General features: G+C 39.5%; 5 protein-coding genes across 8 annotated transcripts; 2 read left to right on the top strand and 3 right to left on the bottom strand.

Annotated features, from left to right (window-relative positions):
- Positions 1–791: 791 nt before the first annotated feature.
- Positions 792–1727, bottom strand: LOC311598270 (putative olfactory receptor 10D4; the record flags this gene model as incomplete). The annotated part of the gene is made up of 1 exon (XM_084783301.1): positions 792–1727. The coding sequence occupies one exon, from the start codon at positions 1725–1727 to the stop codon at positions 792–794; it is 936 nt and encodes a 311-aa protein (XP_084639427.1).
- Positions 1728–15132: 13405 nt separating this feature from the next.
- Positions 15133–16068, bottom strand: LOC311598267 (putative olfactory receptor 10D4; the record flags this gene model as incomplete). The annotated part of the gene is made up of 1 exon (XM_084783293.1): positions 15133–16068. The coding sequence occupies one exon, from the start codon at positions 16066–16068 to the stop codon at positions 15133–15135; it is 936 nt and encodes a 311-aa protein (XP_084639419.1).
- Positions 16069–22581: 6513 nt separating this feature from the next.
- Positions 22582–23514, bottom strand: LOC311598289 (olfactory receptor 10N1; the record flags this gene model as incomplete). The annotated part of the gene is made up of 1 exon (XM_084783324.1): positions 22582–23514. One exon carries the CDS (start codon positions 23512–23514, stop codon positions 22582–22584), a length of 933 nt encoding a protein of 310 aa, XP_084639450.1.
- A 15023-nt stretch (positions 23515–38537) lies between these two features.
- On the top strand, positions 38538–59811 carry LOC311598250 (von Willebrand factor A domain-containing protein 5A-like). 4 transcript variants are annotated; one of them, XM_084783269.1, is made up of 20 exons: positions 38538–38556; positions 39780–39857; positions 42580–42637; positions 42752–42954; positions 43257–43479; positions 43583–43758; positions 43989–44103; positions 46196–46365; positions 46596–46684; positions 47766–47910; positions 48733–48812; positions 50744–50858; positions 51583–51747; positions 52118–52218; positions 52412–52662; positions 54467–54565; positions 54673–54777; positions 55208–55338; positions 58127–58253; positions 58837–59811. In XM_084783269.1, exons 3-20 carry the CDS (start codon positions 42595–42597, stop codon positions 58911–58913), a joined length of 2415 nt encoding a protein of 804 aa, XP_084639395.1. In that variant the 5' UTR covers positions 38538–38556; positions 39780–39857; positions 42580–42594; the 3' UTR covers positions 58914–59811. The 4 variants fall into 4 exon arrangements, with proteins under 4 accessions (XP_084639395.1, XP_084639393.1, XP_084639394.1 ...); XM_084783267.1 differs by lacking the exon at positions 38538–38556 and adding an exon at positions 39436–39540; XM_084783268.1 differs by lacking the exon at positions 38538–38556 and adding an exon at positions 39476–39621.
- A 9179-nt stretch (positions 59812–68990) lies between these two features.
- LOC311598273 (olfactory receptor 10D1B-like) lies at positions 68991–69926 on the top strand (the record flags this gene model as incomplete). Its single annotated transcript, XM_084783304.1, has 1 exon — positions 68991–69926. The coding sequence occupies one exon, from the start codon at positions 68991–68993 to the stop codon at positions 69924–69926; it is 936 nt and encodes a 311-aa protein (XP_084639430.1).
- Positions 69927–72089: the final 2163 nt, after the last annotated feature.

Here is a 72089-nt window from a genome sequence, read left to right as displayed (position 1 = left end):
GTATCTATTTTATTTTCTTGGCATTTTGGAGCATAGAGATTACTGAATGGTAGACAAGTTATAGATGTTATTCTGGAAAAAAAAACCCTCATATTTTCCCATGGAAAGTTACAGACACCTGATTTTGAGACATTATACCTACTGCAAAGATTTTGCTTTTAAATGAATAAATATATTCCTATTTAATTGGCCTTTTGGCACAATTCAGAAAACCTTTACAAAACCAAAGTGGATCTTCAGCACATAATAAGAAGTAATTCATGTTTGCGTCTTTCAAGAGGTAAAATTAAAACACAAGAAACGTCTAAAATCCAGAAGAACATGTGCACAAGAAACAAGAGTGGATTATTGAAAGATTGTGTGTTATAAAAGGCTCAATTGAATATAACATATGTTAGTTTAAATTTCTGAGTTTTTGGTAGAAATCTGGAGCTTATCTTCTCCATTTTAGAATGGAAGTAAAATTCTGAGTATATTTGAGAGAGCAAAAGAGTATATTAGCCCCTTTAGAATTTGACAAATATTAAGAAATATTGGTTGGAGACAATCCACATAGTGTACAAATGAACACAACATATGCTCAGACAGTTTATCACAAATTTCACTATAAAACATAAATATAAAATAAGTATATATGATCAAATGATGAAAAAAGTCATAAGTTGATGTAATGTACATTTCAATTTAGTATGCATTGGAAGCCATAGATGTCATTTGTCCTATGAAATAAGATGCAAATAAGTCTTATTAAATCATGAATCATGCTTTGCTAAGCAAATATTTAGATATTTTCATTTACTTTCCATATTGAGACATCTCTTAAGAAATACATGCCTCAGGGCGGCTTTCACATCCTTATTTCTCAGGCTGTAGATCAGTGGGTTGATGGTGGGTGTCACAAGATTGTGCAAAATCTGAATAATTGCACTAAGCAATGGGCTGGGGTCAGGCTGAAGGTAGATGATGATGACAGGTCCATAAACACAGATGATGGCCGTGAGGTGGGCACTGCAGGTGGAGAACGCTCTCTGCCTGCCTTCTGTGGAACGGATTTTTAAGATGGATATTCCAATTCGAGTGTAGGACACAACAATGAGAAAGAAACAAATGAGAGACAGAAGACCAACATTGGTAAATCCTACTTTCTGTGCTAAAGAGGAGTCCTCACAGGCTAGTGGTAACAGTGCAAGCATATCACAGAAGTAATAACTCACCTCGCTGGGGCCACAGTAGGGCAACTTGAAAGTAAGGAAAGTTAGGATAGTGGCGTGCACACAGCCACTCATCCAGGTCCCTGTGGCCAAGACACAACACAGCCTGTGGTTCATGATGACCGTGTATCTCAAAGGGAAGCATATGGCAACAAAGCGATCATAGGCCATCACTGTGTACAGAAAGCACAATGTGCATCCCAGACAATGATAGAAGAAGTGTTGTACAACACAGCCCTGGAAAGAAATCCCTCGACCATGTCCTGAAAGATAGGACAACATCTTGGGACCTGTAGTGGAGCAGAAACACAAGTCAAAGATGGAGAGGTTGCCCAAGAAAAAGTACATGGGAGTGTGAAGTCGAGAGGAGGAAGTGATTGCAATAAGAATGAGAAAGTTTCCCAGGAGTGCACAGGCATACAACGTTGAGAACAGGAAGAGCAGGACCTTCTCCAGGCCCTCTGTCTCAGGAATGCCCAGCAAGGTGAATTCTGTCACCATAGTGTGGTTTGTCATGTTTATGGAAGAATCATCTCCAGAGAAACTGTGGGAAGAAATTCTGAGTAAAATTGTGTATTTGTATTAGAGGAGTTTAAATCACAGGCGTGGAAAAGAAAAAATACAGAGAGATATTCTGGTCAGATGCTTTCCCTGCTGATGGGTATGTTTCTTCAGTTAGGTTCTTAGTTGCAGATGCTGCTCCCTAAAAATCTCCCCCAGGACAATTGTAGGTGGTGTCCTTCATAATGTCACCCAGAAAGTAACTTCCAAGGCTAGTGTCTTCTCTTCCCCTCTTTATACAAAGGATCCCATTCCATCATTCTAGATGCTCCACTGTGGTTCTAAAATGAAAAAAGACTCTAGTAATGAACTTGCACTTATTCGGCTGGAGTGACAGGGGTGAGAGAGGGATAAAGAAGATTGTGAGCATAATAAGGATGCATCATATACAGATATGAAATTGTCCAAGAACCAATTTTCATCATGTGAAAATAGCTTTCCAATCTCATTGGCAACCATGTTCTAGAAGTGAGGACAAAAAGAATCAGAACCTACAACATGTGAGGAAATACCTCACAATTTTAAGTTTCAAGTGTGCTCGTCACTGAAACTAGCAGCTGAACGAATACACTACATTTGTGTTACTCAGCAACAGGAATCTGTGCCCTCCCTTCTTTGGAAAAATGAGGGCTTTTGATTGTAAATGGAGTTATCCTGTAGCTTGTAGCAATGAAAATTTCAGAGTGCCTGAATGCTCGTTAGGCACTTGTATTATAGGAGATGTTTGCCTACTCTAATATCTCTGCATTCTGAAGCATATAATAGACATCTCACATGTACACATATGAACACACACACACACACACACACACACACACACACACACACACAGAGAGAGAGAGAGAGAGAGAGAGAGAGAGAGAGAGAGAGAGAGAGAGATGTCTAAATCCCAATATTTATATTGTGTTAATTTTTAAAGGATATTTGACACATATGTCACAAGAGGTAAACTAAGTATGTGTAAAAAGTTTTAAAAATGTATCTTCAAAGGCTCTTCATTAACCAACTGTATATAAAGAACAGGATAAATACAGTGCACTGGAGTTCATGTGAGGGTCATTCCCCACTCTCCTCTCAACTGTGGAGAACGTCCTGTCCATTGGCAGATCTGAGGAGGGCTTCGATGTTTACTGCATGTATTGTCCTTGGTTGGTGCAGTAGTTTGAGCAGAACCCCTGGGCCCAGATCCGGTGGCACTCAGAGGAAGGATAACAGGCTACCAAGATGAGACTTGATAGCCTATGATCACATAGAGCGGGAGGAGGTCCTCCTCAGTCACAGACAAAGGGGAGGGGAATAGGGTGAAAGTGGGAGGGAGGGAGGAATGGGAGGATACAAGGGATGGGATAACAATTGAGATGTAATCTGAGTAAATTAATTAAATAAAAATACAAAATAAAAATAAGAAAGAACAGGATTATACAGATCAGACTTTAAACAATAAAATCACAGATACTAAAGAAGTATGAAGTTCTATTGCCCTTAACAGAGAAAGCCTGCAGCTGATTTCCTAGATTCGTCTGTGAGCATAAGAATGTGTCATCATATGCAACTTCCTTTAACTCTCCGTTCTTGGTTATTGAAGTTACTTACATAGTAGATACATAGAATTTCCAGATTATTTCCTAAGCATGAGGGACAACAATGAGAAGCTAGCCCAAGGAAGAGGAGCTTAACATTTCCCATGGGACTAATGAGCTACTGTTAGCCTCTACCTCAAACTGCAAAGTCTAATTCTGGAACCATATCTGAGTTAGAAAGCAGTGTGCATAGGAAAAAGTTCTTTCTAGTTTTCACGTTTTGAACTTTTCTTATATGTTTTAATAGTTATTTTAGTTTTCCAATATAGTGCAATCCTTTAAAAAAAGGCTAACTCTTAAATTGTATTGACTAGAAAAATGTACTGACTAAAACTCTTCCTTTTCTCTTCCATGTTATGCCCCTACTGATTGAGAGACTGGAAACTCAGAGAAAGATGAAGGACACATTTGGGCACTTACTGAGCCACCAGAAAGCCTAAGGGGATAGCGCAATTGAGAACTGCTTTCTTTATATCTCCAGCAGAAGGAAGGAGCCCCACCACTCACCTTCCTTCACTCTGTAAGTTAGAATTGAAAATTCCTCCACCTTTGAGTCACTTTCCGGTAGAATGCCACACATTTAGTGTGCTTCAGCTCCCTAGAAGCAATTCCCTGTTTTATCCCAGGACTTGCAATACATTATTGCAAAACATAGTTTAAGTAATTGTGATCTTCCTTTGGGTATTAATCCCAAAAGGAAAGAGTCTTGTTGAGAAGCATCTCGTTAATTCCTTGGTTTAATTGTGTTATGGTAGGGGAGTTATTTCAATATCTTTTGTGGACATTTTTATAGAATAAGCTTTTCAAGAGAGATCTCTTGAAACCTCAGCGCTTTTCTTGGATATTTAATGTGGGAAATCTCTCTGTTCTTGCTCCCTATCCACTTGGATTCCTTATCCAGAATTCAGGCCCATTTTCCACTGTAGTTGGTTGTGGAATTACTTAGGAGGACACAGGGAATGTAGATGCAGAAGGACACAAAAATGTTACAGATATACCACATGTATTCAGATATTCTACTGTGTATCTATTTATTTAATTTCTACTTGAAGTTAAAGAATTGAAGGCATTTGGTAAAAAGAAAATTTTGGAGTATCATTACTAATATCATGATGAAGTTCTGAACACCAAGCATTACATGCTGGAAAACTTTCCTCAAGGATCTCTTCACTTCCCTGTTCCTCAGCGAATAGATTAAGGAGTTCAGCATGGGTGAGACAATGTTATTTAATATTTGCACCACAGCCCCAAGCAGGGGGTTTGGTGTGCGCTGCAGGTAGATGATGATCACAGGTCCGTAGGCACAGAGAATGGCAGTGAGGTAGGCACTGCAGGTGGAGAATGCTTTCTGCCTGCCCTCTGCTGAACGGATTCTCAGGATAGCAATGCCAATGTGTGCATAGGAGACACAAACACTGAAGGGAAGAATCAGAGCCAGAAAGCCAACACTGATGGAACCCACCTTCTGGGTCAGTCAGCAATCAATAAAAGCCAGGAATTAAATTGCAAGAGTGTCACAGAAGTGGTGAATAGGATTGGGATCAAAGTATGTACACTGAAAAATAACAACCACCAGGAAGCCAGGCTGACGAGATCCTGCAGCGATCAGATATCTTCATTTCTTTGTTATTCTCTCCTGTTGAATCTCAATCCTTGAGTGTGTACAGAGGATGTCTGTGGAGGGATCTATACTGCTAATGAGAATTAAATTATGATTCTTGCTGTACATTCAGACATAGAACATTTTTTTTTAAAGCCGATGATATTATTGGCTCTATTGGGCTAGTCTAATGAAAAGCCTCTACCGCACAACTGTCAGCAGGTTTCTCAGAGCTCTCTTTTTATTCCTTCATACCTGGGATGTTTATTTGTCCCTGGGTATCATTTTTCTCACTGTAACTACTCTTCCCACCACAGCTTCAATTAACTCTTGACATTTTCTCACTATTAGGATATACTAAGATCCAGTGTTGGTTAAACTATAGTAAAGTATCCTTAGCTTTTTGAAAGACCACATATTCAAAATGGCCACTGAAACATTGTGTAATCAGATACCTTGGTGACACCTACTCACTTTCACTCAGGGGCTTCACTATCTTTTCCCTCTAGAGTTCTTTACACATGCACCCACGTGGCATATGTCCCTCCTACACGCATATTCATACATTGATAAATAAGTAGATAAAATCTTTAATATTACTAAGAATACAGGATACCATTTCAAGCTAACATGTGCTGCCCAGACAGCAACATGAAGGGGTACCCAAAGCAGAAAACTCCCTCCCTAAACAACTCATTTCAGTTTGGATAAAATCCCAGATTCTACCTGCTTTCGCTGTAGGTAAGGCAAGTCTTTCCAAATGTCTGGGTGGTTAGTTAAAAAAAATTTAATCCCAGTAATTTTTTTCCACACTTTCAGGTATGTCGGAAAGGTTTATTAGCCAGTTCTTCTTACAGTATTTATTAATTATAAAATAACTAAATCTTCAACAAAACTCAATAATGATTCCTAGGTAAAGCTACTTTCGGTTGGAGACTTAGTCACACTGGTTACTAAGCTGTTTAGTTATCCCTTGTTCATTTCTTTTCTCTCAGGATAATTTTAGGGTGTCTATATCTCTGAAAGAAGATATTAATTCTTTGATATTCATATTTAAATATCATGAACTAACTATACCGCCAATTAATTACAAAGTTTGATAGTATATGGAATATTTCTTCAATATCTACCATGTGGAGGCATTGTGCTAAGTCCTTAATAATTTCAAATCATAACTGGTTTGATAGCACAACTGGAAATTATTGAGACTATATTAAAATTCCCCCCAAAACATTGATAATTCTGTGATGCCTCATTTCAATTGCTACTTAGTAGCTCAGTAATATCAGCACGTCCTCCCAGTGTTCTCGGGAAGAAGGTACTGCTATCCATAACAGAAAGAGAGAGAAATGAAGCCCGGGAAGTTGAAGGAATAGGCCAGTACCACATACACAGTGCATATGACTGTGAAACTTCAACCATCACCATCTCTCTCTCTCTCTCTCTCTCTCTCTCTCTCTCTCTCTCTCTCTCTCTCTCTCTCTGTCTCTGTCTCTCTGTCTCTGTCTCTCTCTGTCTCTGTGTCTGTCTGTCTGTCTGTCTGTCTGTCTGTCTCTCTCTCTCTCTCTCTCTTTCTCTCTCTCGGGTTTTTGAGACAGAATTTCTCTATGTAGTCTTACCTGGCCTGGAGTCACTTTGTAAACTAGTCTGGCCTTGAATTTACATGGATCCGCCTGCCTCTGCCTCGCTACTGCTGGGATTAAAGACGTGTGCTACCACACCTGCACTCTGAAATCTTGTTAAAGAGAGCTCACAGCTGGGAGAAACACACACTACATGGGAAGGATACATAGAAGAGTCAAATGGAATCTTCTTAAACATTATTTGAAGGTAGCATAGTGTGGCTAAGAGACTAGAAATCAGTTGGCTTCACTTTATGCAGCTTTATAGAAAAAACTTCAGAGCTGTTGTGTTTACATATGCTGTGGGACAATGCTAACGCCTCTTCACTCTACAGAGGACAATGAACAGTTACACAGCATCTGAGGGTCATGGAGGGAGAACTGCCAGTAAGAAACTTAACCTGATGCTAGTCCAAAAGATAACTTGCCTGTCCAATAAGTTTATGGGCATTACCAACAGTGGGATGTCACTTACAGAAGCACGGATGACTTACAGCCTCACAGAAAAACCCATCCCTGCCTGGATGATGACGCATGAAAGCTGCACTGCAGACCTCCCAGAGGGACTTGTAAGCAGCTTGCTCTGCTGGCCTGAGAGGCTCTTCTCAAAGCCAGGATATTTTTAAAATGTAACCTCAGGAAGACGGGACAGTACAAATTTCAGCTTTCAGAGAAAAATAAACTTGAAATTCTTATTAACTTTTAGTCAGTGGAACATTGTGTATCCTAAGGGAAAAACTCAGAAATTGTATATCTTTTTTCCCAAGATATATATTATTTTATTAATTTGTTCTTGTTACATCTCAATGGTTATCCCATCCCTTGTCTCCTCCCATTCTTCCCTCCCTCCCATTTTCCCCTTATTCCCCTCCCCTATGACTGTTCCTGAGGGGGATTACCTCCCCCTGTATATGCTCATAGGGGCACATGGCTCAACCATGTTCATAGCAGCCTTATTCATAATAGCCAGAACATGGAAACAGCCTAAGTGTCCATCAATAGAAGAATGGATAAAGAAACTGTGGTACATATACACTATGTATATCTTAAAAGGCTTAACCAACCATCTTTCTGCTGATTTCCTCACCTCTGACTGCTAAATGCATGTAGACTTCAGTATCAGATTTAGGAAAAGAGAAACAAAGAAGTGGTAGTTGGAGTCTCACAGAAGTATGCACTGTGTGTGGATTGGCCTGTTCCTTCAACGTCCTGGGATTCAGTTTCTTCCCTTCCTACTCTGAGTAGCAATACCTTGTGCATGAGAACACTGGAAAGACTTGGTGATAGCTATGGGGACTTGAAAGAATAAAATATTAGTCTTGTTAAAAATAATGGTTGACTATAAATGAAAGGGAATATTTTATTCTGCTTCCTCTCAGCAGCATTGCAGCTGATGCTCCTATTCTATTGGCATAAGAAGCCACCCAGCAACTTGTTGCCAGGCAACCACTGAATAGCTTCCTGAATCAGTCAGCAAGGTGTCCTACAGCAGGCTTTCCTACTGGCTTCCTTTCAAAACAGAAGATAAACAGATTACCAAGTAAATGCTTCACGCAGAGCCAAAAAATGAATCATCACATCTTTCAACTATATTAAATTATGTCTGGCTAGGATGTTTACTGTAGCACTATAAAACAAACTGAGAAATAAATACGACATTGTAAAATATACCAGGTCATAATATAGCCAATTTCATTAAACTATATGAGCATATCAATTCTAAATATTAATTTTCTTATGGTTTAGAAGATAAATTAAGAGGTAAATGTAAATTATCCTCTGGTTATTTGTTAAAGAACTGTAAGTTCCGAATTGTCTTCTGTAAAAGCTCACGTTGGCCTTAGTAAGGTGTTGATGTATCTTATCTGGGTCATTAATTTCTTGTTGCTAGTCTCTGGGTTCATTCATTATGAAACAGAGTAAGGCTCTTTTCCTATTTACAAATTTCGTTGCTCCAACATGATGACTTTAAGTAATTTCCACTTTTCCAAATGCAGAAATATGGAATTTGTAATACTTACATACCACCTAGACTTACAAATGCAAAAGAAGCCCAGATTTTTAATAATGTAGAGACTCAAATAATAACAATATTTTGCTACTGCAAAAAACATATGAGAAACCTCATGGTTTGGGGATATTGACATGAAAGCAGAGGTTGCAGGAGGAAAAAGGGATGGTTCTGTGGGTTCTGTCAGGGTGCACATCAGGATGCATGCTTCCTGGAGCACAGAAACCAGGGATCTGGGTTTCGGGTTCACTTATAATCAATGTGATACTAAGACTTTCAGATGGTTCATGTGGCTGCCATACTCAGGAAAGAACCCAAAGATGGGTGCTTCATTCTTTCTATTGTCTCATAGAGAGAAAAGTTCCAATACACATTTTTCCTTGTTTTGGAATTATTCAGAGACTTAAACAGTAACGTCACAGCATCTGGGTATTCCTAAGGGTCATTATTCCTTTTGGTGTACATTTCTTTTGTTTTCCATTTTATTACTTAAACTGAATTGCTTTATAACCTAAATTAAATAATTTTATTACATAATTATTTAAATTTAAAGCTATTTTAAATTTAAATATACTTTGATTACATTATTCCATTCCTCCAAGTCCTTCCAGATCTTTCCCCAATCTGCATCCATCCAACTTTAAGTGGTTTCTCAAACACAGACAAAAAAAAAAAAAAAAACCAAAAAAACAACAACAACAAAAAACAATGCGACAAGAGAACTTCAAAGCCAAAAGCAAAATAAAACAACCCACAAAAAATCTCTACAAAATTGTATCTAAATAAGAGCAGACAAAAACAAACAAAAACTTAAAAAACAAAAAAATCAACTGTTAGTCCATTTATGTCTTTTTTGACTACTCATGTTAATTTTGTGCACTTGTGTCTGCTTGATCCCAGCTATTATACAGAACAGGGGATCAACACTGTTTTGAATTATTCACAATCTAATGTATATGTAAACTATTAACTTCCATTCTTTTGAGATTTGTGTTATTGGCTTATAAGTTATGAATAAGGTTCCATTATCAAGTCCCATAATGAGGCTGAACCATATTTGCAACTAGGTAATCAGTGCATTTGGCTTTGCGGTCTCCCACACCAATTTCTCCAAAAACATGAAGGTTGTTTACTCTACACTTGACTCTATATCACTGAGTTACACACGAGTCAGCTTTTGTCCAATAGAAATATACCAAAAATAGGGACGGGATTGGCACTAGCCAATTGGCAGGCATGTCAAATTCAAGGGTTATGCAGACATGGAGGCTTCTGACCAGACCTCAAAGGGAGGCACTGAGACCAGGCAATAGGTTTAAGTCTTTGTAGACAGTTCATAAAGATGATAGATGAAGAAGTTCTGATGGTCAAAGCTGAGCAAGAATGGAGCTCTCTGGATGTTAGATAAGTTTAAAATTATGGAACATTTCTCAAGGACATTAGAAGGAACTAGTGAAGCCAGTTTAAGAAAATGGTAGTATTAGCCACAAATGGCATGATTCAACTCAGAGGACGATCTAAGCCCATTAGAACTCAAATAAAAACATTATGTTCTCCATATACTCATCAGATATCTATAGGATTCAGCGTTTGGCATTCTGAAGGTCAGTCTTGCTTTCATTCAGTTTTCCCTTTGTGTTCTCCAACTTATTCATATGGGAATTCGAGTGTGCTACCCTACATTGAAACCTTGCCTCTTTGGATTTACTAGAGCTCACTTCCTAAGGCTTAGACACAGATGCTAGCTGGGGCTTGAACTTTCACACAATATCAAAACTGGGGGCTGGAGAGAATGCAGGGAAAACTTGGTCAATATGTATTGTATGAGAGAATAATTTATTTTCAATAAAAATGGAAAAGAAAAACAAGCAAAGAAAATGGTTGGTGAGAAAATAAGTATCCTTTGAATTATTAGATGGGTATGAGACATCGAGGAACAGTGAGCTACCAGTAATTGTGGAATATGTGGTCTCATATTTTCACACTGTTTCTCATGATGGAAACCGGAACATATATATCTTGAACAAGTAGTCACAAGCCTTGTCTTTCTCTGCCCCGGCATTCTGAGTGAATATATTCTACCACATATTTATGGGAACATATTTGCTTATATGTTATATTATAGGTCCAGGCACAAAGAATCAAGTGACCTTGGGCTGCAGACTCTGTAATTACAAGCTAAAACAAACTGCACCCCTTTCTTAATTTGTTCTGTTACATATTTTGATAGCAGACACGGAAAGACAACCAACACAAGCAGCCTAAGAACGTATATAATGTGAGAGATGGATGATGGAACACTTGAGGAAAGCATCTCAGAATTCTGGGTATCTGATTATGTTTGTATTCCTGGAGCATCTAGTTCTGAAAAGTAGTCACAGTAGAAACAGGACATGAAGAGCTTGGAAGTAATGGGTGGAGACTTGATGATCCTGTGAGTAGTGGACCTTAAAGTGTTCCTATTGGTGAGACTGCAGTGGTTAATGGCACATACATAGGAATTATTTGTTACTGCATAGTGTCAGTTGGACTAGAATTAAGAATGTTTCAGAGGCTCTGGTAGGAGCCTACTCATTCTTAGTTATCAGAACAGCTCTGCACACAATGCTTAGGCTTACGTCCAGGAACCCAGCAACTGCCTTGGAAACTGTTACTAACATTTCTGTAATTCCATCCGATTATGTCCCTTGTCTGCTACACATCTAAAACTAAAAATCCTGCTATTCACTTAAGCCATCTTCTTTTCTAGGATTGTATCAGTATTAGTATGTAGCTGGTACTAGGCAAGTGAGAGAAAAATTGTCTTTTATTTTAATATTGACTCAACAATTATTTCAAGCTAAGAAATAAAAGCATTCCTCTATTCCATTATTATTCCCCATTTACCATCCATTTTTCTTTCCATAGTCTCATTTTCCCAAATAGATGAGTCAGTTCAAAGTTATAAGACAACCCTATACAATTAGTGAGCATTTTAGACTTGAGAGGTAAAATAAATGCTGGTTAGTCTGAGTAAATCGTCTTCATTTGATATGTTTTTCATCTCTCTAAAAGGAATAGTCTCCCTGAACAAGAGATTTTGTTTCACCTCTTTTTTTTCTTAATGTTCATTTACTATAATTTATTTAGATTACATCCTGATTGTTATCTCTGATTGTATCTTCTTTTCTCACCCTCCCTCCATTTTCTAGTCTATTCCTCTCCCCCAGACCTCTGACAGAAGATGACCTCCTGCCTCAACCATAAGATCACAGCCTACGAGGTCTCATCCGGATAGCTTGCTTCCCCTTCATCAGTGTGCCCATCCGGGCCTCCCCACCAAGGAGAAGTGATCAAATTTGAGGCACCAGAGTTCATGTCATAGGCAGTCACTGCTCCCTACACCATGTAGAGTAAGCTGTCCATTGGCTATATCTGAACAGGCGGTTGCGGTTTACTGCATTCATTGTCCTTGGTTGGTGCAACAGCTTGTGCAGGCCCCCTTGGTCCAGATTCACTGGCCTTCATGATCTCCTTGTGAGGTTCCCGAACCCTTTGGGATCTTCCTTCCCCCCACTCTTCTTTAGCACTCTCAGCGCTGCACCCAGAGTGCAGCAGGGAGTCCCAGCATCTTCCCTCACTCCCCACTGGGTGGAGTCTCTCAGAGCACCTCTTATGACTACTTCCTCTCATAATTGAGGCTCACATCTTGACAAGGTAGGTATCAGCTTCACTAAGCTTGTTAGAATGGTGTGTTGAGAGGAAGAATGGAAGTGAGCCCTTCAGGAGAAAGGTAGTCCATAGTAAAGACCTGATTAGTATGTGAGGTATGGTTGACTACGTTGGAATGTGATTATTCAGGAACTATACTCTACACAGTCTGCCACTCATAATCACTTGATTTAGCACGTTTGCCTTCATGATTATGTAAAAAGTGGCATAGAAACTATATGTCATCGTCTGAATTTTTGTTTTCTCAACAGGTAGTGAGATGCGGTGTGAAGATTTGTCACAATATAAGGCAATGGAAGTCACCCTGAGCTCTCAGCCATGAAATCATTACAGTGAATAACTAACCCTCCATGCTGTAATATGTTGCCGGCATTTAAAAAATATTATGCTTTATTTTAATCATGAGTAAAATATGCCCATCAATGAGCATACATCAGCTGTTAATATTTAACTGTAAAACAGACCCTGCATTGGATGATGCTCTTCAGCTTAAAGATCCAATAAGTCTTCTGGGCACATAGAATCTAGGCACAACTAAGTTGTGATGAATCAGAGCATTAACTTTGCCTTTGCCCTGTAATACATTTGGTTCATTGTTCTTTTGGTTAACAGGCTATTGAAATAATCACAAAACACTCTTGACTTAAAAAAAAAAAGATATTTAATGTGCAAATTAAAAAACCTTTCTGGTCAAGTAATTTTTCAGATAACATTATACAAGTGATAAATAACTCCACTGGGGATGAACAAATGACTCCAAAGATGACATAATGGCAAGAGTATAACATGACTGTGGTGTGTGTGTGTGTGTGTGTGTGTGTGTGTGTGTGTGTGTGTATGTGTGTGTGTGTGTGTTGAAAGAAGAGATACTCCAAGTTTTCTGCCATGCTTGATGCCTGTGATTGATAACCTGGACATACATGGAAAGAACATGGTCTCTGATTACTGTGGCATGGTTGTTCTCTCTCTCTCTCTCTCTCTCTCTCTCTCTCTCTCTCTCTCTCTCTCTCTCTCACTCACTCTTTGTGTGTCTGTCTCTAGCTCTCTATTCATCACATACACATACACAAACCCAAAACAAAAAAACAAAACAAAACAAAAAAACATAAAATAAAATAGAAAACAACCAGAAGAGGCAAGATTGGAACCATGTCCCTTGGCATTCAGTCCAGAAAGCAAGTGCAGTAAGGAAAGGGGGTGTGTGTGAGATAGGACTGACTGTGGTGGTTCCTGAGCAACATATTATGTGGAACTAACACCCTTCTCCTGTAGTAGGCAGTTACTCCACTTTCAATGCTTATGTTGAATATAGAAGGGGATATAAAGCTGTGAGTTACTTTTGAGTCTTTAACATTAGTAAGTTAATTATTTCAAAATAATTGTGGCTGTCTGAAAGGACCCAAAGTCTACTGAGCCATACTAATGTCTATTTGATTTCTCACAGGGGTAGCTGACTGAGTGTTGGCTAGAGTGTCTCATCTTGCACATCCTTGGACAGCACACCACAGCCCCCTGGTTACTGGAATGTTCTGTCTCTGGAGTGCTTTGAATATTTCTCAAAAGAGTTGCCCAAACTTGGTAAATTGTGGTTTATAATTTCCAGTTGTAGAAGAAGTCTTCATCTGCCCATGTTGACAGGCAGAAACTTAATGGAAAACAAACAAATCAATTATTCCATTAGGCAGGACTAATTTTTTTCTGCAGTATAGCTCTATGTTTCCTTCCTTCTTTATTTTCTTTTTCTCCATAACTCATTGATTTCTTTTTTCAAAATAAGAAAGATTGTACCATTTAGGAAAAATCAATGAATTTGGCAGATATTAGAAAACTAAGTGAAAACTAAAACTATGACCAAAGGTTGAATATATTGTGCCTGGCATGGTGGCACACACCTTTAATCCCAGCCCTCAGGAGACAGAGGCAGGTGGATCGCTGAGTTCAAGGCCAGCCTGGTCTACAAAGTGAGTCCTGGACAGCCAAGGCTACACAGTGAAACCTTGTCTCAAAAAACAAAAACAAAACAAAAAATTTAACTAGGTTTTATAAATAAAATGCATATATTTTATTTTCTTGGCCTTTTGGAGCATAGAGATTACTGAAAGATAAATGAATTATAGATATTACTCTGAAAAAAATAAGAAACACATATATTTTCCCATGAATTTAGACCTGATTTAGACCCGTGATATATAAACTAGTGTTCCTGATTTTAAAATGAATGAATATTTTCAATTTAATTGACTTTTTGTCTGATTTGAGACAAATTTTACAGAACCCAAATATATTTCTAATAAGAAATAATCCATGATTGTGCTTTGAAGGAATAAAAGTCCAACTCAAAAAACATATAATCCCAGAAGACGCATATAAGAAATACATTTGAGAAACCGTATGATCTGAAGTGTTTGCCTTACATATAACTTGCTTTAGCTTGAATTTTGAGTTCTGATAGAAATCTGGAAATTGCCATCTTATTTTTGAAAAGAAAGGTCTACTTGCGAGCAGAAATGAATCTCTTAGCTTCTTTAAAGAGTTGGATGACTAAAGATATCTGAGGAATAGTGGTTCTTGGAGAGAATTCACACAGTATAAAAATCAGCATCTGCTGATCTGCTAGGAGATTTTATCACTTATATTTCATTACAAAACATAAGGGAATATAAAATATATATGTATCATCAAGTGTTAAAGGAAGTGGTAAATTGATGTAATATGCATTTCATTTTACTATGCGCTGGAAGTTAAACATGCCATTTGTCTATTAAATAAGTTGTAGACACAAATCTGTCTTTTAAAATTGTGAATCAGACTTTGCTCAGCAAATAGTTAGATGTTTTCATTTACTTTCCAGGCTGAGACATCTCTTAAGAAATACATGCCTCAGGGCGGCTTTCACATCCTTATTCCTCAGGCTGTAGATCACTGGGTTGAGAGTGGGTGTCACAAGATTGTTCAAAATCTGAATAATTGCACTAAGCAATGGGCTGGGATTGGGCTGTAGATAAATAATAATGACAGGTCCATAAACACAGATGATAGATGTGAGGTGGGCACTGCAAGTGGAGAACGCTCTCTGCCTACCTTGCGTTGAACGGATTTTTGAGATGGAGATCCCAATTCGAGTGTAGGACACAACAATGATAAAGAAACAAATGAGCGATAAAAGACCAACATTTGTAAAACCTACTCTCTGGGCTAGAGAGGAGTCTTCACAAGCCAGAAGTAACACTGCAGGCATGTCACAGAAGTAATAACCCACTTCGCTGGGGCCGCAGTAGGGCAACTGGAAAGTGAGGGAAGTTAGGATAGAAGAGTGCACACAGCCACTCATCCAGGTTCCTGTGGCCAAGACGCAACACAGTCTGTGATTGATGATGACCGTGTATCTCAAAGGGAAGCATATGGCAACAAAGCGGTCATAGGCCATCACTGTGTACAGGAAGCACAATGTGCAACCCAGACAATGATAGAAGAAGTGTTGTACAACACAGCCCTGGAAAGAGATCCCTCGACCATGTCCTGAAAGATAGGACAACATCTTAGGGGCTGTAGTGGAACAGAAACCCAAGTCAAAGATGGAGAGGTTGCCCAAGAAAAAATACATAGGAGTATGGAGTGTTGGGGAGGAGATGATTGCAATAAGAATGAGAAAGTTTCCCAGGAGTGCGCAGGCATACAATGTTGAGAACAGGAAGAGCAGGACCTTCTCCAGGCCCTCTGTCTCAGGGATGCCCAACAAGGTGAATTCTGTCACCATAGTGTCGTTTGTCATGTTTATGGAAGAATCTTTTTGTGGGAGTCTGTGAAAAGTAATTCTTGGCAAAATATTAATTCTTTGTATTAAAGGAGTTTAAATCACAGGCGTGGAAGAGAAAAAAATACAGAGAGATGTTCTGGTCAGAGTTGCCTTCCCTGCTGATGAGTATGTTTCTTCAGTTAGGTTCTTAGTTGCAGATGCTGCTCCCTAAAAATCTCCCCCAGGATAATTGTAGGTGGTGTCCTTCACAATGTCACCCAGAAAGTAACTTCCAAGGCTAGTGTCTGTTCTTCCCCTCTTTATACAAAGGACCCCATTCCATCACTCTAGGTGCTCCACTGTGGTTCTAAAATGAAAAAAGACTCTAGTAATGAACTTGTAATAATTTAGGTGAAGTGGCAGGGGTGGGAGAGGGATAAGGAAAAATAAGGAGTGAAGACAATGGGTATAAAATTATCCTAGGACAATTTAACTAATAAAAATATATATTTCCATCACATCTCAGTTCTAAGACTGAGAATAATGGTAATCAGAGCCTACAGTGTTTATGACAGAATAACAGCAGTGAAGCAAGTACGGCACAATTTTAAGCTCCAAGTGTGAACATCATTGATACTGGAAACTGAACAAACACACTAAATTTTTGTTACTCAGCAGCATGAATGCATACCATCTCCTCTTTGGAAAATGAAGATTTGTGATTGTACATGGAATTATTCCATAGCTTGTATGAAATAAAATTGAGAGTGACATAGGGACTAAAGTCCCCATGGGCACTTCTTATATGATAGCAGAGCTCTGCCTACTCTAATTTTCTGATCATTCTCTCTGAAACATAGCATCCATCTCTCATGTGAACACATACACACACACACAGACACATACACACACATACACACACATACACACACACACACACAGAGAGAGAGAGAGAGAGAGAGAGAGAGAGAGAGAGAGAGAGAGAGAGAGAGAGAGAATGTCTAAACCCCACTATTTATATTGTGTTAAATTTTTAAAGGATATTTGTCACATATGTCACAAGAAGTAAACTAAGTATGTGTAAAATTTTTTTAAAAATGTAACCTCAAAGGCTCTTTATTAATCAATTATATGCAAAGAACAGGATTATACAGAGCAGACTTCAAGCAATAAAATCACAGATATTGAAGAAGTATGAAGTTTTATTGTCCTTAACAAAGAAAGCCTGTACCTCATTTCTTAGGTCCATCTGTGAACATAAGAATATGCCATCATATAGTACCTTTCTTTAACTCTCTACTAATGATTATCAAAGTTATTAATATGGTAGATTTTGATTTTTCTTCCCTAGGTATGTGGGGCAGCAATGACAAGCTACCCATATCGAACAACAAGTTACTGTTGACTCTACCTCAAACTGGAAAGTCTAATTCTAGAGCCATACTGAGTTAAAGATGAGTGGGCCTAGAGAAGCCTCCCTCCTAGTTTTTAATGTTTTGAGATTTTCTGATTTATTTCAGTTTTCTAACACAATACACTCCTTTAATTACAGATTAACTCATAGAATCTATTGCATAAAACTCTGCACCCTCTCCCCACATTATGCCCCTAGCGATTGAGAGATGGAGTACTGCGATAAAGGTAAAGGACACTCTTGGACACTTATTGAGCCAACAGAAAGCCTGGAATGGCACCACTGAGTGCTAGCTTCCTTTCTACCTTTAGCAGAAGGGAGGACACTCACCATGCTTCCATCTGCAAGTTAGAATGAAGAATTCCTCCTCCTTTGAAACACTTACCAAATAGAATGACACATGACTAAGTGTGTTTCGACTCCCTGGCAGCAATTTCCTGCTTGGTTGCAGGAACTGCAACAATTCACAACACAGGAGATTTTAAATAACCATGATCTTCCTTTGGGTATTAATCCCAAATGGGAAAGAATCCTACTGAGCAGCATCTCATTAGCTCCTTGGTTTAATTGTGTTTTTGTTGTGGTGGTGCGGGGTATTTCAAGATCTTTTGTGAACACTTTTATGGACCCATCTGTTCAAGAGTGATTATATGAAACTTCAGTACTTTTCTTGGTTACTTAACCCCTTACTACAGATTGTAAAAGCTGGGAATTCTGAAATCCTATTTGTCACATGTTGACCTATAAGATGAGGAAGGTGAGAGAAGTACCAACTCAGAAAATGTGCTCTTAGTTGGAATCTACAGAGTAAATCAGCAGACAGGGAGGGTAGGTCAAAACAATTTTCCAGAGGAGGCCTTGGTATATACACAGCACATGATATAAAAGAGCTCAACATGATTAAAGAATTTAATGGCTGTGCCTGAAAGTCAGAGCCTCTATGTTTGGTTTTGTATGAGTCTTGCAGAGTAGGACCACAAATTTAGGTGTTCCTCAGTGATAAATGATATTCAAGTTTAGCCTGGGCTACTTGGGGAGACACGGGCTCAAAATATGTGATCAGTCATAATTTGAAGGGTGTCTTTATACATTTTCCATTGCTATAACAAAGTGCCAAGAACTGTGTCTGTTGGAAAGGTGAGGTATTTATTTAGCTTACAGATCTGGAGGCTAGGGTAAGTGCGAAATTCAAAAACCACAGAAAAATATTAGCAGGAAATTTGTGTCTAACAATAAACACACCTGCTTCTTGCTCGTCTGAGTCTGAAAAAAGAAAATCAAGGAAATTATTCCATTTTCAGTTTTTATTTTATTTATATTTTTAAATTTTTTTATTAATTTATTCTTGTTACATCTCAATGGTTATCCCATCCCTTGTATCCTCCCATTCTTCCCTGCCTCCCATTTTCCCCTTATTTCCCTACCCTTTGACTGTTCCTGAGGGGGATTACCTCCCCCTGTATATGCTCATAGAGTATCAAGTCTCTTCTTGGTAACCTGCTAGATGTGAAGTAAGACAATGAGGCTTGGTGGGACAGCCAGGTGAACAAGCTAATAACTGATAATTAGCATATTTCCACAATGGATGGGAAGGTTTTCCCTAAAAGTGTAAGATGGGGGAACTGCTGGGATATGCTAGGGATGCGCTTCAGAAGGAAACATTGGTTCCAAGGCAGGCAGTGAGATGCAGGAGAGGGAGCTGCTATACCTTCTTGGACTGCATCCACATCCTAGGAGCTTGGTCAGTGATAACCAGCCTTTCATTGCTGTGGACGCCTTCCAGAGTGGGTGACCTGGTTATGACTAAGTGCATGACTGTCACACCAGGAGCATGGAAAGGATCATATCTAGTTCCAGAATCATAACCTGTTATTCAGTTTCAATCAGATGATCGTAGAGAGATCCAATGCACTTGGAAACATTCCCAGTAGAAGAGATCCTTGGCAAGTCATTTTGGGAAGAGCCACCTAGGGCTCAGCCAGGAACTGCATCAAGGCCCATGAGGTTGGGATCATTTTGACTGCCTTTGGCATGGGTGGGGTAGCATATGAGTTTCTGTTGCAGGGTATTTGGTCTCAGTGTGACCTTTCAGATTGTGAACTGTAAAAACCTGTCCTTTGTTTGGTATGGCTGAACCCTAATACATATCTTTAATCCAAGAACAGTCTGCACAGAGGATTTAATAAAGTTAATCCTAGGTCAAGAGCCATATCAAGAAATAAGCTGACAAGCATTAAAGAGTAGGAGAGACTTTGAACTGTGGGGCACTTAAGACAGCATGTAGAAGTAGAAGGACACTCTTTAGGTTTTAGCTTTTGGACTCTTTTAGATCTTTAGCATTTAGCTATTTGGCTCTTGTATCTCTAGTTCTTCATCTCTTCAGCTCCTTGGCCTTTGTCTTTTTAACTTTGAGCTAGGAAGCCTTCGGTGTTGGGTTTTCTAGCCTTTTCTTCATTGGCAGTCAGCTGATCTAGTGAGCCTTCTGGGCCTTTTCCATTGGGATGTGAGCTGAGTACAAAGGTCAGGTGGGTGATTTCTCTGCCTCTCTGAGCTACCAGGTTAATTTTTATTAAATACTGTGTACACATAACTCTTGGATTAAAGGTGTATGCGAGGGCTCAACAATGCCAAGCAAAAGGCAGGTTTTTACAGTTCACAATCTCAGGGATTACAATGGAATCAAATAAGCTATAACAAGGTTCCTCACAATCTATCCATTCTAATTCAAAGAAGAATTAGTGTCACTGAAAAATAATACTCAAGGAAAAGACATTCAATGGTGATCACCAGTGGAATGCACTCCATAGTCATAAAGACACAAATATAGGAAATCTTAGATTTTCTCAAGCCTAGTTTTTTCTCCTTTAGTGTCTCAGTGCATGCCACCATAGCTTGAGAATGCCACCCTATATGCCATCTTGAGCCACTAGGAGCTCTTTCCTGACATTCCTGACAGGGATTCTGGGTAAGTAACAGTCATAGAAATATATAAAGACCTAAGAGTTTGTCATCTGTAAACATTTTAGGCACAACCTAGAAGTATGTGATGGTTTCGCCTAGTTGTCAATGGAGAGTTGACTGATTCAGTAATATCTGGTTATTCACGAAGAATCTGCTAGGCTAAGAGAAAAGCTGCTTCCCTGGGAGATGGCCTGCAAAGAGATATTGATCACATCTGGGTTAGCCATATGAAAACTCCTAAAAGCCACCAGTGTAGTCCTGGAGACCTTCATGGAAACCCAAAGATTATCCTCATATAGCTTTACTCTAGAGGCCAAAAAGTTTTTCAGAATTGAGGTAGCATCATCATGGAGGAATGGGCTAAAAAAAAATGGGAAAACTGGGAAGAAATCCTAAAGAAACATGCTCAGAAAACAGGCAGACCAATTGTGATTCCAGGTTATAACAGGATCAGTCAGTCATGCTCTGATAGCAAACAAATGAACAAACAAAAGCTATAGTTCTGGGTTGTAACAGCATCTACCTGCTAACACAACATAAAGAAAGGATGCATTGAACTTGGGCCCAGTCCAGGTTTACCCATCAATAGATTGTTTCAGAAGACAGTATTCTACCTGCTCTTTCTACAGGTGGAGAAACGCAGAGATTAAAACAGAGTCAGCAGTGAGGTCAGTGTGTATCCAAGACCTGTTCACGGTACTTATTATCAGTTGTTCCCTGAAGAATTTAATAATATCATGAGGTCTCTGGAAACAAGATGAGGTGTGTAAATCCACCACAGAGGTCATGAGGGTCAACTCCAGAGGGGGTGGGCAATTAGGAACAGGAGAAGTTTAGTCAACTAAAGTGTGTGCCTCGTGCCCATACTGCTTCTTCTTATGTGATTTTTGTGCTGTTATTTGAGGTTTCAAATACTGAGAACTCTATCATAGAGAAGATAAAGCTTACTTCATAAAAGTGGTGTGTACATGTATGGAGGTGATAGCTGTATGAGAGCATCGCAATGTCCAGACAATACCATGCCTTATAAACAGCCGATGCTCTCCAGGGAACTGAAGCTCTTGTGGGCAGAAAAGGAGAGTAGTTGCTTTGTAAGTAAAGCAGAAATATGGAATAAAATTAACTTGACAGTGAGAAGTTATGAATAGGGTCACACCTGTCTCAAATATTTAACCAAGAAAAAGGTCTGGGCTTAAGATTATAGATGTAGAACATCTCTCTGTTGCCCCTTATCCCCTTAGATTCCCTACTCAGAATTCAGGTCTAGTTACCTCTGTAGTTGGTTATGGATTTCCCTAGGACAAGTTAGGGATTATTGACGTAGAAGAACATAGAAAGTGTTATAGGCATATCACATGTATTCAGATGTTCCATTTTGTTCTTATTTCTTGAATTATTTATTTAAGATTAGGAATCAACAGGTTATATTAAGAGATAAAGCTTTATAGGAAGAGTGGATTTTTTAGATTTTATTGTCATTTAATATCTCTACATGTTTTCATAATTATTTTTAAGGGATTTATCTTCAGGAGTGAAGACCACAACTATTCTATATTTTTTTTCAAAAGAACAAAGCAATCTAAAAGACTTCGTTCAATTTTACAGGGAATTTAATGTAATTTGCTGCAAATTGTTTGAACTTATAACATCTTATAACAGAAAAGTTAGGTAATTTCTTTTTTTTAATAATAAAATAAAATTTAATACAATAAAACAAGTGACACTTTGGAATTAGACAAAATATACAAACACAAGGAAAAGAGGCCATGAGAAGGCATAAAATACAGAACCCCACTAGTTCACACACTCATGATTCCCATAAAAACACTAAGCTAGAAGTCATTATTTATATCCTGAGGACCTGTTGTAAGGCTGCGTAGGCCCGGTGCTTGCTGCTTCAGTACTTGTAAGCTGATATGAGATTTGCTCATGTTGATTTGGAGGCCTTTGTTTCCTTGATATTGACCATCCCTTCTGAATCTTACACTCTTTCTGTCTCTTTATCCTTAGGGTCCCCAAGCCCTAAGAGAAGGGATATAGGTCTGTTTATGTCCGAGTGTTCCAAGTCTCTTACTCTCTGCTTAATGTATGGCTGAGGGTTTCTATGTATGTTCCCGTCTGCTGCAGGAGTAAGCTAAGAGACAAAGTTCTACATAGATTATTAAGTCTGTAATTCACTTCTGTACACCAAGAATTACACTCTGGAAAACTTTCCTCAAGGATCTCTTCACTTCCTTGTTCCTCAGTGAATAGATTAAGGAGTTCAGCATGGGTGAGACAATGTTATTTAATATTTGCACCACAGCCCCAAGCAGAGGGTTTGGTGTGCGCTGCAGGTAGATGATGATCACAGGTCCGTAGGCACAGAGAATGGCAGTGAGGTGGGCACTGCAGGTGGAGAATGCTTTCTGCCTGCCCTCTGCTGAACGGATTCTCAGGATAGCAATGCCAATGTGTGCATAGGAGACACAAACACTGAAGAGAAGCATCAGAGCCAGAAAGCCAACATTAATGGAACCCACCTTCTGGGCCAGTGTATTGTCAGTACAAGCCAGGGGTAAAACTGCCGGAAGGTCGCAGAAAAAATAGGCCACTTTATTGGATGCACAGTAGACTAATTGAAAGGTAAAAGAGGTCAGGATGGTGGCATGAAGGCAGCCCACTGACCAGGCCATTGCTACCAAGCCCAGGCACACTCCAGGTTTCATGATGAGCATGTATCTCAGTGGGTGACAGATGGCAACATAACGATCATAGGCCATCACTGAATACAGGCATCCTTCGGTAGAACCCAGAAAGTGATAGAAGAAAAGCTGGGCAGCACAGCCTTTGTAAGAGATAGCTGCACTCTGGCCAGAGAGATAAAATAGCATCTTGGGGCATGTTACTGATGGGAACAGCATGTCAAAAATGGATAGAAGTCCCAAGAAGAAGTACATAGGAGTGTGAAGGGTAGATGAAGAGATGATTGCTGTAAAAATGAGCAAATTTCCAAGCAAGGTAAAGGAGTAGATGAATAAGAACACAACAAAGAGTAGAGTTTCCAGTCCTTGTGTCTGAGGTATTCCCAGGAGAATGAATTCACTGAGTAATGAGTTATTCCGCATTATCTTCAAAGGTGGTCTTGGCAGAAGTAAGTTTCAACTAAACACAAAATCAGAGAAGCAGAGTAATTATAATAAATGCAATACTAGTATAATAATTATTTTTGCTAAAAATCTAAAGTTGGTCTGGTTATTGTTATGAAACAATACCCATCAATACCCAGTATTGAAGAATAAATGCCTGATTAATTCACATTTCTGCAGGAGGGTGTGTAGACAAAGCACATCTTCTTATGATGTTTTCCTTGGTGAGGATTATCTGCTGAATCTGGAGGCCGTTAAAGGCCTCAGATGGTCAAGAGTTAACTAAAGAAGAATGCATCAAATAGACTTTTCTAATAGATTCACTGGAGAGAGAGAGAGAGAGAGAGAGAGAGAGAGAGAGAGAGAGAGAGAGAGAGAGAGAGAGAGAGAGAGAGAGAGAGAGAGAGAACCTTTTAGCTCATTGGTTCACCATCCAGGAAAATGTCAACCTCTCTATCCCTATGGCTTGGTTCCATCTCTGCATACTTCAAAAGGGATCACACACACACACACACACACACACACACACACACACACACACACACAAACAATCACACAAAATGTAGCAAATTATTTTAGAAGACAGTTAAATTTAAACAATAGGTTTTTTTTTAGAAGCGTTGAATTGAATATTAGATATTTTGCTGGAAGCACTTTGTGATTAGTAAAATAGATCTATGTTTCCATATTTGGAGACACTATATTTCTTCCTGATTATCAACACAAAGCTAAATAAAATTTAACCCAGCCAAGTAAGGACTGCTTCAGAAAACAAGCAACGAGTTTCAAACAGAAAAACGTGCTAAATATCTTTAACCAACTGTGTACCTGGATGGTGTTAACAAAATAACCTGAAAGCTCAAGTTTCGGGTTATTTTTCAAAACATTTTCAGAGTTACTCAAGGAGCTCATCAAATACCCCACATGTTTATTTAATGTTCACTTGAGTCTCACAGCTTTGTTAGAACAATGGAGTATGAGTTTCCTCTTGTCCTGCTGCTAGCAAACAAGGTCCTTGCTTGCTCTATGCTGCTTTCTATCAGTGGAAAAAAGGAAGTAATCTTCTGAGGATAGGACTTCTTTTCTGGGATTTTATGGTTGCTTGTTGTCTGTCTCAATGCTCTCCTTTAAAGGTCCCTGGGAAGCAAGCAAGTACAGATGCTGTTTCCATCTACAGCTTTTCTTCTGTGATCTGTTTTTTGGACTTCCCAAGTTTTTGAAAACTGTCCAATTTTAGTTGTCCCAATCGCTAACATTGATTTCTGGTCAAATTATCTGATCATTCCTTTTTTTATAATTAATAGTTACTGATAGACAGATTGGTATTCTAAATATTAGAAGGTAAAACAATTCTTTCTATGTGAACTCAAGAAGGTGTTCGGTAACTGAATTCATGTTCCTGGAGTGTATTTAGTTATTGATGCTGCAGCACTAAGTGTAGTGAATATGTAAATGAAATGACACTTATATAATACGTAAACTCAATGACAACTTCATAATTGCTGATAGCTGATTATCAAGTTCTTGAAGAAAAATTGCATAGAACAAGTTAGTGTAAACAATTAAGGCACTCTTTCTTGGTTCCATTCATTTGCCTGCAAATTTCACAATGACATTGCTTTTAATATCTGAGTAATATTCCATTGTGTAAATGTATTAATTTTAAATCCATTCTTTATCTATTCTTCAGTTGAAGGATATCAGTTGTTTCTTGTTTCTGGCTATTATGAGGAAAGCTGCTATGAACATAGTTGAACAAATGTCCTTGTTGTATGGTGGAACATCTTTTGAGTATATGCCCAGGAGTGGGATAGCTGGGCCTTGAGGTAAAACTATTCCCAATTTTCTGAGAAAAAGCCAAATTAATTTCCAAAGTGGCTGTGCAAGTTTATACTCTCATCAGCAATGGAGCCATGTTCTCCTTGCTCCACACCCTCACCAGTGTGAGCTGTTGCTTCAGTTTTTTATCTTAGCCATTCTGATGGGTGTAAGATGGAATGTCTGAGTCATTTTGTTTTTGCACTGCCCTGATGACTATGGTTGTGATACTTAGTCTTTAGAGTTTCCTCTGTCAAGAATTCTGTTTATATCTGTACCCCATTTTAATTTGGGTTATTTAGTTTGTTGATGTCTAATATCATCTTGAGTGAGAGAACCCAGATCCACAAAGACAATCCTGATATGAACTAACTTATAGGTGGATATTAGCCGTAAAGTACAGGATAGCTGTGTTACAATCCACAGACCCACAGAAGGGAAGTAGTAAGGAGGTCCCAAGGGAAGATGCTTGAACCTCACTCAAAAGGGGAAATAAAAAGGTCATTGGAGGTGAATGGAAGAGGGAACTGTGTGGGAGAGAGAGTAGGGAGTGGAGCAGGAGGGATCAAGTGTGGGGAGGGTAGAGATTTGGGAGGGAGAACTGGAATAGGTGTGTGTGTGTGTGTGTGTGTGTGTGTGTGTGTGTGTGTGTGTGTGTGTGTGATCTCTGAGGCAAACTGGAAATCTAGAACAATGAAAACTCCCAGGGGTCTATGAGGGTGACTCTAACTAAAACTCCTAGCAATGGAGATATGGAACATGAAACCTTCTGTAACCAGGCAAGGCTTCCAATAGAGGGATAAGGACGCCAACCCAGGCACAAAAGCTTCAACCCACAAATTTCCCTGTCTATGAAAGGTGCAGGAGTAAAGATGGAATAGAAAGTATGGAAATGGCCAACCAGGCACTGGCCCAACTTGGGTCCCATGCCATGAGTGAGAGCCCACTGTTGACACTACTAACGATATTCTGCAATACTGGCAGGCATAGAGCTTACCACAACTCGTCGGAGTGGGTTCACCCAACAGCTTACGGAAACAGATGCAGACCCACAACCAAACATTAGGTGGAACTCGGGGAAACCTGTTTTTACAGCAGGAGGCAATATTGAAGGAGCCAGAGAGATCAAGGACACCATAAAATACAAACCTACAGAATAAACTAATCTGGACACATAGGGGCTCACAGAGATTGAGTCACCAACCAGAGAGCATGCATGGGATGGACCTAGGTCCTCTACACATATGTAACATATGTACAGCTTAGCCTTCATGTGGGACTCCTAACATCAGGAGAAGGGGCTGTCTCTGACTCTCTCCTGCCTTTGGATCCCTTTCCCCTAACTGTGTTGCCTAGTCTAGCACCAATAGTAGAGGATAAGCCTAATCCTATTGCATCTTAATAGCCCAGAGATGGTTGATATCCATGAGAGGCCTCCCTTCTCTGAGGAGAAAAGGAGCGGGGTAGGGGGGAGTGGGAGGGGTGGGGGGGATGGGGGGCGGAGGGATGAGAGGAGAACAGGTGAGAGGAAGTAACTGGGAATAATCATAATCGGAGGGAGGGAAAACTTTGAGAGGTATGTAAAATAAATAAATTAAGAATTAATAAAAAGAGAATTAGGGAAAGAAAATGGAGCTCTTTCAAAGGGGAAATAGTTTTGGTTATTGGATATTTTTGTAACAAAAAATGTAAAATGTGTAGTGTAAAAAATACCTGAGTTAGTACAGAATTATATGTGATGATGTGTATAGCTTTAGATACTGAGTTTATACCATGTTTCTTTGTCACAGGATGACTAATATGACATAATTAATCAATTCACTTGTTTTACTTCCTTCTGCCATTTGACAGTTTATCCTATCATGTTCTTTCAGTCTTAAGTTTTTGTTGGAAGGAAACTAGTTTGTTTGTTTGTTTGTTTTCTTTTCTTGTTGTGTCCTACTATCCTCTATTTCCAGGGGCACTTTAACTATATTTGAGGCCAGTTTGTGCTTGTTCCTAACTGTGCAAAAGAGGTTATGGCCACTGGGTGGCTCTCATGCTATACCTATCCCTGCAGAGCCTCATGGGAAGTTTCTGAGCAACTGCAATTAAGATTAATGGATCACAGACATAGGGGAGGAGAGAAGGGGGGAAGTGGGAGGGAGGGAGGAATGGGAGGAAACAGGGGAAGGGCTAACAATCAAGATGTAATATGAATAAATTAATTAAAAAAATTAAATAAAATATTAAAAAAAAAAAAAGATTAATGGAGACTGACACTCAACAAATAACTGCCATATGAACATTGATTTGAACATATTTAGTATTTGAATATATTCCTAGGCAAACTCATTTAAACATGTCAGCAAGGAAACTTTGGGGTGTGATATGTGAACTTTAAACTGTAAGAAAATAAGGATTAAGTAAAAGCAATAGTTTTTGCAGTCAGAAATCAAGATGAAGTCAATGAGGAAGTAAAAGTGAACTGTGAGATGTTCCTATAATTGTGTTTAGTACATCAACTCTTCACCAAATGCTTATTGTTAATTAACTCATAATATATCCTGATCCTGGACATGCTGTAAAATTTAAATATGTCAATGATCATGAAATAGCTGTGAGAATGATAGAACATGCTACTGCTATCTGGGAAAGGAGAGCATAAGCGAACAGAGATAAGAGAACGCACAATTTTTAAGACTTTTGTCTGAGTTGGCTCTTGTTCAGTAACTTTGTGCCTTTTTTATGCCTTCTGTTTCTAATCTCTGAAAGAAGGATACTATTATAATATATGTGTTCCCCATTTGTTAGACCAAACAAGGTCGTGCAATAATGAGACTTCTAACAGGATTTTTCATGGTCTGTAGATGCTCAGCAAATGCTATTTACTCCCTCAATAGTAGAAATGCTTTTTGTGTGGCTAGAATATAGCTCAGGGGTAACGCTCTTGCCTAGCATCCGGAACAACTTAAGCTCTATCTCCAGCAACAGAAGACAAAGACATCAAGCAAGGACACTCTTCTTATAGGACACGGTTTGAGATTCACATTAATATCATTAACTCTAAATAACTTAGAATATGGAGAAGTTATAATATACCCTTGAATATCTATCAAGACTACCTAATTTTTGTAGGGAATCTTGAGGGAAAGTGGTGAAAAGAAGAAAAGGACCTGGCGGTGATAGGAGCTCCCCAAGAAGACCAACATAGCCCACTTCCCAGAGCCCAGAGGGGCTTGTGGAGACTGAAACACCAACCAAGAGCCATTCATGGACTGGACTTAGGCCCCTTATGCAGATGTAGCTGATGGGCACCTCACACTTCATGTGGGTCCTCTAGTAAGGGTAGTGGGGGCTGTCTCTGACATGGACTCTGTTGCCTGCTTTTTGATCACTTCCACCTGGTGGCACTGCCTTGCCAGGCCACAGGGGAAGAGGACATACTCAGTCCTGATGTGACTTGATGAGCTGGGGTGGGTGGGTAGGGAGGGCTCCCCTTTTCTGAGGAATAGAGGAGAGGGGAAGGCAGAAGAGGGAGTGAAGGTGGGTCTATGAGGAGAGCAGAGAAGGGGCTATGACCAGGATGTAAAGTGAAGAACTAGATAAATTAGTTAAAATAATAACTTATTTTTTAAAGGTGAAAACTATCATACAATGGAAAAGATTGCAAATCATGGTTTAAGGGTTAGCTGAACCATTTAGTGTCCGTACATAGGAAAGCTCCCTTCCAAACCACTTGAAACAGTGCAATATGAACTAGGCAGTATATCTTTTAGTAGTATACAATGGAAGCTATGACTTGTAACACTGCTGCCTATATGCAGCACAAATCCGATTCTCAGAAACAGTAAAATTCCCAACAAGGAAAACCCATGAGATGTAGCTCATGACATTTATCTCATTGCAGAGTGAAACACTGAGGTTCTTTTTTCACCATCACTAGATATTCTTGTGGACATTGTGGATTCAGGAATAAAAGCTAACTCATAGTATATGGGTTCTCCCATAATGGAGGGGCATAAAGCTCTTGTAGAAGATGGAAATCAAATTCAAATATAGTGAGGAGTAAGATAGCAGTGTCACACCCAGAGAACTTGGTGTGTAGATCTAAGAACTCACTTTCAAGGTTGGGCATCTGTTGATAGGAGTAAAAGCTGGTAATTCTTTTTGTTAAAGAAACTGAAATGATTTATCATGGTAGTAGCCGCAAACTTAACTATCCAGTTAAAATTTATCATCCAAAGTAGGTTTATTTACATCATTAAGGGGATATTTTTAATTATGTAAAAAATATAAAGTAAAAATAGGAAAGTTCTTGTTGTCCAGTAGAATAGGCTTCCTTTCCTCTCAGTCTTCATTTGTGTCTTAGACACCTGTCATTCAGCAACTGATGTTTTAACTACTCAGTAAACACATAGAATGTTCTTATAATTCTGTTTGGTATAGAATGGGGACTGCATTGTGCTTGGTTCTGACTGAGAACAGTTGCTTCATAAAGTTACTGTAAAGATTGCATATGATAATGGTTTTGGAAAGCACTGATATATAGAATGATGTTATCCAATCATTCATTGTGATTATACTTTAGGTAGCTTTGTGCTAGAGATTTTTAAAAGATACTTGCACAGAGGTAGTAGTTGCTAGTTTAAGTCAAAATAGGACTATTCAGAGAAGCAGGATTTGGCCAGTACCAAACAAGGCTGGAATGTAACTTGTAGATAATCACACTGTGGGAGCAGATGAGAGAAAACAAGCCACAGTACAAGAACGGTTTTCATTTTTCGGGGGACTCAGGGCACTCTATTTTATATATCTTTGTCTCATAATTATTATTTTCTCTGTGTAAAAAATACATCCGACTAATTTTTTATTCATAAGTCACTTTATGATTCTTGGAAGAGGACAGATGTTCAATTAATTGGTAGCAAATAACAAAGGGGTGCATTTCTACATGTTGTATGTGAAACAGAGAATGGGAAAGGAGCCTGGCCATCCTTCTAAAGGAGAAGGAACCTCCACAGTCATCTCCCCAGTAAATCTATCTCTCTAAATTCCCTGCATGAGGGTAAAACTGAAACGTGAGAAAAAACAAAATAAGCTGTGGGCACTCACATGAATCAGGGAGCATGAATGACTCAAAGAAAAAGGACAGAATGCCCTTCCTTCTGTTCTCAGTTTCTCCTATGTAGGTGTGAACTTTGCATCACAGCCTTCTTTCCCACAGAACTGGGCATCTGCTCCGTAGCTTCAGATCACAGGTGGTCTTCCTTTTCATTCAGAATCACACAGAGAGGGTGCTGTATATCTGCTGACATCTGTGGTGACTTCCTTAGTTAATGGAAGATAAATCATCTGTCTGATTTCTGTGGAAGTTCTGACGTTGGTTTCTGGATCCCTGTGGTGCCTCTTCCCCAGGCTACCCTAAGGCTCAGGGAGCCCCAGCCCTCTGAGTAGAGGGAACAATTAATGCAGTGAAGGGTTTCACAGTAATCAAGGAAATCTGTAAAGGAAGCGGGACTCAGAATGCAAATCCCTCCAGACCTTCATGGTTTTTGTGTGTGTTTGGTTTGTTTGTTTGCATCATTTTTTTTTTCCTGTCCAGGGCAAGTATTTCACTGACTCTTGGTGCTTCTCACAGACCTTAGGAATTTCATTTGTCCAGTTTCTCTTGTTTCCAGTTTCTGCTTGATCTTTTATTTCTTGTCACTTTTTGTGTTCATCTGGTCAGAAATCAATCACAAGGTTATACCAGTTTAATGGAGGCAGAGAAATGCTTTTAACTGAATGACTGTATATTTACTTCAAGCTGAAAACTCTATTACTATAAGAAGAAGGTAAAAATCAATTATTTTTAAATATTAGGTAATGGTGAGATATGGAATCTGAAATAGTCTTGATTTCTACTCTTTTATACTGTGGCCTTTCACTGAATAATGATAATTCTATCAATCAACACCCAGACCACACACACCTGTGCAAGTAGATGGAAAAATTTATTATGGAGCCGAACAATTCTTGTTACCTAGTGGTGTCATAGAAATAAGAAAATCACAGAACCATGTGTTTCCAATTGTGCTGGTGATAAGCAAACCTATTGAACTGCCAGTCATGTACATGTTTAGTACATACAATTTTGAAAAAGTAATATTTTATAGTTTAAAATTTATTTTATTATTAGCTTATATATTATTACATATTTGCCATTAATCTAGACTGTACTTCTTTTATTTCTATAAAATGAATTATACTGGGAAAGAGCATGCCATCAGGAGGTTTATACACCTTGCATTTCCTGATTCTTTCCACTGCCTCAAGAGCCCATGGTAAGTGGCCAGAACACAAACAAGTATATTAATCTGAAAGGGAAATGAATCAAGTGAAATATAAAGGCAGACCTATCAGGATTACCCCTGACTTCTCAGTGGAGACTGTAAAGTCTGAAAGAACCTGAACAGATGTGCAGCAGGCATCCAGAGCCCACAGACACCAACCCAGTTTCCTATACCCAGACAATCTTTCAATTGCCAGAGATGGAAACAATAAGATACTTTACGATAAAGTCAAACTTAAACAACATTTGTCTACAAATCAATCCCTACATAAGGAGCTAGAAGGAAAATTTCAACATAAGAAAGCTAACTAGACACAGAAAAACACAGGAAATAAATAACACCAACAAAATGACAGGAAACAACAATCACTGGTCATTGATATCTCTCAATACCAATACCCTCAATTACCCATAAAAGACACTAACAGAAAACAGGATCTAACCTTTTGCTGCATCCAAAAAATATACCTCAATATCAAGAATAGACATTATCTCAAGTTAAGGCTGGAAAGGATATTCCAGGTGAATGGACCTAACAAGCAAGTTGGTGCATCCACTCTAACTGAACATTTCATCCAAACACAAAGAGTATACGTTCCACCCTGCAACTCATGGAACTCTCTCCAAAACTGGCTATATGTACATACACACACAAAGCAAGTCTCAACAGATACAAAAATTGACATAATTCCCTGAATCCTACCAGATGGCCATAGATTAAAGCTGAATATCAACAGCAGAAAGCTTACAAACTCATAAAAACTTAAAAAACAAAAACAAAAACAAAAACAAAAAAACCCCAAAAACCTCTCTATTGACTCACATATCAGCCAAGACAGAACTTTAAAGAAAAAAAAAAAAGTTAAAGGCTTTCTAGCAAATTCAGAGCACTATGTGCATACATTAAAAAAAAAAAAAACAAAAAACAAAAACTGGAGATATCTCATACTAGCGACTTAACAGTACACCTAAAAGCTATAGAACAAAATAAAGTATTCCCACCCAATAGTGTAGAGTGCAAGAAATGATCCAAACTAAGGGATAAAATCAATAAAATAGAAACCAAGAGAACAAGACAAAGAATCAATTACACAAAGAGTTGGTTCTTTGAAAAAATCAACAAGATAGACAAACACTTATCTAAACTAAGACAGAGAGAGAATATCTAAATTAATAAAATCAGAAATGAAAATGAAAATATAACAATAGATACTGAAGAAACCAGAGAATCATAAGGACATACTTTAAAAACTTGTACTTCACCATATTGAAAAACTAAAGAGATGGATAATATTCTTAGTAGGTACAACTTACCAAAGCTAAATCAAGGTCAGATAACCAATCTAAATAGACCTATAACCCCTAGCTAAATATAAGCAATCATTAAAAGTCTCCTAACAACAACAACAACAATAACAACAAAAACAAAGAAACAAACAAAACACCAGGGCCTTATGGCTTTAGTGCAGAATTTTACCACATGTTCAAAGAAGAATTAATGCCAATATACTTCAAATTATTTCACAAAACAGAAATGGAAGGAACATAGGCAAATTCATTTTATGAGGACCAGTTACACTGATACTCAAAGTACACAAAGCCTCAACAAAAAAAGAGAATTACAGACCAATTTCCCTTATGAACATAGATGCAAAAGTACTCAATAAAGTACTTGGAAACTGAAATTAAGAACACATCAAAAAATTATCCACCATGATCAATTAAGCTTCATATTAGAGATGCAAGGATGCTTTGATATACTAAAATTAGCAAAAGTAATCCACCATATAAATAAATTAAAAGAAAAAATACATGATCATCTCACTAGATGCTGAAGTAACCTTTGATAGAATCCCACACCCCTTCATGATAAAAATCTTGACAAGATTAGGGACAGATCTAAACATAATAAAGGCAATTTACAGCAAGCCTATAGCCAGCATCAAATTAAATGGAAATAACATAAAAGCAAATTCCACTAAAATGAGCTTGTTCACTCTCTCCATATTTATTCAGCACGGTACTTGAAGTTTTAAATAGAGCAATAAGGCAATTGAAGATCAAGGAGATAAAAATTGGGGATAAAAAGAAATTAAAATATTTTTGCAGGTGGTATGATAGTATACATAAGTGATCCTAAAAATTCCACTATGGAATTCCTCCAGCTGATAAGCACTTTCATCAAACTGGTTGGATACAAGATTTAAAAACAAAAACAGAAACAAAAACCCAGTAGCCCTCTTACATACAAATGAACTGAGGAAGAAATCAGGTAAATAACACCCATCACAATAGCCTCAAATAGTATAAACCATCATGGGGTAAGTATAGGGCAGCAAGTAAAAGAGTTGTATGATAAAAATTTCAAATCTTTGAAGAAAGAAATTGAAAAAGATATCAGAAGATGGAAAGATCTACTATGCTCATGGATCAGTAGGATTAACATAGTAAGAACGACCATCCCATCAAAAGGCATTCTACAGATTTAATGAAATCCCCATCAAAATTCCAACACAAGGTTTTACAGACCATGAAAGGACAATTCTCAAGTTTCTGTGAGGGAAAAAAAAAACAACCAACCAACCAACCAACCAACAAACAAACAAACAAAAACTCAAAACCAAAAAAAAAAAAAAAGAACGCTAAAACAATCTTGAACAATAGACGAACTGCTGGAGGTATCAACATCTCTGACTCAAGCTGTCCTACAGAGCTATAGTAATAAAATCAACATGATATTGGCATAAAAAGTGGTATGCTGAGCAATGGAATCAAATTGAAAACCCTGACATAAATCCACACACCTATGGGCACCTGAGTTTTGATGGCCAGAAATAATACAGTGGAAAAAAGACAGCATCTTCAACAAAGGGTGCTGGTCAAACTGGATGTCTACATGTAGAAGAATATTAGTAGATCTATATTTATCACCCTGCACAAAAGTTAAGTCTATGTGGATCAAAGACTTCAAAGTAAAACCAGACACACTGAATTTGATAGAAGAGAAACAGGGAATAAGATTAGATTCCTTGGAACAGGAGACAACTTTCTGAACAGAGGACCCACAGTTACAGGCACTAAAATAAACAATTAATAAATGGGACCTCATGAAACCAAAATTGTTCTGCAAGACAAAAGATACTATCAACTGGACAAAGAGTCCACCTACAAAATGGGAAAAGGTTTTTTTTTTTTTTATCAACTCCACATCCAGTAGAGGTCGAAATGTATATAAAGAATTCAGAAACTAGATATTAAAAAAGATAATCCAATTAAGCATGGGGCAGATACTTGATTCATAATTCATAATAGCCAGAAACAAGAAACAGGCTATATGTCCCTTAACAAAAGAATGAATAAAGAAAATGTGCTACATTTGCACAACATTGTACTGCCCAGCTGATTAAAAAAATGATATCATGAAATTTGCAGGCAAATGGATGGAACTAGAAGAAATTATTCTACATGAAGTAGCATAGACCCAAAAAGATAAATATAGTATGTATGAATTATATGAGAATATTAGCCATTAAATGAGAACCAACTTAAAATCCATAGTCCCAGATAGGTTATGTACAAAGAAAAGGAGGGGGCACATGGATCTGGGCAGGGAAAATACAATACATCTTATGATTAAACTGGGCTTGGAAAAAGCAGCAGAATCTAGAAGGATCAGGTGGAGAGATAGTGTTGAGGGAGGGAATGAGGGGAGAAAGAGCAAGTTGATGGGCATTTGAAGGGTGATTTGGAAACCTAGTGCAGTGGAAACGTCCTAAAATATAAAAGATAAAATAAAGGTCATTCTAATGAGGCTTCCTAGTAATAGGGAAGTCAGCTTCCCAACCTGCCATATCTTGTCACCAAACAAAGCTTCGAGGACTGGCGCATGGTTGCATTCAGCTGATACTTTAGCTAAAGCGGTGTCATGAAAATCCACAAACAACCTAACAGGCTATTGTGAAGACAAGGGGTCTCTTTTTACAAACTGACAACAAGACCCCATTGCCAAGAAAAACACTCACACAACTCATTGATGTGCAGATGTCGAGTTGGTGCCTACATGGACCCTTCACCCTTAGGTTCCATAGTCTTTGGTGTGGGAAGGTACTCTGTAGGCTACTAAAAGAAAAATGTAAACACCAACTCAGTCACAAAATCTTTGGCCTACACTTTGCCTTACCTACAAGGTATGCTAGGGCAATAGTGGCACAGAACTCTTAAGAGTCACAGAACAAAAGACTAAACAGCTCTGAGCACCAAGGTAAAATCCATCACCGTTGATCTAAAAACAACAACAAAAGATATCAATAAAATGATCCCCAAAGGTTATCATCAGAGAAGTTTCCTCCTGTCGCAGATGAGAACAGATGCAGACATCCACAGCCAGACTCTCATTAGAGAGTCCTTGAAACACACAGCTCTACATGGGATGTCTTCATCAAATTCCCCTTTTCAGAGCTTAGGGAATCCCTCAGAAGAGGAGATAGAAAGACTGTAAGACTGTGAGGGGACAGAGGGCACCAGGAGAACAAGGCCCTCTAAATCAACACAGGCAAAACTCATATTATCTCTCAGAGACTGGAAAAGCAAGCATGAGGTTTACAAGAATCTGCACCAGGAACTCTGGATATATATTATAGCTTTCAGCTTAGTATTTTATGGGACTCTGTAAATGTGACACTGAATGGCTCTCTGTTTTTGTGCCTGCTTTTGGGGCTCTTTTCTTTTTGTTGGCTTGCCTTGTCCAGCCTCAATGTGATGGGATTTGCTTTATTTTCTATTTTATTTTGTCATGTGTGCTTGTTAAAAGGAAAGGAAGGAAGGAAGGAAGGAAGGAAGGAAGGAAGGAAGGGACTGAGTGAGAAAACTCAATGTTAGCTTTAAGAGATTATTAGACACTCATGCACAGAGTTTAAGCATTAGTTTCACAAATGTCTGATTAAAGTTAAGAAAGAAGAATCTACAGAGGACAGAAAAGATGCACTATTAAAAGACAAAGGCTGGTAGCTTTCTGAAGTGATAAAGACAAATCTCAGATTCAAGAGTTTCGACAAAATCAAGTAAATTCAAATAAGAAACCTTGCAGTGAAACTAAAGAACACACACACACACACACACACACACACACACACACACACACACACACAAACATGCTCGAAGGCACTGGAATATAAAACCAGCCAGAAAGAAAATGGAAAGTTTTACTTACAAGAGATGATCATTGGGTAAAGGCTCAATGATCTCTCTCGGGGCAGCAGAAGTCAGAAGTTACCTAACTGGAATTGCACCTAAAAGATATTCCCTTTTAAAGGTTTGGAGAAACAAAATTGTTTTTGTTTTTGTTTTTGCAAAATTACAGAGGCATTCACCAAAACCAGAACTCTGTGAAGGTATTTCATTAAAGAGTGTTCAGAAAGAAGGAAATGTCTTTAGGAAGGCCCAGCATCTTGAGAAGAAAATTCTGAGCAAGTCTGGTGAGCATGGACTTGCCTGAGGCCCAGTGACTGTGAAAAACAACCCCTCTGCCGTGGCCTTTAGAGAGAAGCCTAAGCTGGTGGCCAAGGACTGGATGGAAGCTGGCTCAGAAATGACCTGAGTGAAAGCATCCTGAAGTCCCTGGGTGAGTTGGGGGAAAGGGCAAGGCTTTCTGCTATAGCAGCTCTAAAGCTGAAGGGATTGGTGATTGCTCAGGGAGAAGCTGGATGGAGCATAGTGTGGGACTTCTGCACTAGGAGAGAGGTGGGTGGGGAGAGAGAGGGGAAAATACTAGCAAAACTGAAAGAGAGGGAGAAAGAGAGAGAGAGAGAGAGAGAGAGAGAGAGAGAGAGAGAGAGAGAGAGAGAGAACAGCAATGACAAAGAAGGAAAAAGTAAAAAGGGGAACATATGTAAGAAAGCTTGTAAAAATGGAAATATGAGTTACAATGTCTTATAAAGGAAAAATGTGTTCTTTTCAAAAGAAAAAAAGTGTCTAAAAGACTTATTTACAGGCTAGTTTTTTGAGGTCATTTTCTCAATCAAAGTAAATGACTTTCTAGCTTGTGTCAATTGCTATAAAAACTATCTTGTACTGTTGGGTAATAATATTTCTAATTTTTATTATTGATAAAAATGCAATTTCATAGAACAGTACTTTCTACATATACATAAGCAAAATGTGTAATATATATGTACATAAAATGACATATTTGTCTTTAAAGGCTTGATCATTGGCTTATTAAACATTTAATATGAAAAGATGAAATTATGCATTGTCTTAAAATCAAGTTTTGATTTACGGTTAACTATAAGGTTTTATTTATTTTTATATATTTTGCTACAAATGTCCCCCAATTCTGTTTGTAACAATGTTTGTTTTCTTTTGTTTTGTCTGCTCTGTGGAACTCAAGTCCCAGGCTTTTATTCCAGCAGACTGTAGGAAAAACTCAGCTCACTTTGCCAGATTTTGGCTTTTTCTGCTTGCGACTCCAGCCAACTGTGAGCTACACCAGATGTGATTTCCACACACTAGATACTGTTCTCCTGCTGAGGCAGGGTGTGTGCCAGGGGCCGGTTGTAGCCTGGAGATGGAGACCTCGACTTGGAAACTCGACTGTTACAGAAGCATTCCACTTTCATACCACCTTTGTTGTTGCTGCAATTTTACATTTTCACTTGAAAAACAAATTGCTTCCCTTTGGGGGGGGCTCTGTGACCCTTCCTCTGCGGAAGCCAGGCAGAGGTAAATAGCGAGATTTGAAATCCAACAGGGCCTCTATTCTCTGCAGATGCTGCAGTCAGAGAGTTGCTAAGTTACAAGAGGGCCAGAGAAGTGGGCGTGTCTTCCAGGAAAAATTAATCTGCAGCTGTTTTCACTTTCCTTGACTCACAGCACCAGGATTTCTGCGCATGGTAAGTGACAGCACTGCAGATTCTGGGCTCTGGGACCAAATCCCTCTCCTTGCTCTAAAAGCACCCCACCCCCACCCTGCACCTAAAGACTGCCCCCCCCCCCCTTCCTTCCTCTCCCCAGGCTTAGGAGGCCCATGCTCTTTAGGGGCTTGTTGAAACTGCAAGCTTCTAGAGTGGCGAGTGAGTACTAGCCCGTGATTTTTTGAGATTTCAGTGCCATTGGCGGTTTAGGGAAAAACTTACTGGACTGCAAGAATCATTTAAGCAGGCTCCTCTTCCTCTCTTCGTTCTTTTTTTTTTTTTTTTTGGCTTTGTTTTTTGCTTAAAGTGTGACATTTTAAAATTTTAGTCACAGTATAGCCTGATACCAGCCATCTCTCCTCTCATCACCCAGACCCCCCCTCACGTTCCCCCCGCCCGATTCCTTCTTCTACCTCTTTTCAGAGAATTGGGGCCTCTAAGGGGTACCAACCCACCCTGGCCTGGCCTGTCTGTCCTTAACCTCTCTCTCTCTCTCTCTCTCTCTCTCTCTCTCTCTCTCTCTCTCTCTCTCTCCTTCCTTCAATCTTTCAGCTCCAAAGTTTCTTTCCGTTCAGTCAAGTAAGTTATCAGTTTTATTTAAAACTGTGTTGTGGAAGTGCAGTTTGAAGCTTCTGCCCACACAAGCTGTTTGGAGCCCTTAAGATCTTATGGGGGGGAAAAAAAGCTCAGGAAAACTGACCCCCCCCCCTTTTTTTTAAACCCTGCGGTACTGAAAATCAAGGGCAAGCAATTGAAAGTTGAAATTACCCTCTTTTTTGTTTGTGAGCTGTGCTCCCATGTTTCCTCCACGGTTAGATTCTACCTTCCCATCAGTCCGCAGCAGGGGTGTGGCCAGCTGTTTTTCCCGCACTCCCGCCCCCTTCACTGCAGTTGCGCTGCTCAGAGGGTCTGCGCCAGAGCAGATCCCGACTCAGTGAGAAACCCTCCGTCCTCCTGCAGCAGGTTCAGGACTTGGAACTAGATCCCACCTGAGGATACTCTGTACCCTAAATTCTTGGAGGCGCCATCCCTGAGAGACAGAAGGCAATCTTGCCACAACCGACCATTTGTTTAGATGACAAAGGGTGGGGGGGGGGGTTGAGAGCACTTTGTGAGGGAAATTTGCCGAGATTAGAGTCAGGAAACAAAGGGGTTCGAAACGTTTTGTTTTCCTTGTAGTGACTGTGGTCTGCCCCTTTCAGCCTCCTGCAGTGGCCACTGCCAGCTGAGATCTCTGCTGCCAGACACAGTCCATCCTTCAGCTGTGCTGCTGCTCCTGGGTGAGTCTCTAAGCCTCCTGTTGCTGTTATTAAGAATTCTTTTGCTGGGCCTCAGGCCTTTCTCTGTCTCCTTTTGTAAGGGAGCGCCCCTTCTCAGCGTGTTTTCTCAGCGTGTTTTCCTAGCTGCTCTGTGCTTTCATACCTCCTCAATCTGTTGCAGTTCTTGTTTTGTTGTAAAGCAGTTTAACAGGCAGGATTTATTCCACAGTCGCTGAGAAAGAATTAACATGAGTGTTGAGCCAGAATCAACCATAGCTGCAGATCTGTGGGGGTGGGACTGGGAATATCAGATGTGTCGTCAGCAGTCAACATGGAGATCTCTCCCCACCCCCACGCCTCTCTCCTCTCTCTCTCTCTCTCTCTCTCTCTCTCTCTCTGTCTCTGTCTCTCTCTGTCTCTCTGTCTCTCTCTCTCTCTGTCTCTCTCTCTCTGTCTCTCTCTCTCTGTCTCTCTCTCTCTCTCTCTCTCTCTCTCTCTCTCTCTCTCTCTCTTCTGTGTGTGCATGCTCTGCTCTATATGCTAAGCAAATGCTATATCATTAAGATACATCACAACTCAGAATATATTTGAAATTGCTCTTTAGATGAGGACAGTTTGTCCAGGAGTAGTATCATTGTCCAGTGCCTTGGTATCCTTGAGGTATGGTTGCATCACAAATTAAAACAAGAGCCCTTGTGTTCATGGCTCTTAGGTCTAAGGGAAGGTGGAGGTACATAAATCAACCTGCCCCTTGGGGCAATTCATCAGCATCAAAGGATCATCTGTCATGAGCATGCTAAGTGCTCCAGGCAGTGAAACTTCAGCTCCAGTGAAAAGTACCTTCATTGGTGCCTGCCACTGGTGCTTGGGTCATCTTTTGTCACAACAGGTGAAGCTGGCCTAGGTGATGATCAAGTACTGGATGCATGTATGGAAAATTGTAGATCCGTTGTTAGTGTTCCAGGGAAAAGTGTTCTCTTTTGTGGGTTTTTAGTCTCTTTAATAAAAGCATCTAATAAAAGTACTTGGGAGACAGAGGCAGGCAGATCGCTGTGAGTTCTAGGCCAGCCTGGTCTACAAAGTGAGTCTAGGACAGCCAAGGCTACACAGAGAAACCCTGTTTTGAAAAATCTAAAAACAAAACAAAACAAAACAAAACAAACAAACAACAAAACCAAACCAAAACAAAAAAACATCTGGAACCTGACTTAGATAGTAGATTTGGAGGGGAGAAAAACAACTTGGCATCTTCCAGGAGGAGAAAGAGGCCATTCGTGTCTTTTACATTAGGCATGTACATAGCTGTAGAAAGGAGAAGTAGGTCTTTAGAGAAACAGCTAAAAAGAGTGTCGTGCCAAGAAAAGCATGCTTAGGCTTAAGGTTGGTATATGAAAAAGGACACAAAATAAGGCAAAAAAAAAAAGAAGAAAAAGTTAAAACTTTTTGGGTTAATGTTCACATAAGCGAGTAGGCATCAGAGTCCTGTGTGATAGACGCTCTCTGAACTCCACACTGTGAGAGGGCTGGTGGGTAGAGGATACGTTTATTATCTTATTAAGAAAACAGTTGTTCCTCATTTTGCTTTAGCTGTCAGCCTTCTGGAGAGGTTCCTGGCCAGGTGATTGGCAGGCCCAACTGGATTCACTCTCATGGGAAGGGCAATAGTATGTAATGCGTGGCTCCACCCAGGGACAAAAGTAGAACTCAGGTTTATTCTTTTGACCTGGAAGAAGTACCTTTCCTCTAATGGTGCCCCCCAAAGCCCTAGTACCTCCACCTTTTCCTATGGTATTTTCAATCCTGAAGTGGGACCAAGCTCGTGCTTCCCTTCCTAATGTTACGAAGCCAGCTGTGAGGGAAGATCCATTATCCTCAGTGGACTTCAGGGCAGTTAGAATCTGGGTAGCTATGAAACAGTGACACTCAAACAACTGACAGATTCTGATAAGGCAGCTAGGCCAATCATAACCTCAAAGCATAAACTTTGTTCATTTTTTAAAAACCATAACATATGCTATCTTTTAAAAATACTGTAATATTAAAGAAACAGAATTAGGATATCTTAGTTTTAAATTAGAGCTATGTCGCATTTATAATATGCGTATATAAATTAGAACACCTTGGACCAGAATGGGTGATGTATTTGTGTTCTGACCTCCAAAACAACTTATCAACAAGGAGTCTAAGTGTAGATATCCCTTGAATTATGCTGCTGTTCACACACAGGTCTCTGAATAGTGTGAATGAAATAATAAACAGCAGATGTTTATTGAAAAATAGAGAACATAACAACAGGAGCACTGCCAACATCTGTCGCCACTGACAAATGGCTTGTAAGGATCTGCCCCTGCCCCAGGAACTTATCCATACAGATTGACACATTTTTATACTGGTGTTGTGATTCTCATTTTAAAAGTGCATACTAATGTTCAGAGAGGCTGAACTTATGGTACGTGTTCGGTGGGCATGAGATATGATGTAAAGCCACACGTTAGAGAAAGTGGAATTATTGTGTAAAGCATCCTCAGAGATCTGTTTGTGGACACAAGGCTTTTGCGTCTTCCCATTTAATAGAAACTATGTCTTTGACATTTCTGTCTCCTTCATTCCACATGTTCTTCCTGGCTCTAAAACTTCTCCTCTGCAAGCCTGCATGTATTCTGCCAGAGAGAACAAGGTGGGGGTGATGGCATTTGAATGGTCGACTCTAACCATGCACTTTACAAAAACTATCTTTTCACAGAAACACAGTGTCAACATGGTGCGTTCTAGTGGCTTACTCACACGCCAGAGGGACCCAGGTAAGCAAGAGTTAAGACTCCTAAGGCTAGATCATTTAGAACCTAGGGAGTTCTAGCCTGTGGCTCTGACTCTAGCCCATCTTGTTGAGCTGCTGAACCCTGTTCTTTCCCTAGTGCCACTGAAGAGCATTGCTGTGACTTTGTCCATCAATGACTTTGTGGCTGGTGTGTCCGCGACCTTAAACTATGAGAATGAAGAGAAAAACCCCTTGGAGGCCTTCTTCGTGTTCCCCATGGATGAAGACTCTGCTGTCTACAGCTTTGAGGCTTTGGTGGATGGGAAGAAGATCGTGGCAGAACTGCAGGACAAGTACCAGGTCTCAGGGATGAGTTCATCATCACCCCTTCCTGTTTCCATAGAGCTTTCTCTTTAGACTAGATGTTATCAAAGGAGGCAACCCAAAAATGCTAGTATTGAATATTTTCCTTCATTTAATTTTTAATCTGTTTGTCTAAAATTACTTGAGATGCAGATAATTAGCCATTCAGAGTGTAGCTCTACCATTGATAGCACCCATCAAAGTCCCCTCAGAACAGTCTGGGTTTTATCTACACCTTTGGTGTCTATTCATTGGTATCATCTCATTTTTATACCCTTTGTGTTATATATACCCTGTAGGCTCATAAAAGGTATGAAGAGGCCCTCTCTGGGGGATTTCAGGCCTACTTATTGGAAGAAGACAAGTGCTCCCGGGATGTCTTCTGTTGCAATGTGGGGAATCTGCAGCCAGGGTCAAAGGTGGCACTCACCCTGAGATACGTGCAAGAGCTTCCTCTGGAAGATGATGGGGCCCTGCGTTATGTGCTCCCAGCAATCCTGAATCCTAGATACCATCTCTCTGGTGAGTACCTGTCCTTTTTGGGTACCTATCTGTAATGGCATAAGTTGGAAAAGCAGCACTAGATGTGTTGGCAAGAAACACAGAACGAAGGTTCTTCTTGTAGATCGATGTGAGGACAGTTGCCTGGATCTGAAGACCCCCATAGTCCCTTTGGAGGACCTGCCCTACACACTCAGTATGACTGCCACCATCAACTCCCAGCTTGGTATCAGGACAATCCAATCCAACTGTCCATTGAGTTCCATTGACTACATTGGAGATGACAAGACCTCAGCTCAGGTAAGCAGTGCAAGAGTTGCCAGTCCACTGTGCCTTATGTATTGTCCTGGTTATTCTCATCCATCCAAGCATCCTTCTCACTTCCTGAGCTACTGTCTTTCTTACCTACCCTTTGAGCAGTAACTCCTTTCTTGCTGCTCATGGAAGCCTATAGTCCTAGATCTAATTTCGACCTTTTGAAGCACTCAGTGGCAGTTCTAACATGGCTTCTCTGCTCATCCCCTTCTCAGGTTTCCTTGGCTGAAGGACACAAGTTTGACCGGGACGTGGAATTCCTGATTTTCTACAGGAAGGTGCATAGTCCCAGTGTAGCAGTGGAGATGGGGATGACGGAAAGGGACTCAGGTATTTGCTTCCTCATTTGGACATTTGGACATTACCTTCAAGGATGTCACCGCGTCTTACAAGTACCCTCACATAGTGTCTCTTTGACTGTTCTGTCATGTGGCCCGGAAAACATCATCAGCTTGAAATACTGAAAGTCCTTGCACTTTTATAACCAAAAATAGTTTAATAATCAGGTGGTTGTGTCTTGTAGACAAATTTAAGTCCATGAATAAGTAATTGGAGAAAGAATGTGAACAAATAACTTGAGAGAAAAAAAATGCAAATGTGTAAACATGACCCATGACCAGTTTTTAGAAAGATACAACTAAGGATAGTTCTATGACGTTTTACTTCTGAAAAGATCAAAACATGCCCAAATACTATAATGCCTCATGCTTCAGAAAGTGTACTGAAACACCCATGCCCACCCTGTCCCTTTAAGAGATGATAGCCCTGATGAAATTCAAAGACCAGGAAGCAAAACTGAAAGCAAGACAAAAACATGGTGCTGGAATGAAACTTGTAGTGGAATAGAAGGTGTTCAGTAGGGAACCGCAGACGTAGAATTCAGACTTGCCAGTTCACTTCATTTCATGATGATAACACAGTATGGTTGTGTATCCTCATATACTCTCTAAACACTCATGTTGGGGTTGCAATAACCACATCCTTCTCAATTAATCTACACCTCACTACTGGTGTCTCAATCCTAGAGTCAATTTTCGTTTGCTCTTAAATAAAATTTTTTCTTTGCATTTGACAACTTATACACATAGGATGGTCTTCTTCAGACTACTGATTCAATAAAGTGCTTGGAGTTCAATGCTAGTCTCAAGGCACCTGTTTCATCAATGGAGTATTAGTGATTACCTCATAATTAAAGCAGATAGAATTGTCCTGGTGTACATAATTATGATCAGTGCTCTTGTAATTTGTCTACCCGAGAATTACACTCAAGAGCATTGTCATCATTTTCCAACTGCACTTCATCTGCAAAACATTTTTACCAGGTATTAATTCTTTCTCTCTCTCTCTCTCTCTCTCTCTCTCTCTCTCTCTCTCTCTCTCTCTGTGTGTGTGTGTGTGTGTGTGTGTGTGTGTGAGAGAGAGAGAGAGAGAGAGAGAGAGAGAGAGAGAGAGAGAGAGAGAGAGAGAGAGAGAGAGAGAATGTGTGGGCCTGTGTACCGTAGTGCTGTGTGGCCATGGTACATGTACAGACGCCAGAGGACATCTTGCAGGAATCACTCTTTCCTTCCATTGTATGGATCCAGAAGAGCAAACTCAGGTCTTCAGGCTTGTGAGCAGGCAGCTTTACCTGCCAAGTAATATTTTGGGCCTTTCAGTTAACATCTTAATGACCAATGAAGTAAATTTCCATTGCTTTGATTTGTTGAAGAAGTTCCAATATGTGGGCTTATTTTGGCAAATGCTAACCCTGGTGTCTCCCACATTTTCTGAGCTGCCAGGAAAGCATCATGTAATGGCAATGACACCATTGCTACTATTACCTGTTACTTTTATACACTATTCCCCAGTTTTTCATTTTCATATCTCTTGAACATTTATAGCTTACCACCAGCCCTTTGCAAGCAGACTATTGATAAGACTTTTAAAAAAAGAATGAACAAACAAATAAAAGAACCACTCACAACACAACAAAACAAAACATAACAGGATTTAGGTTTGACTTTTCCCAGTTCACTGTTCTGTTCATAATTGATTTCAGGGGAACTGGTGTGTGTGTGTGTGTGTGTGTGTGTGTGTGTGTGTGTGTGTATTCCAGGGAGTGAATGGGTGGATCCAGAGCCTTTTACATGTTAGGCAAATGCTGCCCTTGAGCTGTATCTCCAGTACTCTCTTTAGTGTGCTAATTTTTTCTTTGAGAAAAGACTCCATTACATTACTCAGGTTGGCCTTAGACTGATTCTGTAACCCAGATTACTTTGAACTTGTGATCTTTCTGCCTTAGCTACCCAGGTATCTGAGATTTCAAGTCTTTATCATCAAAGAGTTCGTGGGGACTTTAGGATTCTTTCTTTCTTTCTTTCTTTCTTTCTTTCTTTCTTTCTTTCTTTTTTTTTCTTACAAAGTCTTTCTCTTTTCTGTACAGATAGTTTAATGGGAGCACCTTCTGCAATGGTGAGTTTCTACCCAGATATCCCAGAAGAGGAGACTTCAACAAAATGTGGAGAATTTGTGTTCCTTATGGACCGTTCTGGAAGCATGAAGAGCCCCATGAATAGCCAGGACAGGTCTCAGCTGAGAATAGATGCCGCCAAGGTAAAAAAAGAGCTTCTTTATAATGAGTAATATGTGCCCTGAGGAAGAATCTAGGGGTTAAGTTAGGGTCTGTTTGAAGTGGAGGTATGTTCATTGCTGAGTTTTCTGGGTTTCCTTTGAGTACAAGATGAAATAAAGTGCTGTGAGAGCCTACACCCTCCATGGTTGTACCAGGCATCTGCCCGTGTGTATGCCCAATCACGTTGCTCCTCATACTTTTTCCCCTCCAGGAAACACTGATTCTGTTGCTGAAGAGTTTGCCTATGGGCTGCTATTTCAACATCTATGGATTTGGATCCACCCATGAGGCATTCTTCCCGTAAGTTTCTAAATAGAGAGGTCAAGAAGATATAGGAGGGCATACAAGATAGCTTGGTAGGTAGAAATACTTGCTTCCCATATTTGATCCCCAGGACTCCCATGGTGGAAGGAAAGAATCAGTTTTCACAAGTTGTCTTCTTACCTTCCACCTGCGTACTATCTTATGCATGCACATACACACGCATGCACAGTATCATAAAATCAAATAAAATATTTAAAAAATTCATTTAGTTATCCACTTTACATATTGACTCTACACCTTCCCTCCTCTGCTCCTTGAGCCCTCCTCCCCCTCCCACCCTCCTGCCCCTTTCATCCTTCCCTTTCTCCTCTGAAAAGTGCCTCCCCCGCACCCGTCAACCCATCCTGACACATCGAGTCAAATCAGGACTAACTGCATCCTCTTGAACTGAGGCCAGACAAGGCAGCCTAGCTAGGGGCAAGCGATCTAGAAGCAGGCGACTGAGGCCATGTCAGAGACAGTCCTTGCTCTACTTGTTAGGGACCCCCACATGAAGACCAAGCTGCCCATCAGTTATGTATGTGTCAGGGTCCTCCTAGGTTCAGATCATGCATGCTCTTTGGTTTGTGCTTCCATCTCTGGAAGCCCCCGTGGGCCTAGGTTAGTTGAGTCTTTGGGTCTTCTTGTGGAGTTCTTGTCCTCTCTGGGTTCTTCAGTGCCCTCTTCTTCCAGAAGACTCCCCAAGCTCCTCTTAATAGATTAAAAATGTGGTACATTTACACAATGAGATCCTACTCAGCTATTAAAAACAAGAAGATCATGAAATTTGCAGGCAAATGCATAGAACTAGAAAATACTATCTTGAGTAAGGTAACCCAGACCCCAGAAAGACACACACGATATATAGTAATAAAAGGCTATTATCCATATGGTACAGAATGATTATACTACAGATACCCAGTTAAAAATATATTTTAAGGAAGGAAATGCATTGTAAAACAGTTGGTGAAAAGTTGACCAGGACTTGGGGGGAAATTCAGATGCTATTTGATGAGGCTTCCCAGCACTGACAACTTGATGCTGCTATCACCTGACCTCATGTTCTTGTTTCTCTCAGGGAGAGTGTGAAGTACACTCAGGAAACCATGAAGAAAGCAGTGGAGAAAGTGAAGCTCATGTTGGCAGATCTTGGAGGGACAGAAATTTTAACACCACTACGGAAAATTTTTAGGAAAACTCCCATCCCAGGACATCCTTTACAGGTAAGAATTGGAACAAGGTGAACAGAAGGGACAGAGAGAATGAAAATTCTCCTTAAGGATACATATTCTTGACTGTCAATGCAAAACTATAGAAACAGTGTATGTACTTCAGGCTTCTACTGTAGAGGAGAGATAAATAAAGATAAGAGGCACTTGTCTTCTTAACTAAAGCAAAACTAATGTGGTGTGGCTAATGCCTAAAACTTGTAACGTTTCTGAGTGCTGACCATGTGCAAACATTCCAAGTCACAAAACCCTGGAAAATAGTGATCCCTAGTCTGTTTAAAAAGGCACCAAAGACCAAAAAAAAAAATTAGTTGAATTGTTTCAAGGGTTAAGTTCTATTCTTTTAAAATTAACTTTTAAAAACTATATTTTATTAATGTATTCATATTACATCTCAATTGTTATCCCATCCCTTGTATCTTCCCATTCCTCCCTCCCTCCCATTTTCCCCTTACTCCCCTCCCCTATGACTGTGACTGAGGGGGACCTCCTCCCCCTTTATATACTTATAGGGTATCAAGTCTCTTCTTGGTAGCCTGCTATCCTTCCTCTGAGTGTTGCCAGGCCTCCCTATCCAGGGGACATGGTCAAATATGGAGTACCAGAGTTTGTGTGAAAGTCAGTCACCACTGTCCACTCAACTGTGGAGAATGTCCTTTCCATTGGGTAGATCTAGGTAGGGGTTCAAAGTTTACTGCATGTATTGTCCTTGGCTGGTGCCATAGTTTGAGCAGGACCCCTGGGATCAGATCCGCCCATCATAATGTTCCTTTTTAGGTCCAACTTGATGAGTGTTCTTTTGTTTATTTTGTACAGATCTTTGTCTTCACCGATGGAGAAGTTGTGGAAACTTTTAATGTAATCAGAGAAGTTACGTTCCACAGCAAAAGGCACAGGTATGAGGGCAGTTTCATTTCTACCAGGGAACAGGATTTTAGCAAGGCCAAACATAGCTGTGCATCACCTGATACTAAGCACTTTTGACACTGATTGAAAAAATTGAGATCTACCAAGTGATTATTTATTTTCCATGAAAATAAAATGAATACTCCAAATAACATCACTTACATAGAAAACTAATTTACCCTTACCTTTTTGAACCTTTTGAGTGTGCGTGTCCCCAAAGGGTTCTGTCCAAAAGTCTATTACAAAGGACACTGCTCTTTGAAAGCCCAATGTTAGGTTTTTACCTGTTATTTGTACTTGTTATTTGCTCCACAAGGTAAATGTATACCTTCTGAGGTCTTGACCCATATGTTGTTACTATCATGGTAGAGGCATAATTTAGTTGTCTTATTTTCCTTGACGTTTATTAAAAATACCTTGTAGAAATTCCATGGGAAAGAGACTCATTTCCATTGAGAGAAGCTTTGACAAATGAGCATTGCTAGGGCAGGGAAATCAGTTTGTTTTAGGGCAGTGGTCATTGGTAGGTTGCACATGTGCCAGTGCACCATCAGAGGAAGGAAAGCACTGACTGACCTCAGTGGGCCATAAAAAAGAGGATGTGAAGTTGGTAGGGACATAGTTGAAACAGAGCATCTTGGAGGACTTGGAGATATTAGTGAAAGGTGGACATAATTAAAATACATTGTATATATGTATGAAACTCTTAAAGAACGAAAGGAAAATATTTATGGAGTTTTCTACTAGTTTTCTAAACTGCAACTAGTATTTACATGAGCAGAGCCCACGCTGAGTGTTGGGGCCCAAGCTACATATTTAATTCCTGTAAGTCACACTGACTTATTAAATTGCTTACTAAATGGTGAATTCAACTCACATCTCTAACTCCTATATTTGTTACTCAAAGTAGAGAAAGTGATAATATTAATTTAAAGTTTTACTGTGATGGTAGAAGTAATAAAACTACATAAGCATCAGGAATTATCTTGATACAATTTAAGTATCATGAAAATTTTCTTTCATTCTACTTATTGTTTTCATTAGCATCCACATGAAGCACTCTTGCGAGTTCTAGGCATTCAGACACTGACAGCTTTCAATTTGATCCAATACACAAAGAGATATAGCTCATGACTGAAAGCGTATAGTAGAAATTTTGACATGGTGATCTAAAGGTCATGATGGGCTGTGTTCTATAGGATGAAAATTCCCAATCAGTTCACTACAATTAGGAACTGGGTCCTGATTCTTGCATATTTTAGAGAATTAATTTTGTACCTGATGCCACTAGGAGCTGTGACATATTAACCAATCAAAAGAGACCAATAAACAGTCCCAATTTATAGTGTATTGATTTACAGTGAAGGCTGTGTTATACCATCTAAAATGCTTATTTGTTTTATGAATAATATATTATTTGTGTGTATACTGTTCTGGGAAATTAAACAGTGGAAAAAAAACCCATTGCTTTGTGTGCATCTACTTGGAATAGAGAATTTTTCCTTAAAAAGGCAGGGACATGTTCTTCAGCCTGATGTTCCCCCTGCCAGGGCAAACACTGTGCTAGGCAGTGTCAAGTAGGTACTGTTAACACCTTTATATCATTCAAAAGAGGAATTGTGTGTTTAGATAGATCAGTTGGTAGGGCATAATTTTGGACAGATTCCTTTGATTTTTGCACCCCAGATCTTCATGTGAAAATGAAATAGGAGAATATCTGAGGAGACTCTGGATAGGTAAATTGTTTCCCAACGGTGAGGCCTTTTTATATATCTTTAAAACAGAACATATTTGATGAATAAAATTATTCCAAAGTTAGTCAAGAAAGTACACTGTATTCATATAATTTTTGATAATGATGTGCTAGTTTCATAACTGCATTCAAGTTCAATCTTTAAGCTCCATCTTCTTACCTTCACAGATGTTTCTCATTTGGCATTGGAGAAGGGGCCTCCACTAGCTTAATAAAGAGCCTTGCCCGGGTATCAGGGGGCACTGCAGAGTTTATCACAGGCAATGATCGGATGCAGTCCAAGGTGAGGGTCCACTGTGTATAAAGAACTGGATAATACAAGTAAAAGCTGAGATAGAGAGGGACATTTCTTCAAGGTCATGAATACAAGCTTCCTCTAGAATACATTTCCTGATGCCTCCAACGCTTAGTTCATATACTTGGTGGGGACAATTCTAACCTGTGGAAAGAGGGCCCACTGTAGTACGCCTCTGATCCTGTTATACATTAGCTCAGAGATAATTTGCGGAGAGTCGAGGCTTTTTATGTTGAAACCAGACAGACTAAGAACTTTGGTTGTCATACCTAGGACTCAGGCATGCACTTTCAGACCTCTCCTAGTGTTATGTTCAACCCTTACTGCAAACGATATCAAGCAAAGGAGAAAGATCAAGTGTGGCATGTGTTACACAATTACAGTGACTTCAGATTGATGCAGTTTTATTAGTATGTATAAAAGGAATCCGTCCTTAGACATATTTCTAAGCTTCTGACTCACAGTATCATCTTTACTAAATCTCTTCTCTGTGAATCTTCTCCTCTCAGCATTTTATCCATTCACATGTGTGTGTCAAATGTGGTTTCCTTTAAATTGCAATGGAAGAACAATAAGGCTACACTTTGTACAGCAGTAGGAGTTAGACATACCATTCATTATGGCCCATGACCACATTGTACAGTACGTCATTAAGGGTACAAATCACTATCGTGACTTGCTTATACTGACTCTGCTCTTTCTCCTCCTGCAGGCCCTTAGGTCCCTGAGGCGTTCTTTACAGTCTGTGGTAGAGGATATCTCTCTGAGCTGGAGTTTGCCTCCTCAGGTGTTTGCACACATGCTATCTCCAGAACAAACTGTTATCTTTAGGGGTCAAAGGTTAATCATCTACTCCCTGCTGGTTGGACAGATACCGGTGAGTCCACAGCATTAATCTCTCTTCTTGGTCCAGCTACCTCTCTGGCAGACTCATTAAATAAATAAAGTAGATAGTGTTCATTTTTTTCTGTATTTTATTATATATATGTATATATAATTGATTAATTAATTAATTAATTAATATTACATCTCAATTGTTATCCCATCCCTTGTATCCTCCCACAGGGTATTATATTTGCTAGTTAGAACTGGCCAGGAACACTTCTCATCACTTCAGGTTCCTGCTCTCCCGAACACATGGTTTCTAGAAAGAAACTTGAATATATTAAGCTGGGGATGGTGGCCTGCAGCTTATGTCCTCACTATCTTCCTGGTGATTTTTTTTTCTTTTTGTCTCCAACTTATAGCAAGAAGAGGCTACAGGCGAAGTGTGTCTCAAATACAAGCTCCGTGGCAAAAGTTATGAGGAAAAGGTGACATTTTCTGTACAGCCCAAGCCTGATGACAAGTGAGTGTTCTGTTTTCTTTCCCCTTTCTTCTTTCTTTGTCCCCATGGTCTTTGACGGCTGAATTCCTGAATTCCTGACACTGGCCCCTTCTCTCTGATATTCTTTTCCTTCTGTGATGTGTAACTTTGAAAGGCTCCAACGAAAGGCATGTGGGTTTTCCTCTTACTCCCAGAAAGTTTTTTTTTCTTTTAGCCACACCATTCATCGTCTTGCTGCCAAGTCCATGATCCAGGCCAAAGACTTTGGCTTCAAGGAGACGTCACTGATCTATAAAAGAGATGTGCTGGACATCAGCTTAGAGTCTGGTGTGATGAGCTCCTTCACGGCCTTTGTTGCCATCAACAAGGAGCTCAATGAGCCAGTCCAGGGGCCCCTGGTTCATAGGGAGATCCCAAGGCCAATTCTTTTCGGGGGTTCCTCTGCAGGGTCAAGAAATTACTCTGGTAAGTTTTATTCCAGAAATACTTTTATGAATAAGGAATTTTTACTATCTGAAAGTACTATATAAAGAAAATGTATAAAATATTCTTAAGTTCTTTTTTTTTTCTTGTCCCTCCACATATAGGATTTGTGACTAGTCTTAAAGTCCTCTCTTCCAAGGAGATTATATATATATATATATATCAACTGAGAAAGAGACTTGAAACCATGTGTTCAGAAAAGAAACAAGGAAAAATTTTAATGTAAATTTAAATGTAAAAATTTCATAGAAAGGACTGGAAAGATGGCTCAGAGGTTAAGAGCACTGGCTGCTCTTCCAGAGGTCCTGAGTTCAATTCCCAGCAGCCACACGGTGGCTCACAACCATCTATGATGAGATCTAATGCCCTCTTCTGGTGTGAAGGCACACATGCAGGCAGAGCACTGGATAGATAATAAATCAATATTTAAAGAAATGCATAGGAACCTTGAATAATGAAGAGTTAAAAGTTGAGGATGGTCTGTGGTGTGCATGACTGGACTGCTAAAGGGCACAATGATGCGTAATGACTGAAACGGTCCGAGACATGAGGAAGTGAAGACTTTGACAAGAGGGGACTTGAAAGACCGACTAGGGAAAGCGGTAAAATGGAATGCTCAGGGAAAAATATAATTGTCTGTTCAGGATAAGCGTGCCCTTATAACAACTGAAGATGATCGTGATCTAGGGGACTAACTTCAGCAGTGCTCACTAATTTCTGAATAAAAAGGAAATGGAATTTTGGTTTCATTCCAAAATTAGGATTTTTGCCAAATAGGTGTAATGCAGAGGAAATGACTGATAAGCAATTTAAGTAATTGTTAAATGTGTGCAAAGTGTCGGATTGAATACAGAACAAAGGTTGTTAGGAAGAACTTGATGTTAAGTGGAAAAGTAGAAGAACAGAGGATTTAAGTACTCTAAAATGGTTAGAGACCAAATATAATAGTTTCTAAACTAAAGCGCTAGACATATATGTATATATAATATATGTATGTATACATATATGTTTATATGTGTATACATATATGATATACATGTACATACATATGTAGGCATATGTATGAGTATATATGTTCATACATATTAATTCTAATTTATTTCTGAAAAATAGAACAATGTTGAACGGTGACAAGTTTGTCATGAGTGGGGAGGCTGGTGCTAAGTAGAATTAGCCAAAGTCCTTGGATTTGAGGAAGTCAGGTCTATTCGTGGTGGCATATGCTACCCACAAAGGGAGCACAGTTCTCATGTTGATTGCAGAGACGGAAGTGGAGTGGAGGTTGGCGTAGCCTGAGTTACAGGTAGTTCAGTGGATGACAGGAAGTAACAAAGAAGCCGGAAAATAGGAAGATAGACGGGAGGGAACTCAAATGAGGGAGGAAGTGTGACCTTGTGAGCCTGGAAAAGCTGCCAGCACCACTTCTCAACCCTTATTCTTACACGTACAGTCCATGGGCATGGTCAGTTTGGGAGTGATAGCAATTTTATGTGAGAAAGAAAAAATTCACTTCAAGTTAAGACATGGTTGAAATCTCCCTGGCATGAGTCAACATATGGGTGAAAGATTATTTCCTGTGTGTGTGGGTTCCAGGGGAAAGAAGGTAGAAAATAGAGAGGCTTAGAGAGTACACTAGAAGGCAGCATATGGGAGAAAAATAAAATATAAGGTGATGAGTAAAGCCGAAGAAGATGGGAGTGATTGCGTCCTAAATCGTCAGACTATCTTTTTTAGCTTTGGAGAGCATAGATGCCTCAGTGTAAATGTCTGCAGTGGTGTCTTTCAGGTTTACCCAGATCTTTACTCTGCGCCACTGCTCCTGTACCTCAGCCTCCAAGGAGTATACTCACGGGATTCTGTGGCGTGATGGCGCGCATGCCAAATGGTGAGGAACCTTTAAGTTCAATGTATCATAACGGCTCCTACAGCCTCACTAAGCATTTTCCCGGGGACGTTGTCTTACCGAGGTTTGTCTCTCGCTCATCGAACTAGGCGCACCCCAACAGCCTCATCACAACCAGACGATGAAATGTATAATTCACACAGATTCTCGCCCTGAGTTGCCCCACCTCGCCAAATATGAAAGTTACCAGCAAGGTGAGATGGACTTTAGTTTATTTCTCTAATCTGTGGGGATTGAAGAACTAGTCCTCCATATCTCTCTACCAGGACATCTTTGGGGAGCACATGATAACACGTTAGCTTTGTCTAGTACCAGCCCTGGTTATGGTTAGCACAGCTCCATTGACTACAATGTAACCTCCTCTAAAATGGGCCCTGGTGCGCCTTTAGGCTAACAAGCCCCTCTTTGCCATCTTTTCCTACACAAGCCCCTTGTAGGCAGGGCCTGTAGAACTGGGATGCCATTGTATTTGGCTCATTCTACTGTGGCCACCCCTTCATGTATTGGGCATGAAGGTACATCTTGCTATTGTATGGCTCTGAATTCAGAAAGCCAATCAGGCAGGCTAAGAGAACAGTGGCTACATAATTTCCCAACACTTTCTCTTTTGTTTTCTTCTCAAAGGGAGTAAGGAGCATAGTATGGCACAGCTGATCTATCTCCAAAATGCAGACGGTTCCTGGGATATGAATGAGGAGTTAGCTAAGATCCTAGGTACTAGTTTGGAAGACATAAAGGCTTCACAACCTGCTAAGGTAAGATCCAAAGAAAAGTGTATTTTTAAAAATATAATATTGTTAGTAGCGAAAGGTTTTTTTGTTGTAATGAATCAAGGTCTTCTTAAGATATTGCCTAGATTAACACCTAATAAACAGAAATTGATTGTTTTGTGGGAAGAAGAATAGACTAATAATCATATTAAGTTTATTCCAAGGGTAATGCATGACAAAAGAAAATTAAAAATCCTCCTCTACTTCATTTACATTTCTGTCAGATAACTTAGTTGTACAAGTAAAAATACTGTTACGTGTCCCTCACATCAGCTAAGTAGGGAAGCTAGCTTTCTTTTATGTTGCTATTTATAGATTAAGAAGGTGAATGGTACAAACCTTGTTTGTCTCTGATGGGTAGAGCTGTCTTCAGTCCTAGGTCCGTGTCTTAAGATGCCCTAATAACAGTCCCATTTGGATTCACCTTCAACTAAAGATTATGGTCCACATTTGAGACAAAATTAATTGAAGTCACAATAGGCTGACCAGTTATCTCGAATAAATTGAATTATGGTGATGTGGATCAGTTACACTTCAATTTGTATAATAACTTGGCAAATCACCTAACTGATGATAAATTCTTGAAATATAGGATAAATTGCAAAACATGAAGAAAAAAATTATTCTGCATAATTCCTAAACCTGGAATGTGATGGAATAAATGTCATGTATGTCTGGAATGTGGCTAATGCAAAACGAAGCCACAGTTTAAACTGAACTGCACTTGTGTTTAGCACAAAGCTATTTCAAAGAGTCAACACAAAAATACATCACAAAATTCATTTGGTTTGGATTACATGCTAACCTTATTATATGTAGTATATGGAGTTAAATATAATATATGGGCAGATGAGGGTACAGTTCACGGGAATATAAAGCTCTAAAAAACATGAGCAACTGAAGGTACAGTTCACGGGAATATACGTCTCATGCTGGACAAGTCCAAGCTTTGCAGTCTGAAGCCCTTGAAACAACAACAAATGCTAAAATTATTGTGGCTGTTTGTTTTTGCTTTTAAGAACCTGGGTATCTGAAGATTTTTAAAGGACATGTGTCTAGCATTATATTTTTATATAGATGCTGTTTTAGAGCAAAGAATCAAAAGGGTAATTTACACAAATTGGAAGGAAGATACAGGGATAAAGAAAATTTTAACACAGATTGGTTGAGAGCAACACATGTGAGATGAGCATCCATTCTACAACACGGCAACCAGGTTAAGAGGATAAAGAAATCAAGAGACCTGCTGTATAAGATTTCAGTAAAGGAATTTATTGAAAAAGGAAGTATCTGGAATGAATGAGCGAGGACAACGTAGTTGAAAATACATGGCACTAAACCATGAATGGATTTTAAGCTGTAGTGATTTTTAATTACTTAAATGTTTTATTTGAATGTTTTTTAAATCCACCAAGTTCTGCATTTTTATATAGGTCAGTATTTCCAATGATGGTTCTGGTGAGCATGTCGACCCAGAGGTTCCTATTAATGTATGACAGAACTCAGGGATAAGCTATGCAATAGAACCCTGGTCCAAAGTAGTAGAAAAGTGGGTCTGGGCTTCAAAAGTATTGGATAAATCTGGATTTTATTTCTTAAAATGAATGCCTCAGGCACAGTCACAGGGGAGGGGGTAAAGGGAAAATGGGAGGGAGGGAAGAATGGGAGGATACAAGGGATGGGATAACCATTGAGATGTAACAAGAATAAATTAATAAAAAAATGAATGCAACCTATATATCAATAAAAGCAAGTATGACTATTGGTCCTAAATTCTCACTTGTACAAGCATATAAGAGAGAGACAATGTCTTTCCAGAAGTTGCTCATATAATCAGACATTTCAACTGGCGGACACAGTGAGAAGCAGCAGGTTTGATGGTTGGTGGAGGCCTCAGGCTGACCTGTAAAGCCAAATGCTTTGGCTGTACTCACCGACTTTCTCAAATACATTTACTTCCAGATGTGACCATTTCAGGGTATATTTAAAAATCGCTGTGGTATCTTAGAGAAGGAGAACATGCCTGGGGTTCTTAGGCATGAGCATGAGCATGAACGGGTGTCTTAGGAAGGAAGTGAAGGAGGCATCATTCAGAGAGGACAAGATAGCTGCTGCTGAATGTGGAGAGTCATACTATAAAGCAGGAATGGTCACTGATTGGCTGAGTGTAAAAGCCGAAACCGTAAGGAAAAATGGGTGAAAACTCATGGGTAATATAATTATTTTACTAAAGTTTTCAGCTCAACAGTGTGATTACTGAAAACGTATTTGGTCTTCAGTCCCACCTCTGTCATTGACGCTAGGATAACAGTGGGTAAAACATTTTACTTTTGTATGACTTTTTTTCCTTGTAACTATTGAGTTGAAATTGTTGTTGTTGTTGTTGTTCCCCATTCTAGATTGGAAATGGGGTGGAGGATTCGTGTAACAAAAAGATTTTATAAAATCAGCTATTTATGTATGTTCTTCTCTGAGCATAGTTGAGCATCCTCTTTAGAGGTCTTTAATGGGTTTCCATCACTGACCTAGAAGTTGTGCTTGACCTACAGCTAGAGACTTTCCTATCCTAAGTCTCAGTGGATTAGTAACCTGATCATCAGGGGAAATATCAAACACAATATGTTCAATGTGAGGATAGATGGGAACCAAGAAACTCATTGCAGCAGTAGCAGTTTGGGGGATACAGAATGGGGAACAAGTGAGGTTTTGTATGTGTCCTCTTGAGAGACTTCTTAATCCATCCTGGGAATGAGGGAATTCTCTGTCTGTGCAGGTAGAAGAGCCCTCAACCTGGGCTACAATGCTGGCTGTGATCTGGCTGCATGCATATAGCAAGGACTTGAAGAATGAGTGGGGACTTCTGGAAAGAAAGGCTGTGGTCTGGCTTCACAACAATGCAGGTAGGAGCACAATCCTTACCCCTTTTCCATCTCCTTTATTAGGGAGTCAGCTACTGTGCCTCCACCTCTGGAAGAGAATGAACACTGGATCTTCCCCACATTCATATCCCCAATGCAGACTCAGAGCTTTTTCTGCTCCCTTAGATCATCTGTCTGTGGCAGACTACGGTTGAAATGTATAATGGGAGCTGGAAAGAGGTCAACAAAGTTGGAAGGGACACAGATGGGGAGATGGCAAGTGGCAAGCACACAGTGTGGCAGTGATTGTCCTCTCTCTCTCTCTCTCTCTCTCTCTCTCTCTCTCTCTCTCTCTCTCTCAGTACTGAACTGAGTCTCAACACTTCCGGGCTCAGAACAAATTTTTTCTTGGGCATTCATTGTCTCCCTGTTGATGCATTCTGAATCAGCCTGAATGAAAGACCAGTTGGGGCATACAGAAAGCCGGTACTCCTGGCTAGGAATACTGAGGAAAGATAAAGCAAGGATAAGGGTGGATGACTTGAGAGGTGGAGAGAAGTCAAAGAAAGAGCTTTCTTCCCATCTGTTATCTCGAAGCCCTGACTCTTGTCTCCCCTACTCACAGCCCGTGGCTTCTCCAAGTTTACGCGCTCTGCCAATAAGTTCATGAAGACATCTGTGAGTTCCTCGATCTTCGCCTGATGTGGGTGATGTCCAAAAGGAAGCCCATCTCTGCCTCCTGCCACATCCTTCATCTTCTCTTCTGCTAAAATAGATGTTTGTCTTAAGTACCATATGACCTGTACCTTATTATAAAAATGAAGGATGACCACATCGCTTTGGCTATCTCATTGGATATGAATTTTGGTTTCTGTGTATCCCTTATGACAAGTGCTGGTAGACAAAAACTATTTCCTATCTTGGAGTAGTGTAGAACATTTGCATGTAGTATGTTTCTCCCAACTTTTAAAAACATATTACTTTGTAGTCTAAAGACTGGCAGTGCTGCTACAGAATGCCTGCGTTAAATAATTGTCTTCATTATCTTTTCCCACTCACCTTTCATTTCATACACTTGTCATTATATATTATACTCAATACAATTTGAGTTTTTCTTTTCTTGGAAGAAGTTGGAGGTAAACTGAAAGCCAACTTCACGGGCAATGTAACTTCAAGATCATAAAGAATCAGTGGGTCTTCATTTTGCCCACTGTTACTGGTGAGAACATTCTTGATGCACTCTGAGTGGGCATTGACAGTCTATGCTCCACACCTTTCTTTCTCCTGCCCAAGTGATTTGAGGTGAGTCATATTTGTAAATAGAAGTCTGTCTTTAACCATCAGTCATTCTGTATGAGGTTGATAATGAAATCTTTAGACCTAGTTTTAATCTACTAAGCCCATGAGTTGGTTATGGTCTGGTTTACTCAGAATTAATGTAGTTTGTGCTGAGACCCAAATATGGTTTGTCCAGCCTGTGAAGAACGGGGTTCCCCTGATCACTCTGAAACTCACTCTTTTACATACCCTATCACATTAAATGACGCTATTCCTGCAGATTCCTGTTTTACCAATATTAAAGTGTCTATTTCAACTATGACTTTTGACTGGTCTTTTGTGGAGTGATTCAATGAACATGAATTAGTTTTTAATAAAACTACCATTACCAGCACCAACATTTTGGATGTGTCCATTGTTCACACAGAGAGTATTAATGCAACAATTGGAGGGAGGCGCAGTTTTTGCCTTCAGCCAGATTTTACCACTTGTCTCCATTAAGCCAACTTTAAAAGCTAAATTGATGGTACAAAATAAAATAAAACGTGACCCTGACCAGTGAAGGTTTGACTAAATCTTGAGAGGAGAACCACCTGAATGAGGGACAAAACACAAGACACAAAGAAGGAGAGCAAGTCTTAATATTGATCAAACTCTCAAACTTTATTTTTTCAAGTAGCGGTTTTTATAAGGCAGGAGACAGGGAAGCATATTGCTATGGCAACCCAGTGGCAGGCTATCTCAAGACATGGGCAGTTCCAAGCAGGTCATAAAGTTCTGCCACACCGAATATTTTGCTCTATCCTTATCTAATCTAACTGATAAACCACCACAGGGTGGTTCCATCTTAATCTTATCTTTAGTCTAACTGCCGAACCACAACAGGGTCAGCTGGTTTCTGGTAAATGACAGACTGCTGGAGAAATAGAAACCTAAAGGTACAGGCTCTGACAAAATGGCTGAACATTGGCCATATGGCCTACTGTCCCCAACAAAAACATTTATTCAATGTAATTAAACTGAGAAGATGGACAAAGAGACCCAGAGCTCCTCCAAGTTTAACTTGCCCAAGATTTCCCCAAGTCCTTCATCTTAAGCATCCTGGAGAGGCATTAAAATTGAAACAATGGGCTAAGGCGATATCTATCATCTATCTAGCTGTTTGTCTATCTGTCTATCTATCTATCTATCTATCTATCTATCTATCTATCACTTATCATCTATCTATCTGTCTATCTATCAACTATCATCTATCTATATATTTAAATGCAGTTCTACACAAGGTGTAGTGGTGTCCACCATTGAATAATTATTGTTTGGGCTCATTCACACCTTATAAGGTGGTCTGAGCGGTTGTTAGAACTATAGAATCCCTTTTCTGGAGACAATTCTCCATTCTAGCTGTGGCTTTTTTCTTCTCCCTTCTAGGTCAATTCCCATTCTGGGAGGGACCTATTGTTCATTAGTCTGACATTCAGATTGGGAAATATATATGTATCTCTTTAAAAAATATCTATTTCTGCCAGTCCATTTATATTGTCACTATATCCTTTGTTGTCAGACTATCTTTTTTTTTTATTTAAGTAAACTTACTTTTTAATTTCATATGATTTCTTTAAAAAAAAAACTTTTTATTGTTTCTTTGTGAATTTCACATCATGCACCCAAGTCCTATTCATCTCTCTGTCCCTTTGTATCTGCCCTTGAAACCTCCCTTCAAAGGAAAATAAAAATAAATAAATAAATAAAACAAAACAATCTCATATGGAAGCTGTAGTATGTCTCTATGTGCCCCACAGTGTGCTCTTTTGTCCACACATCTTCACTTGCAAATGTTCATTGCAATGGGTCATTGGTCTTGTTTAAGGCCTCTGGCTTCTGCCTCACCATCAATACTGGGTTCTTACTGGGACTCCTCTCGGATATCCTGTTGTTATCCGGTGTCATGGAGATCCTGCAGCTTTGGGTTTCAGAACTGGCCTCTTTATGAAAAGCCCCAGCATTTCATAAATGAGAGAGATGTTGGGGTGGCCTATCTCAAAACTCTGGCTCTGGGTATGGGTGGTAGCTGAGGTGGATAGCCCGCCAGTTCTCCTGTGCCCACACTGCCAGGGTGAGCACTCCAGCACTGCCTCAGCTAGCTCACCCACTGCTACATCTGGTATGTGTAGCACATGTGTGCCTAGTGTCCACAGAGGCCAGAAGAGGATTTGGATTTCCTGGAACTGCAGTTATATATGCAGGTTCTTGGAGTCAAACCCTTCGCTTTTAGTCATTGAAACATCTGTCCAATCCTTGTCTTACTCTCTTATAGGTAGTAAGATCATACCACTTCCTAGAAGACCACCTCTAGACTCCTGAGCACAAAGCTAAATGGTTATATGATGATGGGTAAATTACCCTTTAGGTGATTCATATCTCACCTGTGAAACTGAGACGTTAAACCAAAACTATAATACATACGGCATTCAGAGTCCTGATGTGACATGAATTTGGGTCCTCTGGAAGAGCAGCTCCCCAGGTTCTAGATTTGAGGAATGGAACAATAGAGTGTGGGAGGAACGTGACCTTGCCTTAGAATGTGCCCAAGATGAAAGCAGTCTTGGGTGGCTTGACCCCATTGATGCCCCCACTGAGATAAACATCTGTGATAAGTCTGAGAGGCGCCATTTGGGGCCAGGGATTAAGGACAAGGTGGGTGGGGGGCTGTGGCTGGGCAAAAGGACAACCATGGACTGGAGGAGGTAACCAGAAGAGAGACCAGTGGTTCTGCCCTGATGGGGGAGTTGAGGGTGGCGGGGGACCTCCTGCACTAAACAACAAAACAAAACAATCATGCTTTATTTTCTCCTTTGACTTGGAGAAATAGTGACAGCTTTTAAGCAGCATGTTTACTTTATTATTTTTTTCATTCTTGAGTTTCCATGTGAAGAAATGTATTGCATCAATTGTAGCTTCTTCAGATTTAGAGGCTGGAGAGATGGTTCAGTTGTTAAAAGTGTGCTGGTTTTCCAGAGACGCAGGTTCACTTTCAAGTACTGAAGTCACTCACATTCCATGGTATTAAGATCTCTCTTTTGACCTTTATTGGCAACATCACTTTTGAGCACATACATGCATACAGACAAACAAATGCCTGTGTGGTGGTGCATGCCTTTAACCACAACATTCAGGATGCAAAGGCAGCCACATCTCTATGAGTTTGAGGCCAGCCTGATCTACATAGTATATCACAGGACAGCCAAGGCTATATAGAGATACCCTGTCACAAGCAAACAAGCAGACCAAACTTTACTCTGATCAAGTATCACTTTTTACAATTAAGCTCTGTTTTCTAGGACAGGAGACATTGCCCAAGGGGTCTAAAATATGTGCTGTTCTTACAGAAAACCAGAGTTCAGTTTCCATGACTCATATCCGGTGTCTTACAACTGCCTGTAACTCCAACTCCAAAGGATCTATTGCCTTCTTCAGGTTTCCACTCACTGTCACATATTCCTGCAGAAATACACACATATACATAAATTTAACAATAAATAAATAAATAAACATTTAACAAGGATTTATTCTTGTCACTATAAATAACAGGATATTACTTAACTTTGTGTCTCAACTCTAGGTAGGGTTCTTGGTTTTTAAAAATTTTTATGTATATGAGTGCTGTATCTGCATGTACACCTGAATACCAGAGGAGGGCATCAGATCACATTATAGATGGTTGTGAACCACCGTATAGTTGCTGGGAATTGAACTCAGGACCTCTGGAAGAGCACACAGTGCTCTTAGTCACTGAGCCATCTCTCCAGCCCCTAGGTAGGGTTCTTAAATTCTATTTTGATATCCCATATCATAAATGAATTACAAACAAAACAACAACAATGAAACATTTGGCTTCACACAGCCAGAGATTTTATCTTAAATATTAATATTTCTTCTGACAAAATGTCATTTAAGAAATGCACGTTTAATTAACATTCTTCCTTCACAGTTAAATTATCTTACTATTATAATGCTTAGTTTTGAGAAAATGCAGGTGATTATAAAAGGCAGTTGTATTTTGATAGAAAGGTATACTGTTTCTATTATCAAATTCTGTTATCATTTAATTATTTGAAGTTTGCAGTAAACTTGTTCAGATCTCTACAATGAACCCATTAAATCTATTAATAACTTCCCACTCTCACAGGGACAGCTGCTTCTGCATGGAGTCATTTTAGGCATTAGTGGTGATGTAGTGGAAAATGAGCTAAGCCTGGGAATGTCCGGGATCTCCTACTGTCTATCTTTAGGAACACCATAACTGTCCAGCGTTCCAGTGCCCTTATTTACTAAATGAGGTTAACATGATTCACACTACACATTTGTTGAGTTTTAACGTAACAATGTGAAAGTGTATTGGAAAATTCCAATAATGGCATATGACAAGTGTCACTTATGAGTGAAGATGTGAAAACTACAATTAGGAATAAACTTTTTCTTTTATAACCCCAAGAGTATATGAATACATTTCAGGTGAGGGACAATGCTATATAGTTAATTGAGTTCTATCACCTTGGTTAATTAGCTTAAGGTTCTCAAAAATAAATTTCTACTATAAAAATAAAAGAGATATAAGTCTGACTGAGCAGATAAAAACTGGCTGCTTTTCCAGAGGACCTGTGTTCAATTCTGAGCACTCACATGGGAGTTCACAACCATCTATTGCAGGAGATACGATAATCTTCTTTGGGCCTTCACAGGTATTGCATGTGTACAGTACACAGATGTACATGAAGGCAAAAACACTCATACACACAAGCTAAAATGGAAAGAAAAAGTGAGATAATATTTGAATGATGACTTTATGGTAAAATTTGAGTCATAATTAGCATACAGATCCAATACAACTGAGGTTCTAGCTGTAATACTGCAGATTAATAGCTAAGACTTATCTACTGGACAATGGTAGCGCACTCCTTTAATCTCAGGGTGTGGAGGAAGAGGCAGGTGGATCTTTGTGTTCGAGGCCAGCTTGCCTACAGAATGAGTTCCAGGACAGACAGGCCTAAAGAGTGAAACCCTGTCTCAAACAAACAAACAAACAAACAAACAAACAAAGACTTCTCATCTGGCAACTTCCACCCTCATAACCAGTCTGATTCTTACCACTTCAGTGACAGAGGTTAACATGGTATGAAGATACTCCGGTGAGAATTAAGTTGTATTACTACATCAACGGTTATTTTTATAACTTCAACAATTATGTTTTTAGTTTTTGTTGGGGTTATTTTAAAAGAATGTTCTATTAATGTTTATTATTAGCCATATAATTATTATGGTGGTATTGTCTAATCTTTTATCACAATCAGTTAAGACACAGACACGTGATATATTTTAGAATATCCTTATTTCAGTTGAGGCATGGCAGCTCTTCATAAACTATCATTACCTCCCAAGCCCGCATAACATGGCATCTATTCTAATAATTTCTGTCTGGGCTACCGCCTATTCATAATTCTGAAATACTTGCTAATGTTCTTCATCTGGGTCGCTTTCTTCTATTCACGCTGATCTGGCCACATTCTTCTCTTCATGCTAACCCATAGTGGCTTTTCTTTGCTTCCTTCTTCCTCTGATACCTGTCTGCTTCTCTCCTGTGTTCCCACTGTTCCCAAATCCAATGAACCTTTGTCATGCCTACCTTTCTCTGGCCCTGCCCAGGTATTGGCTTTTTATTGGTCAAACAGGGATAATTTTTTAGGCAAGGTTTATATAATACACACAGATGTATGTGAGACTGTGCTCCTCTGGGCAGCAACTAGATCTTGGGAGCCAGTAATTAGCATCTGAATACATATCAACAGACAATTTCCAATAAGTTTTGTTTTCCCTGGAAACTAAATTGAATTATAATTATTTATCCAAGGTCTATTTATTGCATTAGGCTGGTGTCATTGAGTAGCTTTACAGTGTAAATAAAATAAGTTTATTTCCAAATGAGAAAGAATTTGTTGTAATTTGCCTTCAAATTGTAAATGCCCTATATAAAACGGCTATCTTTATTTCTTAAGTACATCCAATGACAAATAGATAAATACATTATAGGTTATTTATTTTAATTTCATTGTATAATAAATAATCCTCTTTTATTTTGAAAACAAACCTATCACACAGCTCAATATGAAAGTCCTCATGGAAATAATTCACACCACGACTCTGCAAACCTTTGAAGATATTAGGCATTTGTCTTATTTTTTTCAAGACAAGGTTTCTCTATGTTATCTTGGTGGTTCTGGACTCACTTTGTAGACTAGGTTGGCCTTGAACTCACAGCGATCCGTCTTAAATAATTTTTTTTGTTTGTTTTTTTGAGCCAGGGTCTCTCTGTGTTAGTCTTGGCCTCAAAGTCACAGTGATCCAGCTGCCTTTGCCTCCCCAGTGCTGGGACTAAATGCATGTGCTACCACACCCTGCCTAGGCAATTGTCTTTTATTTCTTTTACTGGAAAATCCAAATCCCCAGTTCAGCATAGTACATTGCAAACTTCATTGTCTTTGAAAGTCTGAGGAGTGATACTTTGTAAGAGTGGAACGTGTTAACTTTTAATCGCAACACATAGTTACCAGTTATGCTTCTTCGTTTGTGCTTTTTTTTTCCCCAGAAAGGATCTCACTATGTAGCCTTTAGCTGGCCTAGACCACTAGCCTCATGCTCACAGAGATCTGCCTACCCCTGTCTCCTGAGTGCTGGGATTATGCTTATTTTTTAATAAGATTACTTGTTAAAGATAAACATTTAGTTATATAGATATGTATGTAGTTTTTTTTTTAAATGATGCAATAATTGATGCCACAGCAAAGTTTAACGGTATAAAAGGCAACAAAATATCGATATACCAGTGCAGATGACTTTGTCTTAGAACTGGAGCCTATTCAACTAGGCACAAACATGTTTCCTGCTTCAGAGCAGCTCTTTGCAATGATATGATCACCATTATTTCATGATCGCATGATGAATGTAATTGGCAAACTAATTGTTTCTGCAGAGCTATCCCTAGGTACCAAACAGGGCCTAAGATGCTCTGTCAGGCACATCCCAGAAAGCAATCTGTAGAGAATTTTCTGATGCTGGTTATACAAGCCCCATGGGACCTTCTTCTTCATAAACAGGGCAAGGAAAACTCCTTTGTCTATAGTGTACTTGGCTCTGACAAAAATATAAATGCCAGGCCCTGTTATTTCAGTGTGTAAAACATGAGCCACGCTCCCAGGAGCATGATGTGAGTACTCCTGTACCTGTCCAGGTCTACCACTTGACTACCTCACAGACTAGCAGGGACACGCGTAGGTCCTTCCTTGTCTTTGGGACAGCTCTTTATTCTAATGGACCTAAAAATTTAGATTATAGACCAGAGTTTCATGGTGTCTGAGCACAAGCAACAACTAGAGACCTCTCAGAGCCTTTGCTGACCAAAGGGAGAAGATGAAAGCCACAGAGGAACGTGACTTGCTTAGGGAGATTTTTAGGCATGGCTAGAATTGTCAAGGAGCAGCCACCCACTCCTAAACCTGTGATGACACTGAGTCTCATCTTACTGTCTTCACTGTATCCAACAGAATGTGAGATGCCTCAGTCATTGTTATTAGAAAGGGCATTTCGGAGCAGTAGATTCTAATGTGGACCACCATGCTGAACGCCATGGCTTTGAAAAGACTCAAGTCACTGGTCCACACACCAGTGTCAGATTATAAACCTTTTGCTGACTAAAGCTTTGAGTGTGCTTTTAACACTTGGCAACTTTATTTTTCTTTTTTTATGATAGGCAGGGGTCTGGTCACTATATACATGTCAAATGCTACCACTGCCTCCTTCGGGGAAAGTCTACTTCTCAGAAGAAATACTTTCTGTAAGGAAATGGGACCAAACTTCCCATTTTAGAGATAATACCAAATTTAGCCATTAACGGTATTTTAAAAATGCTGCTGTATGGTTCCTAAAACAGGAAATGGTTTTAAGTAAGTGTAATTAACCTGGAACATCTCCAACATTCAAGAATAGAAGCTGTGAGAATCCATCTCCAAGGACCTTGCCCACCAGTGGAGCAAATTCTTTGAGCAAAGGAAAACTGATGGGCTATTTCTCAAAAGATTAAGGGAACAAACAATGGAACAAAACAGGTTTGTAGTCTATTAGCTTTGCAATTGCGATAAGTTCCTTAATACAGCCAGACTTCATTTTCTAATCTGTAGGTCTGATTAATAGCAGTAATTGCTACTTTCATAGATACGTTGTTAAAAGTAATCATACTTTCTTAATGACCTGTCTACTTTTGGAACAAAATAAGTATTCATTAGTTTGTGTGTAAAGAACAACAAAAGAAACAAAGGCAGGCAGACAGGCGGGCGGGTGGGCAGGCAGGCGGGTGGGCAGGCGGGCGGGCAGGCAGGCAGGCAGGCATATTGTTGGAATCATTGTTAATTGCCATTGACCATAGTTGAATCAAGAAAAGGACCCCCTTCATCTCCAGACATAGTGTATTCCAGTTAGATTACTCCCCCCAGTGGTTGTGTTTACTTTGTTCTACTTCTATGTGGCTCATTTTTCTATTATTTTATCATGATAACCTGAATTTGATAGGATTCTTTTTGTACTCTTGCTTCTTTTAGTTAATACTTTCTGAGTTCTCTCTGTCCTCTTAGCATAAAAGCTCCAGAATATCCAAATACCCAGCTGTGACAGACCAGGGCATCTGGGCACTCTCAATTCTAAAGAGATTTAATTTAAGCTGTGGTATAAATCTTATTAATGTTGTTTAATAAATGTTTGTATGTACATAATTTCAAAATACTAAACCAAATTAAGAGAGTTGGAGAAGTAGGCTTCAGATATGCAATACAATGAAAGACTTTAATTAGAATTTACAGTTTTGTTAGGTATACTTCTAGGTGTTACATAACTGTATGATAGTACAAGGTATATTTGCTGCTGTTGACTCTGCTAGAATAATTGTGAATTTCATTTTACAGATGTATGAGAGGTATTTATAAATTGTTTTAACTAATAGAACTATTTAGAACTAAAGTCAGATTGACATTAATTGTCATGTTTTATAATATAATCCTTTTCTGTTATTTTTCAGAAGGAAATGCATCATGGAAGTATGCTACTTAAAGCTATCAGAAGAGTTCAAAATATAAAAAAAAATGGTCAAAGTAAATGCCATAGGAAAATGTTTCTAACCTGAAGATGTTTTCAAAGTATCTTTAAATTGCTCTTCTTGGCAAAGAAGGTGATCATCTCCTTACAAAAAGTGTTTCTTCTGAGAAATAAATACACTTACCCTGAAGGAGGCAATGGTAGCATCTGATATGTGTACTTAGATATGTCCCCGGCCTATTGTAAGAAACAAAGTTGCCCCACGTTAAAAGTACACTCAAAGCTTTCAGCAAAAGTTTTATAATCTGATACTGGTGTTCAGGCTGGTGAGTTTGAATCTTTTTAAAGTCAGATATTCTCAAAACTATGAGGAATCTCTCAGTAGTGACTCAGTTTATCCTGCTGGGCATCCCAAACACAGAGGGTCTGGAGACTATGCTCTTTGTTCTATTTTTATCTTTCTACATCTTTACCCTGATGGGGAACTTATTAATCTTACTGGCAATCGTCTCCTCCACTCGGCTTCACACCCCCATGTACTTCTTCCTGTGTAAGCTGTCTATTTTTGACATATTTTTCCCTTCTGTGAGCTCTCCCAAGATGCTATTCTACCTCTCAGGAAATAGCAGAGCCATCTCCTATGCAGGCTGTGTGTGCCAGCCCTTCTTCTACCATTTCCTTGGTTGTACTGAGTGTTTCCTGTACACGGTGATGGCCTATGACCGCTTTGTTGCCATATGCTACCCTCTACGCTACTCAGTAATTATGAGCCATAGAGTATGTGCCTTTCTGGCCTCAGGGACATCATTTTTTGGCTGTATACAGGCTACTTTTTTAACTACTCTCACCTTCCAGTTGCCCTACTGTGGCCCCAATGAGGTGGACTATTACTTCTGTGACATCCCTGTGATGCTAAAGCTGGCATGTGCAGACACATCAGCCCTAGAGATGGTGGGGTTCATCAGTGTGGGCCTGATGCCTCTCAGCTGCTTCCTTCTCATCCTCACTTCCTACAGCTTCATTGTCTGCTCTATTCTGCAGATCCGCTCTGCTGAGGGCCGACGTAGAGCCTTCTCCACCTGCAGTGCCCACCTCACTGCCATCTTGCTTTTCTACATGCCAGTTGTCCTCATATACTTGAGGCCAACACCAAGCCCTTGGCTGGATGCAACTGTTCAAGTCTTAAATAATCTTGTCACCCCTATGCTAAACCCATTGATCTACAGTCTCAGGAATAAAGAGGTGAAATCGTCACTGTGGAAGATCCTACATAACCCTGGCTTCCATCCTGAGCAGTTGTAAGGAAAGAGGAGTCATGAGTACTTCATCCGTACACCATGGGAGGCATAACATTTTTATATGGTTTTCATAAATTATCTTAGTTTTACATGAAGGACTATGAGGCAAAGGGCTGAAATGACTTTCCAAAGGGTGACTAGAAAATAATGATAGAAGGGAGACTCCAGGTTTTGTGACTCTAGAAACTACCCTTTCATGGATATTACACTATTGGTAAAGAAAGAAGGGCTCTCTGCCCTGCAAGGAGAGGACCCTATGCTTTCTGTTTTTCCAACAATTTTTGATGTTGCTATTGTTGTTTATTTTTAACTTAAATTTTTTTAAAAAATTAAATTTTATTAATTTATTCAGATTACAACTCAATTGTTATCCCACCACTTGTATCCTCCCATTCCTCCCTCCCTTCTGCTTTCACCCTATTCCCTTCCCCTAGGTTTATGACCGAGGGGGACCTCCTCCCCCATTATTTGGTCACAGGCCAGCAAGTCTCATCTTGGTATCCTGCTTATTCTTTCTTGGTGGCACTCAAAGAAAGAATATCCTTGTTTATTTTTAAGATTGTGTTTTAACTACAAAATTTCTCCCTTCCCTTTCTTCCTTTCAAACTCTCCCATTTCCCCTCTCCACTTTGTTACATGTTTGTCCATTTCAACTTTTCCTTATCTTTTCCACTTCTCATCCTTTTCTGTGCCCTCTTTATGTAGTCATCTTTTTTTTTTCATTTTGGTTGTAGTTATGTTTTCCTCAAATGTCTGCATTAAATAAGCCATCTTAGAATCTACCCAGTTATTAAAAAGAAGCACATTCTTGTAGCTCCAAACAGAACCTTGTTACTTATGAGCCATGAAAAGTTCTATACAGAGACAAGTTTTTAGCCACATCCTAAAGATGAATTGGCCAAAGCAGAGGCATCAGCATGCTAGGGTGACTTAGCAAACTATGCTAGCTGAGTTGGAGCCTGGAAACTGATATTGATTATGAACATTTGGTTCATGAATGAGAAAAGAGAGAAGATGGTGGTACACTATGGAAAGGACACTGGACTGTTAGTTAACTGGGACCTTGCTCAGTACATTCAGGGACAACGATGTATCTGAACTATTGCTCTATTGTGTTCTTAGCTCCTCTATTCACTGAAAGTACTAAGCTTTGAATTACTTTCATGCATTCCTTGATTTTTTTTCTAAATATGTTTTCCAAGACAAGCGTGCTATTTCAAACCACCAAGTTTATATTCTAACTTAATGTAGAATGGCACGTTGCTTGGGGAATACAGTTGCAGTTTGGTTTGTTGAATGAATGATACAGTAAATAAATAAATAAAAACACATGGAAGAACACAATTAGGAGAGAAGGCAGGAAGCAGTTCTTCTTCTGCTGCTTTGCTTGTTAAATCAATATATCTCAGGAATTTCTGGACTAATCCAGCAACATGAACTCTCTTCCTCCAGCCACTGAACTGAGCTGGTAAGGTGCTCCTGGAAGATAGCAAACATCCACCCCGGGCAATAATCTTGATCTTCCCAATTTTTTCCCCATTGTTGTATTCCCTCGTTTGTCAGTTTAAATAAAAGAGAGCTTATATAAGAATCTTGTGGAGCTAGTGAGGTGGCTCAGCAGTTAATATAGACTGCCCTTGAAGAGGATCCATTGAAGACCCACTCAGTTTCTGGAACCCACCTCAGGTGTATCATAGCCTCCAATATCTCCAGTTCTAGGGGACTCTGGTCTCTAAGGGGACCTGCTCTCAGGCACACATGTCACATAGTCACATACATAATTTTTAAATAAAGTATTAAAGAGGAGTCTGGAAATATGTCAAATTATTTCATGTTTTCTGCATGCCTACCCTTCCCTCTCTTAATCGTAGCTGCTCTGAAACTTGATAGAAACTCCTATGTCTCCACGTAGAACCTGAGCTGCCTCTATATGTAAACAAGCCACTGTCCTGATGGAGAGCTTTTTAAATAATATTTTTTTCAGATTCTAAGAAACTGGAAATAAGGAATAACATATGTAGTCTTCTAGCTACAAAGGGAAAACATGACCAGTGAGCTTCCCACAAGAACTGGTGTGATCTCATATCCTTAATCCCCCTTGGAATACCATTCTCACTCTCTCTAGTTCTTTTCTTTTCTTTTTAGTTTTATCATATGTTTGTTTCCC

This window comes from Acomys minous (assembly GCF_964271855.1).
Source record: "Acomys minous genome assembly, chromosome: 5".
Classification (NCBI taxonomy): domain Eukaryota; kingdom Metazoa; phylum Chordata; class Mammalia; order Rodentia; family Muridae; genus Acomys; species Acomys minous.
The sequence above is the reverse complement of the archived record's forward strand: the minus strand, read 5'-3'. Positions and strand labels throughout refer to the sequence as shown.

What these genes read in the sequence shown, in the direction of transcription:
- LOC311598250 (XM_084783269.1), top strand. Translation starts at nt 42,595, where the DNA reads ATGGTGCGTTCTAGTGGCTTACTCACACGCCAGAGGGACCCAG. An exon ending in GATGACGGAAAGGGACTCAG is followed by an intron (nt 44,104 to 46,195) that starts GTATTTGCTTCC and finishes TTTTCTGTACAG; the next exon opens with ATAGTTTAATGGGAGCACCT. An exon ending in TCCCAGGACATCCTTTACAG is followed by an intron (nt 47,911 to 48,732) that starts GTAAGAATTGGA and finishes TATTTTGTACAG; the next exon opens with ATCTTTGTCTTCACCGATGG.